The 72,089-nt window shown below is 36.4% G+C and overlaps 1 protein-coding gene across 1 annotated transcript; it reads left to right on the plus strand.

Moving 5' to 3' along the window:
- Nucleotides 1-17,171: 17,171 nt before the first annotated feature.
- LOC131156739 (FRIGIDA-like protein 3) lies at nucleotides 17,172-47,722 on the plus strand. Its single transcript, XM_058110635.1, has 4 exons — nucleotides 17,172-17,556; nucleotides 43,898-44,957; nucleotides 46,205-46,377; nucleotides 47,082-47,722. Exons 2-4 carry the CDS (start codon nucleotides 43,910-43,912, stop codon nucleotides 47,499-47,501), a joined length of 1,641 nt encoding a protein of 546 aa, XP_057966618.1. The 5' UTR covers nucleotides 17,172-17,556; nucleotides 43,898-43,909; the 3' UTR covers nucleotides 47,502-47,722.
- Nucleotides 47,723-72,089: the final 24,367 nt, after the last annotated feature.

The raw sequence follows: 72,089 nt of genomic DNA on the forward strand, positions 1-72,089 counted from the left end.
AACAGGAATTGCACTGTAAGAAAATACCACAAGTCAAAGTCCTGTGGAGGAACCACACGATAGAAGAAGCTTCTTGGGAGCTTGAAAACGAGATTAGACAGAAATACCCCCACTTGTTTAGTGGGTAATGGCAGTGATGTGTAATTTAAGTAGTGATAATTTTGTTTTATACAATGTAATTATAATGTAGAGTATAAGATAGGTAGTATTTTGGTTTTAGGAGAATTTTCTTTTATACTTGTAATCTACCAGAACTACCCATGTAACCATGGTATTCCTCCGCCATAAGTGAGGGCAGGTAATAAAATAAGTAGATTGTTTTGCCCTTAAGGGATGATGAGCTATATGAATAGTAAATTTCGATGACGAAATTTTATAAGGAGGGGAGAATGTAACGACTCGAAGAATAATGATATTTAAATAATAAAGAGGGAGGAAAATGGAAACAGTAACAGAAGGAGGCTGTCGACTTCGCGTTAGTTGACGACATTGCATTTTGGAGGTGATAATTCCAAGAAATTTCCCAAGCCTCATCGACGAACATAGGGGTTTCGTCGACGCAGGTTCTTTAGGATCTCGTCGACGAGGTCCTGTCTCGTCGACGAGAAGATACTAAGAAAGATTTTTGGAAGTCTGAAATTCATCGATGAGGGTGCAGGTTCGTCTATGAACTTTTGATAGGACTCGTCAACGAGGTGACGTGGCTCATCGATGAATCCTACAGTATAAATACTGCTTTAACTTAGTTTTTACATAGAAATTTCAGCGAAGACTCTCTTTCTCCTCTCTCTACGGTTCCTTTCCCATTTTTCTTTGATTTTGGCCCCGTTAGCTGTCTGATCGACGAACTGAGGCCACCACAACTCTCTTGGGGACGTTCTCTTCAATTCTACAGGAGCATATTGTCGGTGGGACGAAATTGGATTTTATCCCAGGTTCAGGGTAAGGTCTTTTAAGCAAAATTTGGCTTTCTAGCAGCTGTAAGAAATGCTGTAGAAGAAGAAATAGTAATATTTTATTTTTGAAAATATGATTTTCAGGGTGTTGAGTGGAGAACCCTGCGGGTTTAGGACTCATCATAGTAAGGGGATTTTAGCAGGAAACAGGTAAGGAAATATGCTATGCTAAGTTATTCGAGTATGATTTTAGTATAAAATTATATATAAATTTTACCAGATTATTATTCACAGCAGAAATTTATACAGTTTATCAAGTATGATTAATATGTTTTAAAATTACTGTGTGGCTTGAGAATATAGATATTGTACAGAAACATGTTTTACAGTATTTTTCAGGGTTATGTTTTACAGAATATACAGACAGAGGAAATATTCTATAGTAATTACAGAATACCATGATTATATAGTTGATACAGATACAGTTTATAGTACCATGACATACAGTTTTACAGTTCATTTCATAAATACAGTTGATATAGATTCAGTTTATCACAGCGTCATGGTTTATAGAGTTATTACAGAATCATGGTAAAACAGATAGTTGTATATAGAAATGTATTATATAGTATCAGACCCTGTTTACCATTATAGATTACAGAGCACGGTACCATTGCTACATATAGTGTAGAGTGCAACCACCTTTTCAGATGATACGTGATATAACAGTCGATCGTATAGAGCCCATGAGTGGACAGGCTCCCCATTAGATATGGGTAGAGGAGGGCTGATCAGACTGATGGAGTATAGTGGTTTATCCTGGTCAGCCAACCAGGGTAGATCCCGCCTACGGGCCGCACAACCCTGTCCTGAGGGGTTAAATCATGACACATGGTTATCCATAGGGAAGTTTTTAGTTATTATATGTATATACAGTTTTACAGTAGCATTGGGTGTACTTATGTATAGTAGAAGTATCATAAATGGAAAACCTATAAAAGCAAATATGTTAAGCAACATGGGTACAAGTGGTGGCTTTATACGTTATTTGTACTTGTATTCTCATATTCATTTATACATGACTATATATATAGAAACAAATTTTCATGGTATTGTAACTCATTTTCCACACACTAGCAATAGCATATTTCGTCTTACTGAGGGTTGGCTCATCCCATTACTTTAACATTTTTCAAGTGATCCAGGTAGGCGAGCAAATCAGGCTCATAGATAGAGGGGCTTTAGTACTGCCCTGTCAGTAGAGTGAGTATTTTTGGGAGTATTCATGTATAGCTCTAACCCAATTGAGGGTATTTTGGGGAAACAATTAAGAAGTTAGTGGAAGATGGGACGGTGAAAGATTCTTATAGGCATACTACATGCTTTAAATGTAAGAAGTTAGGCCACATAAAATTTTACTATCCTTTTAAGAACAAGGATGTTAAAATCAAGAAGGTTTGGAAAGTCAAAGGAGAGATAGGCACTAACCCCTATGGACCCAAGAAAATATGGGTACCAAAATTAGCTACTAAAATGCCTATTGCATATATGCTTGAGATCGTCCTCTTCAAAGGATAAATGGTACATAGATAAAGGATGCTTGCGACACATGATAGGAGATAAAGCAAAGTTGGCATCCATCACACCCAAAGATGGAGGATTTGTCACATTTGGAGATAACACAAAAGGAAAAATAATTGGAGTAGGTAAGGTTGGTAAGGATCCATATCTAGTTATAGATAATGTTTTACTTGTTGATGGATTGAAACATAATTTGTTGAGTATAAGTCAGTTATGTGATAAAAGATATAAGGTGTCTTTTGAACATGATAAATACATTGTGGAAAATATATCTTAGAATAAGATTCTATTCACTGCTGAACGAAATGAAAATATTTATACTACTAGTTTTGATAACTTAGCCTCTCAACATGTGAAATGTTTTTCTGCTATAAATGAGGCTAGTTGGCTTTTGCATAGGAGATTAGGACATGCAAACATGGATTTATTGCCTAAACTAGTTAAGGGATTACCTAAGAATCAATTTGTAAAAGATAAGATATGTGATGTGCACTTTATTTAATATTTATATTAGCATTGTAATTTATTTTATTTTTAGAATGAAATGAATCTTTTTTAGTCCAAATCTTGACCTCTCCAAAATAAAAAATTTTGAATGTAGCGTTATTTGATGTTATTGAATTTAATTTATTTTAAAAGTATTGTCTTACTTATAAAAAAATGATAATATTTTTTTACAAAATAATGTATTTTTATTTTTATATATGATATATATATTGTTATTTTTTTGGCTAAATAAATTTTTTTTTCTGATCAAATTTTAAAATATCTAAAACAATTTATAAAAGTAATTTAATCTAATTTTGGCCGAGTTTATTTTCTTTTAAAAATATTTTTGTATTGCTTTTAAAATATAGGGATATTTTTGGCACAAAATATTTTACTTTATATATACTTTTATTAATTTTATTATCACAGCATATATAGATATATACATAAAAATATTTTTTAATATCCATATTATTAAATATCTTTTGTTATAAAATAATACAGAAATTAATAATAAAATAAATGAAGATGAGCAGAAAAATAAATGAAGAGGAGACCGAAATTTTACGTGGTTCGGATATATACTAGATAAAAAATTTCATTATCTCGGACGGAATTACAAGATGATTTGGAACCAACCTTATACAAAATATCACTTTTCTCTTTATTCCTGGTATAAAATGTTGCTCTTCACTTTATCTCCCCTTTTCTCTTATCCTCACTATATATATATATCTACTTATATGAAAATATCAAATGTGTGTTCCAAATATGAGGGGTGGGGTGTCCTTTTATAGGGTAATATGGATAACATGATATTTATTGGGATAGAAAAACTGAAATAGTGGAAGATGGGACGGTGAAAGATGGGTATTTATTGTCAACTAGGAAAACAAACTAGATCTAGCTTTAAGAAGAAGAAAATTATATCCACTACTAGGCCACTTCAAATGTTGCACTTAGATCTATTTGGTCCAAATAAAATTCAAAGTCTAGGAGGTATGTCATATGCTTTTGTTATTGTTAATGATTATTCTAGATTCATATGGGTATTATTTCTGGAACAGAAAGATGAAACATGTGAAAATTTTGTTAAACTTTGCAACAAAATTCAAAATGAAAAAGGTTATACAATGACTAATATCCAAAGTGATAGAGGTAGTGAATTTAAAAATCAGGGTGTGAAAAACTATTGTGACACTCATAGCGTATACTGTAATTTTTCTGCACGTAGGATACGACAACAAAACGAAGTAGTTGAGAGAAAGAATAGATCTCTACAGGAAATGAGTAGAACAATGATGAATGGACATAAGTTACCTAAATATTTTTGGGCTAAAGTAGTGAGTATTGCTTGCTATGTATTGAACAGAGTTTTGATTAGACCCACGTTAAATAAAACTCCTTATGAATTATGGAATGGCCATAGACCTAATATTTCATATTTTCATATATTTGGCTATAAATGTTTTGTTCTTATAGATAATGAACACTTAGGAAAATTTGATGCAAAATCTGATGAAAGTATTTTTCTAGGTTATGCCTTAGATAGTAAAGCCTACAGGGTGTATAACAAAATAACGTTAACCGTTGTAGAATCCATCCATGTAGTGTTTGATGAGTTCAATTCATTTTCTAAAAGAGTTTATGAGGATGATCTTGAGATAAGAAAGGAACTAGAAAAAATTTTCCATTGAAAATAATGCAAATAAGAGCATTGAAATGAAAGAAACATCTACTAAGGAAAATCAAGTAGAAAGTAAGGTACATGAACTACCTAGGGAATGGAAATTTGTAAGAAATCATCCCATAGATCAAATTATAGGTGAACCATCACGTGGAGTAGCTACCCGTTCATCACTTAGAAATATGGTTAGCCACTTCGCATTCTTATCGCAAGAGGAGACCAAAAATGTAAATGAGGCCATTGAGGATGAATCTTGGATGTTGTCTATGCAGGAAGAATTGAACCAATTTGAGAGGAACACAGTCTAGACCTTAGTTTCTAGACCTGATGACCACACTGTTATTGGAACTAAATGGGTATATAGGAACAAGAATGATGAAAATGGGATAGTAATTAGAAACAAAGGCAGACTAGTTGCCCAAGGTTATAACTAGGAAGAAGGCATAGATTTTAAGAAAACCTTTGCTCATGTACCTAAAATGGAAGCCATTTGAATGTTATTGGCATATGCTAGTTTTAAGAACTTCAAATTGTATCAAATGGATGTTAAAAGTGCATTCTAAATGGCTGCATCAATAAGAAGGTATATGTAAAACAACCTCTAGGATTTGAAAACCACAAATTCCCAAATCATGTTTATAGATAAACTAAAGCCTTGTATGGATTGAAGTAAGCTCCTAGAGCTTGGTATGAAAGGTTTAGTGGTTTTTTATTAGATAATGGGTTTGCTAGAGGGAAGATAGATACAACACTATTTATTAAATCTAAAAATGATAACATGCTCCTAGTACAAATATACGTAGATGACATCATTTTTGGAGCAACAAACGAAGAGTTGTGTAATGAGTTTGCCAGTTGCATGTAAAATAAATTTGAAATGAGCATGATGGGTGAACGTAATTTCTTCTTAGGACTTCAAATAAAATGGGCCAAACATGGAATTTTTATAAACCAATCAAAATATATTAGAGATTTGCTTAAGAAGTTTAATATGAAAGATGGAAAAATTTTAGGAACACCTATGAGTTCTTCTACAAAATTAGATAAAGATGAGTAAGGTATATCGGTAGATGTTAAGCTCTATCGTGACATGATTGGTAGCCTGTTATACCTGACCGCTAGCAGGTCTGATATTATGTTTAGTGTATGTTTGTGTGCAAGATTTCAGGTTGCACCTAAAGAGTCACATCTATTAGCAGTTAAAAGAATACTTAGATACTTTATTGGGACTATTGAATTAGAATCATGGTATCCTAAGTACACTTTTTTTGAGATTGTCAGTTATTCTGATGCTAACTTTACCGGTAGTAAAGTGGATAGAAAAAGCTCGAGCAACATTTGTCACTTTTTAGGACAATCTCTCATTTCTTGATTTTCCAAGAAACAAAACTCAGTTGCACTATCCATAACCGCAACTGAATATATAGCGGTTGGGAGTTGTTGCACTCAAACGCTTTATATGAAGCAACAACTCATGGACTATGGATTACACTATGACACCTTTCCTATAAAATATGAAAATACTAGTGCAATAAATATTTCAAAGAATCTCATATCACACTCACGAACTAAGCACATAGAAATTAGACATCACTTTATTCATGACCATGTGCAAAAGGGGGATGTGGCACTTGAATTTGCCTGCACAAATGAGCAATGGGCTAATATATTTACAAAACACTTCAGGAGGATAGGTTTATCCAAATCAGATGTGAATTAGGCTTGATGCATAGTAGAGAAGTTGCATAAAGATAAATTGGCGTGCATAACTGAGGGGGAGCTACTTAACTCAAAATTCCTCATTCTCACAATCATTTTTTACTTATATACTTCATACCTTACGAGGAATACAATTTCTATTCATAGTGAACTATATGTTTAAATTCTTTTATGGATATTTGATGCATCTTGATAAAAGTATCAATTTTGGACTATATTGAACTCAAATGGTTGCATGTGTGTATAAATGTTGATTGAAATATTGTTTGGAGCTCAACATGAAATTTTTTTTTCCAAACAGTTATATTTATTTTTAAATAGGACATTTCTCTAAGCTAAGGATTTATTAAAATACTTATATATTTTTTTTGCCTTAGCCCTTTTTGTTGATGTCAAAAGAGGGAGAAATATTTTCTAGCAAAATTCGGCATATTTTCTAGCAAAAGGGGGAGAAATATTTTCTAGCAACTTTGGACATATTTTGAGTAAGAAAAAATTGCACATTTTAATTTATGCATATCCTTAGGGGGAGCCTCTTTTAGGCTTAACCCATTTTTTTCTCATGTATTTGTCATTATAAAAAAAGGGGAGAGATTGTTGACTCTATGATTCTAATCCTATTTTGATAATGACAAGTCACTTAGTATCTTACCTGTGCATTGAGCTTTTGAACATGATCATTACTAAGCATGCACGGATGGTAAGAATGTTATGGAAGCTATGAAGAACTTGAAGCGCATACGGCTTGACTCATTCCGTGGAAGTAGAAAAGAAAAATGATAAAGATAATCCAATTTTTAAATTGTAATGTGCATTTAGTTGTATTTGTATTTACATGTCTCATAAGATATAGTTGGAAGCTCAAAATGACCAATAGACGGACCCTAAGATGTATGTTTTTTCATGAAACATTCATATGCACTTGTTCTAGGTTGGATTTGCATTTTAGAAGGTTAATAGGGCTAAAAAATAGGGAACTCGTCAACTAGTCCCCTAGCCTCATCGACGAATGCATGAAGGCCACTCGTTGATGAATGCATATTCCCGTCAATGAGAAAATACCAAGACCCTAACTTTATCAGACAGATCACTCTTCGACTAATCCATTGCTCAAGTCGACGATCGAGTGAAGGACACTCGTCAACTAGTGTGTCCAATCGTCGACGAGTTTGTTGGGCAGACTGACACTTCAGCGCTTAAATGACCAGATTTTTTTATTAAAATATTTTTCCATGATCCAACGTTAGAAAACGTTTAGATGCTAAAAATGCTTATATATATCAACCCTAAAAACCTAAAACCTAGTTTTACACCTTTTGCCTACAATCTATCGCATTCAGACATCTTTTGGGTATTCTTTCAGTTTTCAAAGGGCCTTCACTCACATCATCTTGAAAATCATTATTAATCTTGAGGTTTTAAGGTTTGGTAAAGTTTATTTTGAACATTCAATATTTTCAAAGTTTATCTACTCTCCTATTCACTTTGTTTAAAATCTTTATTGGGGAGCAAGAACCCTAGTTTTCCATACATCCATTATTTGAAAAATATTTTGGGAAAAAGTTTTTTTTGTTACTGGGGATTTAATCTTTGCACGTATTTACATTCATATTTTTATTCAAAGATTTTTTTTTTTTTGCAAAAGCTTTTGAGAGCAAACCCTAGGATCTCCAACACATATATTATTTGAAAAATCATTTTTTGGAGAAATATTGCATTGTGTTTAGATCTTTGAAGAAACTCATCATATATATTTTTATATACAAAGGTCATATATTATTCTATCACAAATATCATATTGAGATCAACTCATTTACTACATTAAGCTTCAAGTTATATCTTAAAAGAGTGTTTAGGATTTCACTTGTACACATTAACTTGTTGAGAAGCATATGAGTGTATCCAAAATTTTTATTTATCCATTATATTTATGATTCCGGTTGTGAACTAGGGAGGAGGAGCTCGCTTCTTATAGCAGATTGTAAGGAGGAAGTTGTGCCTCTTGTAAGCAGTGGATTGTAACAGGAAGCTCTATCCCATGTTAAGGAGCGGTATAGTGAAATCCTTGGGAAATTTATCCAAGGCGAGGACGTAGGCCGAGTTGGCCAAACCTTGTAAAATCTGGTGTTTGCATCTCTCTTCCCTTATCTCATTTTTATTTCCGCTTGAGTTTGGTTGTTGATTTCATATTTGTGTATGTCTTAAATATTTCTTCCACTTGAGATTGATTAGGTAACATTGAATTGTTTGAGATATTCATAGCTTGAATTTATCAAGTAGTGTAATACTGAAATTTGTATATCTCCAAACTTGTGTTGGTGTGGTTGTAACGCCCCAGACCCACCAAGTGGGTCTCGGAGGTCACATGTCACATTCACCTGTTTCTGACACCATATACTACAATCATATAGCGGAAGTAAAATTGTAACGACCTGCTTAATTTCCATTTTTTTTTATATACTATCAAATTTAAAATGCTCTAATACCATACTGGATTAAATTCATCCATCAACCTAAGCAGCAAGAAGTAGAAATCAAATAAACATAACCATATATAATTATATACAATACTAGAGTGCTAACAAGTTTCCCAAAATATACATATATGACTATTCCCCAATATCCTCAACTGATGAGGGCTATACAAAAATACTCTAAAAAATATACTCATTCTCTACTAACAGGGCGGAACTGTAGCCCCTCTATCTGCGAGCCTGGTTTACTCTCCTACCTGGATCACCTGAAAAATGTTAATTAATTGGGATGAGCCTACGCTCGGTAAGATGAAATATGCTATTACTAGTGTGTGGAAAATGAGTTACAATACTGTGAAAATCTATCACTGTACAGTCATGTATCACTGAATATGTAAAGTACAATACCAATAATATAAATCTTCATCTTTTACCTATTGTTTAACATTTCTGTACTTTAGGTTTCCACTCAAAATACTGCTAATATACATATATATATATATATATATATTTTTTTTCTATTTTTTTAAAACTATATAATCATAGTAATAACTGTAAATTTCCCTGTGGATAATTGTGTGTCATGATTTAACCCCTCATGACAGGGTTGTGCGGCCCGTAGGCGGGATTTACCCTGGTTGGCCAACCAGGAATAAATCACTATACTCCCTCGATCTGATTTGCCCTCCTCAACCCATATCTGATGGGGAGCCTGTCCACATCTAGGGCACTATATGATCGACCTACTACCACGTATTATCTAAATAGGTGGTTGCACTCATAACTGAAATATCTATAGCTATGGTACCGTGCTCTGTAACTGTATGGTCTAACAGGGCCTGATACCATATAATATATGTAGTGACCCGAAAAATAATAGTATTTAAATAATAAGAGGGAGAGAAATAGAAACAGAAATAAGAGGAGGCCGTAGACTTCATCGACGAATATAGGGTTTCGTCAACGAATTTACTGAAGGACTCGTCGATAAGGTGACGTGTCTCGTTAATGAATCTGGCCCTATAAATAGCTAAAAACCGGATTTTTATCCATTTTTCAATGCCCCTTTCTCTCTCTCTCTCTCTCTCTCTCTCTCTCTCTCTCTCTCTCTCTACGAATTCTCTCCCTTCTCTCTTCATTTTTGGCCTCGTTAGTTGCCGAATCGAAGATTTGAGGCTACCACGACGCTCCTGGTAAAGTTCTTTACACGTCTGCCGGAGCGGATCATTGGGGAAACGAAGTTGGAATTCATCCCAAATTTAGGGTAAGGCCTTTTAGTCCGTTTTTGGCCTTATGTCAGTTAAAGGAAATGATATAGGCAGAAAAATACTGATATTTTGTTCTGGCATATGTTGGTACCAGGGTGTTGTGTAGGAGGCCCTGCGGGTGTTAGGCTAGTATTCCATAGGGGCTTTCCAGTAGTCAGGTAAGGGAAATATGCTATGCTAGGAACTTTTGAAATATTATATTTTTTATTTAATCGTGAAAATTATGTATTAAGTATCATGTGGCTTGTAAATATAAATATAGTACGAAGATATGTTTTACGATATTTCTGTATTCTAATTTTACGATATTTCAGTACCATGATTTCCTAAATCTCAATACCATGATAATATGAATATCAGTATTATGATTATGCATTTTCAGTATTATGATTATGCAGATGTCAGTGTTATGATTATACAGTTCTCAGTATTACGTATGAACCACAGTTACAGTTTATGCAGCATCATGGTTATTTCAGTATTTTAGAATCATGGTAAATCAAATAGATATATATATATATATATAGAAATATATTATATGATATCAGACCCTATTGGAGTATGCAGCCACAGAGCACGATACCGTTGCTACAAATATTATGTTACTTTATAAGTGCAACCACCGATTTAGATAATACGTGGTAAGGTCGATCACCTAGGCCCTTGAAGAGGTTAGGCTCCCCATCCAAATATGGGTTGAGGTGGGCAGATTGACCGATGGAGTATAGTGATTTATTCCTGGTTGGCCAGCCAGGGTAAATCCCGCCTACGGACCACACAACCTTGTCATAAGAGGGTAAGTCATGACACACAGTTATCCACAGGGAACATTTTCAGCTACTATTACGTACGTACAGATTTACAGAAACAAGGATTATAATTATGTATAATAGAAGTATTTTGAATAGTAACCTACGACATTGTTATGTTAAGCAACATGGAAAGGGGGGGTGTATTTTATCACTTGTACTTTATTTATATACTTAGTTATACATGTTTATTTGGAAACAAATTTTCATGATATAGTAGCTCATTTGTCACACACTAGTAATAGCATATTTCTTCTTACTAAGCGTTGGCTCATCCCAATGTTGATTCATTTTTCAAGTGAGCCAGGTAGGCGAGCAGATCAGGCTCGCAGATAAAGGGGTTTCAATGGTGCCCTATCAGAGGGTGAGTATGTTTTGGGAGAATTTTTGTATACCCTAGCTAATTTAGGGTATTTTGGGAAAATAGTGATATGTGTATATTTTGGAAAACATGTAGTACTCTGGTATTTAGTGGTATTGGTTTTTGTATTATGTATATATTTTCATATGGTTATGTCTATGTGATTTATGCTTCTCACTGCTTAGGTTAATGAATGGATTTATCCCCAGTATGGTATCAGAGCATGTTGAGTATCATAGTATATAAAAAAAAAATGATAATTAAGCAGGTCGTTACAATATATCTATATATACAACTATCTGATTTACCATGATTCTGAAATAGCTATATTAACCATGACAATGAAATAAACTGTAATGAACTGTAATTGTATCATCTGTATCTCTGAACTGAACTGTAATATGTACGTCATGGTACTGAGAACTGTATTATCATAATACTGATAACTATATAATTATGGTACTGAAATTCGTATAATCATGGTATTGAAAACTGTAAAACATACTTTCTTACTATTTTCATATTCTCAAGCCACACAATACTTTAATACATAATATTCATAATTTAATAAACTGTATAATGTTGTGCTGTGAAAATAAATTGGTAAAAATATACATTTCATACTAAAAATCATTTTAAAATTACCTAGCATAGCATATTTCCCTTACCTGTTTTCCGCTAAAATCCCTCTAATATAACGGGTCCTACACCTGCAGGGTTCTCCACTCAACACCCTGAAAACCATAAATCCTAGAACAAAATATCAATATTTCTTGACCTACATCATTTCCTATAACTGCCAGAAAGCCAAAAACTGAATAAAAGACCTTACCCTGGATTTAGGATGATTTCTAACTTTGTTTCACCAATGATCCGCTCCGACAGACTTGAAGAGAACTCCACTAGGAGCGTCGTGGTGGCCTCAGATCATCGATCTGGCGACTGACGGGGCTAAAATCGAAAAAAAGAAGGAGGAGGAGCCGTAGAAGAAAGAGAAAGAGAAGTTTCAACTGAAATTCTGTGTAAAATTCGAGTTAAACACTATTTATACTGTGACTTTCGCCGATGAGCCACGTCATCTCGTCTACGAGTTTTTCAGTAATTTCGTCGACGAACCTTACTTCCTCATTGACGAAATTCAGATTGGCCTAAAACCCCTCTTGGTATTTTCTCATAGACGAAGCTCGTCCTCGTCGACGAGGTAATGTTGTACCTTCGTCGACGAATCCCTGTATTCATCGATGAAGTCTACTGCCTCCTTCCATTCCTATTTCCATTTTCCTCCCTTTTTATTATTAAAATACTATTATTTTTCGGGTCATTACATTTGTGATACCCCATGGATGAAAATACTTAAAAGATTAGATGTTACTACCCATATCAACAAGGTACACTTTTCTTTCGGGAGCTTTCCCATAAGAACTCCATAGTTAAGCGTGTTTGACTTGGAGCAATCTTGGGATGGGTGACCACCTAGGAAGTTTTCTCAGGAAGTGTGTGAGTGAGGACAAAACACACTAAAAAGGACACCTGTTGGTTTGTGGGGCCAATCATTAGTCTGATAAGGCTCACCCCCTTTTTTCTGGTCTAGGTGGAGGAGGAGAGACATAGTGCTCCCTGGCAGACCTAGGTTGGGGCGTTACAAATGGTATCAGAGCCAACACCCAGCCGAAAATGTGATGAGATTCACATCGCCTGGGTTTGGAAATGTGGGTTCGTAACAAGGACGTTGCGTTCTATAAGTGGGGGAGAATGTGATGCCCTATGAGTGAAAAGACTTAAAAGATTAGATGTTACTATCCATATCAACAAGGTGCACCTTTCTTTTTGGGAGCTTTCCCATAAGAACTCCATAGTTAAGCGTGTTTGGCTTGGAGCAATCTTGGGATGAGTGACCACCTAGGAAGTTTTCTCAGAAAGTGTGTGAGTGAGGACAAAACACACTGAAAAGGACACGTGTTGGTTTGTGGGGTCAATCATTAGTCTAATAAGGCCCGCCCCCTGTTGTCTAGTCCAGGTGGAGGAGGAGAGACGCAGTGCTCCCTGGCAAACCCAGGTTGGGGCGTTACAAAAATAAGTAATCTCAATTTAAATACCAGAGTCTATCTATAAATCCTGAAATATTTACAACAGCTCTTTATATTACATTCAAAAACTTAAAAAAAAAAAACGTAACTTTATACTAACTACCATTAGAAGAACTCCGAAGTTTACCACAAAATACTACCTTGCCCTGGAGCCTTAAGCTCAACCTCCTAATGGACTTGAAAATATAATCATACACTAGGGTGAGACACATCTCAGTAAGGAAGAACAAATCATAGTAGTGTGTAAGGCAGAGTGTTTAAATAATACAAAATATATATTTGTTTGTCATTCACCATCAACCACAGCTAAGAAACACATCAATAATATCAACGTTGGTCTTTGATTTCATACTCATATCTAATATGCATTAATATTGGCTTCTGATTTCATACTCACATTCATAACTATTTTTAATAATATTACCCAAGAATAGGGAAGATCATCCGCCTATACCAGTAGCTTTCCTCTGCTCTAATACTAGTATCAGGACACTCACCTTACTTGGTAAGCCCTCGGGCTATGTATATAGACAACGTCTCCAAGAATAGGGAAGATTACCCATCCATACAAGTAGTTTCCCTCTGCTTTGGCATCAACTGAAAATACTAGTGCACTCGCCTTTCTCAGCAAGCTCTTGGTAGAAAGTTTTACTTTGCCATCTATATATACATATAATTAAATTATTATATTATTCATCTTATTATATCACATTCCACATATATGATACATGGTCCACACAGGACAACATCATCACATGGTCCACATAAGACTGGTCCACACAGGACAAACATCATCACATGGTCCACGTAGGACTGGTCCACACAGGATAAACATCATCACATGGTCCACACAGGACAAACATCATCATAGGAACATAACGTGGCCCACTCATGTACCACTAACCACCCATACAAATCCCCATGACCTAACCGTAGTATATTAGTAGAATAACCTCCTCAGACCGGCCAATGCTCTACCCCAATATATAATGACAATATATGAACTCCTCAGGCCTGCCAATGTATATCATGATTATATCTAAGCAATATAACGAACTCCTCAAGCTTGCCAACGTTATATTGTGATACACACGAATAACCACACAAAAATTCACACACACATATCACATTATTTGTCACGCAGCAACTCAAGCAACAATATTCACAATCAATCCGCATTCATTACCAATCAGTATTCACAACATGCCAAAATCCACAATTAACCATTGTTCTTAATCCAATAGTATATTTCATCATCATGTTTTTACAACAGCCAATTAAATTGTAAAAAGTTGTATTCCAGCCACACAATTTCTTTTCCATATATATATATATATATATAAATCATAAGTTAATATTTTCCCAAATGTTCAACTATTCAAATAAATCATACCTAAGTATATATATTTTATATTCTCAAAGTAACCAGTTTAAAATTTAATAAAAATCCTACTATAATAAATTTCGCTGACCTATTTCCTAGATTATGCCTACAAAAACCTTGAAACGACGCCGACGGTACTCACCCGGACCCTAATTCAAAAACCTGAGTTTATCAACCCAAATTTGAAAAAAATGCTATTTTATCACTCCCTAGGCTCTATACATTCCATATTAACAATATAATTCAAAATATCCTACTTACCTTGATTTTGGGATGATTCCCAAGTACTCCAAACTGAAATTCTACTCCACCTAAGTAGTAGAGAATCTCCCCAGGATTAACGTGATAGCTTTTGATCGTCGAATCAGGGAGAAAGAGAGCCAAAATCTTAGAGAGAAGGTGGGAGGGCCATTTTTTAGAGAGAGAAATAGAAGAAGAACAAATTTCCTCGCTGAAAATGTGATTTTCGCATATTTATAGGTGGCTGGCCATGTGGCCTTGTTGATGAGACACGTGGCCTCGTCGACGAGCCCAAGAAGATTGTTCTTTGACAGGACCGAGGGTTCGTCGACGAATTTCAGAATACCTGGAATCTCTCTCGAGAAATCCTCGTCGACGAGACACACAAACCTGTCGACGAAATTTAGAAGACCACTCGTCGATGAGAAAATCAACGTCGTCGATGAGTCCTTGCTTGATTCTTTTAAAATCTCTTTTCCCCCTTTTTTTTTTATTTTTATTTTTATTTTTTCCCTATTCCATTTATTATCTTCCTTATTATTTTAATAGTTAAAATTTTTCGGGTCGTTATAGTGGTTGTACCATTTTAATATTACAACTTAAAGAATTAGAAATTTTAAAAAACTTAATTCACCCCGCCTCTTGGGATTACACCTAATTTCACACTCTTGGACTTATAATCTTTCGAAGAGCCCATTTGACATTAGCAAGAAATTGTTAATGCTCCCACTACAGTCCAAGACTTGCCAAATTGACATCAACATTTCATATCCTTCACATATATATATTTTTATGCAAAGTAATATTATAAGACTCTCAATAGACATTGTTGTATTGTTTTTGTTTGGTTGGATTAAATTAGTCCGTCTTTTAGGAAAGCTTGTTTCATTAAACTTGAAAGTTGTGGAGAAGTAATATTTAGTTTTAACAGTAACTACAAATTATCACCCATTTGTTGGATTAAAAATTGTTGATTTAGCACATTTTTCCTAACTTATAAATATATTATCTGTTCTTTTTCCTAACACAAATTGTTGATTTAGCATACAATAGAGTTTTTATAAACTTAATAGTGTAAATTCCTACCTCTCTCTCTCTCTCTCTCTCTCTCTATATATATATATATATATATATATACTTTTTTTTTTTCTAAAACTAGATGTCTTCTTAAATACTTATTGTTAAGTTAATCATACAAAGTGTTTTTTTCCCATAACGTCTTATCCAGACTAATGAAATGTAGGAAAATAAAGTGTACACGATAGGCGGAGAGTAATGAAGAGAGTATGGATGGGTTTGAAACTTTAAATTACTTATAGGTTTTTCGTCATCCCAAGAAGACTCATGGTGAGATTTAAATTTGGATTTGTGTGGATTTAAGGAAAAAAAAACTATATATACATAAGTTTTGAAAATTGAAGTCTAAAATCCAGTAAAGTAAGAATTAAAATTCTACAAAATTAAAGAAAGGATATTTTTCATCTTTTATATATAAATTCAAAAAATTAAAAGTAAAGTGTCATTTTTTGTAATTATTTTAAAAAATTAAAATTTTTTTGTACAAAAAAATAGTATCAAAATTGCTTATTATTATTTTTCTATTTCCTATAAATATTATACAGAAAAAATTAACTCATATTTTGTCATTTCCTTTCAACCATTTTTACAATAATTTTTTTTTCTATTTCTTAATAAATATAAAATAAATAAAGATATAGGAACAAAATCAATTCAAAAATTTCAAGGAAAAAGATCAAAGTAAAAATTTAAGGAAAAAGATCAAAACAAAAAATTGAGGAAAATAATTTTCAAAACAAAGTTAGAGTATGTAGATGTATGCAAAACATAACAAACTTTTGGAAAGTTGGTATCTATACAAAAGTCGACTCCCCAAAAGTTAGTTATATTTGTCATGACAAGACAGAGCATTGACTTGATGGAAGAGAATCACATTAAACTATAATCGACTTTCTCAAAAGTCAGTTAGGTTTGCAACGACAAGATAGGACATTGACTTGACGGAAGAGAATTAAATTAAAGTAAAAATGGCTTTTAATTTGTGGTTAAATCGGCGAGAAAAGTAAATTATGTTTATTTTCTCATTTATTTCACCAATACCCTACAATTGTATGTACTTTATTTTAATTTAATTATTTTCGTAAAAAACTCATAAATCATGTTTGTCCAATCTAAGGTTGTGCGTTCCAAACGCAAGCAAATAAATAATGTAGGGCAACACTTTGTCCTATTCTTTTCCCGAGTCGTCCGTTAACTCCCTCACCGTAGCCGCCGTAGAAACAGCCGTGCACCGCTTTGTAGTAACCTGGCGGTAGCAAAGACGGGAGGAGTGCTCCTACAAAAGCGAAAAAAGAAAGTGGCAGATAGAGAAACACAAAGCCACTGTGTTAAAACTCCTTTCCTAATCCCGTCACCTCTCTCTCTCTCTTTCTCTCACTCTCTCTCTCTCTGCGTTGGAGCACCCGCGCCACCCATCACCCTCGGAAAATGGACTAATTTTCTTGCGAGTTATCGGGAAAATTTTTCTATTGTGCGTCGATCGGGTAAGTGTTCAAAATTCCTCTTAATTTAACTTATTTGTTATCTACTTTCGCTTCCTCGTTCTTTTCAGATCCGGGTTTTCTTGGAACTTTCTTTTAGCTTTGAGCTTGATTTTTTTTCTTGTTTTCAGTTCTTAGTTTGAATTGTACTTTCTCGGTTCCATTGATGTGATTTCATGTAAATTATGTTCCTTTATTTTATTTTTCTTTTTGGTTCTTGCATAATTTGTTTGGATTGTTTTAGGGTTTCCTTTGATCTAATATTTAGAGTATCTTATCCGCACATTTTTTGTCCCAGAGACTTCTAACTGCGTCCCCTTCGAGAAGTTCCATGGATGCAATCCTCTATGCATAAGCTCTATTGTTCTTTATCTTTTCGAAATCCAAAATCATAACAACAAAATGGCCAATTATCATGCACAGGTACAGAGTGGCAAGAGAAGCTTGAATTTTTCTAGTCATGGCTGGAGCTGAACCAACTTTACTATCTTAAAAAACCTCATAGTAACTTCCTATAGTGATAGAACATCAGTTTCAGTCAACTTCCAAAGTTCTTTAATAGATGGTTGATTTAGTATAGCACTATGATCTTAGAGCAATGCACTTCCAAAATTTTGAAGGAGATGCTTGATTTAGGATGGCACTATGACCTTATAGTGATGCTGTTTGTAGCTATTTTTTTTATTTTTATTTTTTTTTAAGGTTTTGCAAGGGTGAAACAATCATAGTACGGTTAGCAAAATAGGATTAGAATAGGATACACAATTTAGGTTTTCTAGGGATAAAAAGTGGTGGTGCGAGAGAAAATAGGATTAAAAATATTTATAGTGTGAAAGAAATTAATTGCCAGAAATTCTAATAAATCTGGTAATTCTATGCGCCAGGTATTTTAAGCGTTGGATTTTGAAGTTCAAGGCTTACAAATTGAAAATTTTTTAGAGTTAGTAGGGGTTTGGACTCTAAAGATTAGAAAATGAGGTTTTTTTTTTTATTTCCCTTAAAGAACCGAAATTATATTGGAGAAGAAGAAGAAGAAGAAGAAGAAGAAGAAGAACTAGAAGAAGAAAAATGCAAGAGAAAGAAGATGATAAAATAGTTTGGGTGTGCATCCACAATTCTATACCTTCACACATAAGGATAGACTGCATTGCACAGTGATCAAAACCTTTACTGAAAAATTCTCTATATAGATATATAATTTGAATTTTTGAAAAATCCTAATTCTAATAAGACAGAGAAATTTCACAAGAGAAAAACTCGTACTTGTCAAAAGATACTATACTGTTAAAGGCTATATATAAAGGTATGATAGTACAAATAATCCATAATATTGCTAAGAGAACCCATGTATCAAAACTAAATTTCATCGTTGGAAAAAATTGAAATTACCACAATACACTTAAAGTCATTAAATTTAAGGGAACTCAACTAAAACAGAATCAGTGGCATATTAATGAAAGATTCATAAAAATAAAAAATAAGTGTCTATTAGAAAACATTGAGGGCGAGCCTTGGCTAATGGGAAGGGCATAGAGTTCACAGCCTCAAACGATTGAAGACAACATCCCCAAGTGTGGGGGTAAGGCTGTTTGCATTGTGCCCTCCTTCAATCCTTGATGTGGTGGGGAATTCTTGTGCAGTGGGTGATCTTTATTTTATATATTGGGAAACACTACTCAAGGTCTTAAGTGGGTACCATCATTAATTTAGACCATAGTACAAATTTCCTTGGTCATCTGTACTCTTCATCAAGTCATCAATGGGCAATGTGGAGGCTACATAGCTCTTGTCCATTTTAGTTAATATCAATAGCAAGGTTGTTAGAATCGGGATCCTACATAAGATTCGTGGGAGGGTCTGCGAGGTCGGATCATAGGATTGGATCTTGGATCGTAAGATTCTACTTACAATGTAAAATAAATTAAAGTTTTATATATTTGGCAATTTATGACAACTCTCAATAAAATAATCCTTAAAACTTGGTAGTAAGGGTAGATTGTTGCTAGCTTATTTATTTAATAGTTATAATTTAAAAGAAAAATGAAGAGAAGAAGGACGAAGAAATTGCTAATCTTAATTCAATAAACTGATGTAAATTTCTTAGTTTTTGTGGTTTGTCATCATACCATGAGAAGAAGAAGAAGAAGGAGAAGGAGGAAAGAAAGGAGGAAAAGGAAGAATTTTTGTTAGTGGTAAAGAAAAGAAGAGGAAAAAGGATGCTATATGCTCTCAGCTTTGGGGAAAAAGATAAATCGCTGGTTTGTCAATAATAAGGTAAAAAAAGAGAGGAAGAAAGTAAAAAGGACTACAAAGATAACTCATAACTGCTATAGGCTTGCAACTTTAAGCTCTTAGCTTGATTGTGAAATTTCCTATTTGTTGAAGCTTTCTGCTGATCTCAAAGCTCTCAGTTGATCTCTACTATTGTTGGAACAAAGAGCAGTCCAAGCCTACTGATAGACAACCAAGGATCTGTCTGTCAAGAACTCTAAGCTCTCTAAGAGCTTTCAATTTTGAAAGAAGAGAACTTTCAAGAGATGCTCAACTGCTCTCTTGACTTTATTGAACAAATCCTAGAACATGCTCATTATGTTGCCCTAATTTTGACGCATTTGAGCCAACTAGACCAAATTTTGTGTCTATGCAAAAGTAAAGTGTTTGGGCGAATAAAAATATATATATTGGGCCTTTTTCTTTGAAATCCTAAATAGGGAAAATCCATATTCCATTGCAAAAGTAGGATTGGTAGGATCGCAAGTAGGATCGAGATCCTAAGATTGTAATGATCTAGATAAGATCTTATTGGGATCCTACTTTATTAAGATTCTACTTAAGATTTGGATTGATTAAAGAAGTATGGATCGTATGATCGTAGAATCACATGATCTGGATTGGGATTTTGATAACCATTAATTAACACTTATGACACATTTGCAAGGCATTTTTTTTAGTATATGTTACTTTTTAATAAAATATAATTACTTAGGACCAAACATGTAGGCCTGGCAAAAACGGGTCATGACTTGACGAGTCACCTGTGACCCGCCCAGTTATGACGGGTTCGGGTACATGAAAATCAACCCGTTTATAAATGGGTCAACCCGTGACCTGCTCGTTTATAAACGGGTCAAGCTGGATTCGGGTCATTTATTTGGCTTATAAATTACCTAGATGCCCACTAAAACCCTAAATCCCTAATCGTCTAATCCTATTGGGCCTACTCGAATCATGCGGAACCGCGGCTCTGGTTGCCTCCAACTGCTTGCTGGTGCTGCTGCTGCGATACACTCCTCGAGCGGCTCTGGCTGTCTCCTGCTCCCTGTTTGTTCCACCTTCCCTTACAGAAGGCCGAAGACACGATTCAGAACCTTCAGGCGAACGCCATGGACCTCATTGACGACGGCAACAAGAACAAGAACGCTCAGATCAGCCACGACTACCATGGCAAAATTGGCATCGATCCTTATCCCATCAAGTTGGAAAATGATAGTGGGGCAGCTTTCTCCATGTCCATCGTCCATTGATTTCTAGCAAGGTCTTGGGGGGTTTTGGGATTGTTTTCACCTTTTAGTTCTTTGAGACTGTTGTAACCTCTTCTTCTTCTCCTTGATTTTGATTTAAACCCCTTCTTCTTCTTCCTCAACTCATCAGGCGTCAACCAAGAGGTCCGAGACTCAGAGACCTGATGAGAGATGAATTTTTTTGCTTTTAAATTTTAAAATAATTATTGTTTTAAAACGGGTAACCTGTGAACCGCCCGTTTATTAAACGGATGGGTTAGGGTTTATAGGGTTGTGACCCGTTTAACTTCAACTTGTTTACAACCTGGCTCGTTTATGATCCGACCCGTTGGCGACCCGCCTGAACCTGGCCTGCTTGCTCGTTTTGCCACCCCTACAAACGTGTGAAGCCCAAACAATCATCCATTACAATTTCCATAATTCCATATGAGAAGGTTTTTATTTTATTGGGAAATCTCTAAAGAAAGATGTATGACTTAAGTTTGCACATCAACTGCTCTATTAATTTGGATAAACATAATTGGAATTGATATTAGTTAAAAATTGTCATCTTAAATTTTGATTGTGACAGATGTTGCATTTCTTGTTAGTTGCATTGCACCATGATTCTTTTTCTTTAAAATCTTTTTTGGTTGTTTTCTATGCAAGTATATTGAGCCTCTAAAGTCATGTGACTTGGAATGAGGTAGTGAGGAAAGATTTAATAGCCCTTAATCTAATAGAGGAAAATGCTCTCGATCAGGTGAATTGATGGAAAAGGATTCATGTACCCAACCCCACCTAGTGGGACTTAAGGCTTGTTGTTGTTGTTGTATGAAGTGGTGATCTTCCTGAAATTAACCATGGCTCAAAAACTTTCTCCTAAAGCTCACTTGCTCTAGAACTAACTTCCTCGGGAAGACCATTTTGAGTATTTTGAAAAGTGTTTAGTTAAGCAGACACTGCAAAATTTTCTAGGAGCTGGAGCCCCTCTTACGTCATACTCATGCTAAATATTAATTTCACTATGGATATGCATAAAGATACAATTGGGATCATGAATATAAAGCAGACACGCGCGACACTGGGACAAGCACCTTGCAATGGGGGTTATCCTTGTTTCATTTGTTCACTCTCTTTTCTCCCTTTTTGTTAAAATCCATCATCAAAATTTCAATTTCATACAAGTTGATTCGATCTTTTTGCAATCAATGGAATTTTATATGAACAAAAATGGATCCATGATTTCATTATGATGTGAGTAGGGGTCTTGAGCTTTCCTTTATTTTTGGATTAGCAAAAGAGACTGCAGTACTAAAAGGATTTCTTAGTAGAAAGTAGAAAAGAAATTGACTGCAAAATCAACATAGAAGCAGAACAGTTGCTGCTTGTGCCATTAAGCAAGAAAAAAAAAAAAGCACATGGCCACTTAAGATTTTTGTTGTTAGTGCTCCTCTCTTTTGAAGGCTTCAAGATTCCTTTCTCTCCATATGGTCCAGAACAAAGCAAGAGGGATGGAGTCCCTCGGAACTTTGTCATTTTCCTGTTTTTGGAGCCTTTCCAAGCCTGCAGCTTTGCTAGCAATGATCCAGCTGACTCCAAGAGTGGCATAAACTAGACTTTTGACAACACTCTAATCCATTTATAGTGGAACAAGAAATGATATATATTTTCTCCATATTCTTTACACAAAAGACGTTGATTACATGCACACACTCTTCTTTTCATCAGATTCAATGGTTAGTATCCTTTTCCAAGTTGCTCCTAAGTTTAGATGGCCACTTCAGTTGGAGCTTTGTTTTTAAAGCAGCCCTCCAGGAAAGTGTCTTTTGTCTTGCCTTCTCTGCCTTCCAGCCAGGAATAGTAGACTTTAACTGAAAATACTCCATTCTTCAGAAATTCAAAATTGAATTGTCCTCTCCCTTCTCTTTCACTCAACTCTTGTAGAGGGTCTTTGAGAGAGTCAAACAATCCTCCACTTCTTGCTGTTTGAAGTTTCTTTGGAAGTACACATTCTACCTAACACCTCCCATTCTAAGCGAATTCTGATAACTTTATATTCTAATCACTTTATTCTTGTCTGAGGCAGGCCTAAAAAGTTTATGTAATTGACTTTCCGAGTTGGATCACATCAGACATTACGCCAAAAGAGTACAAGTAGGCCATCTCTAATTTCAAAAGAGGTTCTAGTGTAGAATTGTTCCTCCTTATTTATACGTTTCCAATAACCCACCCATGTGGATTCCTACTGCCATTCGAGGCCATTTGTTGTGGGTCTCACCATATTTCACTCCAATCACCTGATTTCCACCAGCTAGTCTTCTCTGAAATTCTCTATAGACATTTGCCATGAAGATCTTTCATTTCCTTTACAGCTATGACTCCTAGTCCACTAGTATTGATAAGGGTGGGTTGCAAAGAGCCTCCTCTATATTCTTTTAAGCTTTCTAGGCATATGAAAGATCAACTTGTATAAATAAGCAAGCTAATTTTTTTTTTCGACTGAAGTTAGCCTACCACCCTTAGATATACGTATTAAAAAATGGAAGAAAAATGATAAAATTAACTAGTGTACGAGAACTAGGTGGTGGAACCTAAAAGGAGAAAATATAATAAAATTTAAAGATAAAATGATCAAAGATGGGGATTGGACTATAGAGGATGAGATAGATACAAATACTCTTTGGAGTGTATTAGGTAGCTCTATTAAAAAGATAGCAAAAGAGATTTTAGGTGAATCAAGGGGAAGATTCTTGAATAGCAAAGAAAGTTGGTGGTGGGATAAAGATGTACAAAAAGCCATAAAGACAAAAAGAATTTGGTATAAAACGTGACAAAAATGTAGAAATAGGGATAACTTTGAAAAGTATAAGGAGACGAGAAAAATGCAAAAAGGCTGTTAGTAAAGCTAAATACAAATCATTTAATAGTTTGTATGATATATTAGATATAAAAGAAGGGGAAAGAGATATACTTAAACTTGCTAGAGCTAGAGAAAGGAAGAGTAAGGACTTAGGAAATGTAAAATGTATAAAAAGTGAGGATGATATTGTCTTGGTTAAGGACAAAGACATTAAAGAAAGATGGCGAAGTTACTTTAGTAAATTGTTTAATGAAAACCAATTAGAAGGTTTAAACTTAGAATTGTCAAATGAGGAAAAAGACTAAAAATATGAGATTTATTCGCAAAATTAGAGTTAATGAAGTTAAGTTTGTACTAAAAAAGATGAAAAATGGAAAAGCTATGGGACCAGATAACATCCCAATTGAAGTTTGGAAATGCTTAGGTGATAATGAAATTATATGGTTAACAAATTTATTTAATACAATTATAAGAACTAAGAAAATGCCAGATAAATGAAGGAAAAACACTTTAATACCTATATAAAAAAATAAAGGAGATATTCAAAATTGTAATAACTATCGTGAAATTAAACTTATGAGTCATACGATGAAACTATGGGAAAGGTTAGTTGAACAAAGATTAAGGTTTGAAACGAGGGTCTCAGAAAATCAACTTGGTTTTATGTCTGTGAGATCTACCATAGAAGCTATATATCTTTTAAGAAGATTAATGGAAAAGTTTAGGGAAAGGAAGAGGGACTTGCATATGATATTTATTGACCTTGAGAAAGCATATGATCTATGGTGGGTTTTAGAAAAAAAGGGTGTATGTAGTGATGTCATTAAGGATATGTATGATGGAGTAATGACTAGTGTAAGGACCATAAATGGAGAAACTAGAGAATCAATCACCATAGGTGTACATCAAGGATCTGCTTTGAGTTTTTATCTTTTTGCTTTAGTGATTGACCGACTGACTAAGAGTATTCAAAAGGAGGTTCCATGGTGTATGTTATTTGCAGATGATATTGTATTAATTGATGAAATTAGGGACGGAGTAGAGACTGAGTTAGAATTATGGAGAGAAGCTTTGGAATCTAAAAGCTTTAGGATAAGTAAAAATAAGACAAAATATATGAAATGTAATTTTAGTAATGATAGGAGGAATATTGAAGACAAAGTTAAACTTGATGATGAAGAAATAAATAACATTTGTAGATTTCGATACCTTGGATCTATTATGCAAGCTGAAGGAGAAATTGAAGATGATGTAATGCATAGAGTTAAAGTAGGTTGGGTAAAATGGAGAAGTGCTTCAAGTGTGCTCTGTGATCGTAGAATACCCTTAAAATTAAAAGGGAAGTTTTATAGGATAGCTTTAAGACCAGCTATGCTATATGGATCGGAATGTTGGGCGACGAAGAAACATAATATCCAAAAAGTAAAAGTTGTCGAGATAAGAATGCTTAGATGGATGAGTGGTATAACATTGAAAGATAAATTAAGGAATGAACATATTCATGGTAAGTTAGGTGTAGCTCTTATAGAAGATAAGATAAGGGAGGGATGACTCAGATGGTATGGACACTTGCAACATAGGTCACATAGTGCACCAGTAATGAAGAGTGAGTTAGTTACTGTTTTTTTTTTTTTTGGGGGGGGGGGGGGGGGGATTAAAAGGGGGTAGGGGTAGACCTAAAATAACTTGGAAGAAGATAGTAAGGATTTAATATCCTTGAATCTGTCAAAAGAAATGGTCGATGATCGCATAAATTGACGGAAAATGATTTATATAGCTGACCCCACCCTACTCTTGGAAGGAACAAAGTAGTCCTAGTGCAAAAAGCAAGGTGGTAAGCTCATCAACCTCTCTTTCATTGAGATTCCTAAAAAATGGAAGTCCCATGATAGAGAGCCCCTCTAGAAGATAAAAATAAGTTGATAGGTGCATTGTGGAGAGAAGAAACCTTAAACAAACAAGACACCGTCATCTTAGAAGAGTCCTCACCCACCCAAACATCCTCCCAAGAATGAACCCCATTGCTATTTCGCACGTTGAAGCAGGTGAGAGGAAAATATTGACTCGCTACCCGGGACACGAATATTAGGGGCATGCATGAGAAATAATATGCTTTTTTGATTTTTTTTTGATAACAAAAGAATTTCATTGATAGAGTAGGAATGTACAAGCAAGAGAATAAGCCATCTCCTTTCAAAACTCAGGGTTACTCCAAAAGAATTTAAAATGAAAACCAAAAAGGACACTAGAAACAACTCGAAATAATTAGCATGGCCCCATGCTGAATATTTGAAAAGTGCACCCCCCTGAAGTTCCCATTATCCACACACCAAAGAGAAGCCAAATGGTGAATCTTCACCTATAGTAGAAAAAAAGTGTCTTCTTCCTTGAAAAAATGTGTGGGTTTCGTTCCATCCACAAACCCCAATATACAACAAATAAGGTAAAATCCATAACTTGTACCCTCCTTTTTCCTGCCAAAACCAACAAAAAAGAATTACCAAAAACTCCTTTACTGTCTTGGATAATCCCAGCATTCTCCCAATAATTAAATAGCTTGTTCCAAATCCTTCAGGCGAAATCACAATGTAAGAAAAGATGCAGAACTCTTTTTAAAGCAATTAAAACAAAGCACACATACTTTTAGAGAGAGAGCTTGTAATGGTCTTCTAATTTGCAACAGTTATTGGTGTTGATCCTATTAAGCACAGACAGCCAAAGAAAGCTTTGATTTTAGGGTGGACTTTGGCCTTTCAGATAGTTTTATTGAGAAGAAAAGAAAAACTTGAGCTAGTCTAGAACAAATCTTTCGCTTATGTGACTATAGGTCTTTTCCCTGGAGGCAATAATGGCTAGGAACAAAAGCTAGGAGTTAGCAGATTTAGATAAAGCTTGCTCATGGCTTTACCTACTCGTATCCATTGACGGGACTTCAACATTTGTAGGAATAAAACCCCGAGGGAACCTAAGACCCAGTACGGCTATCAACTTCCAACGAGACTTTGCAATTATTCAACAATACTAACAAGGAGGATAATTCCTCCTTCTCCCAATCATTCAAGAGTCTCCTAAAGTGAAAATAATACACTTCCTTGACCTCCCACCCATTTCAATGGAGCACATATTTTCTTTAATCACCTTGCGCCATAGGATTTCACTACCATACGAAACCTTGACAACCATTTACCAATTTAGGAGATGCTTTTGGATACCATGTTGTCAAACTCCAATTCCCTATATGATTTGGGTCTTCTAATAACCTCCCAACTCGATTATATCTCTTACTCTCACAAGAACCCAACCATAGGAAGCTAGGAAGTTGGGCATTAGCCTCTCTAGAGGCTCTACTACATTCAAGGGCACTCTGAAAAGAGAAAGGAAATAAGTAAGAATGTTGGAAATTTAGGGACTAATATGAGTGTGACACAATGCTAAAGAGACAATTATGCCCTTTTCTATCCCTCCGATATTTTACCCATCCTCTCAATCACAGGGTCTTGGGGAATTTGGATTGCCCCCAAGAGGGAGACCAAGATAAAAATGGCTTCACAAGAGAAAAAAAACCTGCATAGGTTTTAAAACTCTATAAATCCCTAATGCCCAAAGTTATACCAGCCATCCACTTGTGGAAAAGTTGATCTTGAAACTTGAGATCTTCTTAAAGATTTTTTAGCAAGATAATAGCCACGTGGAACTTTAGAAACATTGTCCTCAAGAAACAGCATGGTGTCATCATGAGACACCTCCACTTCCTCCCCACGTACCAGACAAAGGCATTTGATCACCCCAAGTCATGAGCACACATGAGCATCCTACTCAAGGTATCCACCACTGGGGTAAACAAAAATGGACACAACGGATCCCCTTGCCTAAGCCCCTGAGAAGCTCTAAACCATTCGTTAGGTTGACCATTGACAATAATTGATCAATTGGTTGAACTCAAGCAACCTTTGATTCACTTTCTCCACATCACCTTATCCAAGAAGCCCCAATTTACCATATCATAGGCTTTCTTGAAATCTAGTTTAAATAAAAGCATCCCTGCTCCTCACATCCTCAACCCCCTCATTAGTCACTTGTATGACATTTAAAATTTGTTTGTATCAACTGCACCATGGTAATTGTATCTGCCAAAACCTCTCCATGCTTTAATTTAAGACCTTGGAGAGAATCTTGTAGAGACTGGTGACAAGAATAATCGGTTTGAAGTCCCTCACTTGCAAAGATCTCTCCTTCTTGGGGATTAGAGCTAAGAAGGTAGAATTCACAATTTTATGCACTATCCAGTTATGATGAAACACCATGAGTACCTTGAGTAACCTTGAGATGTCTTCTTGCAAGACTCTCAATTCTCCTAAAGAAAAAGGCCACAAAGAAACCATTGGGACTAGGAGCCTTATCTTTGCTCAGCTCAAATACCCTTTCTTTTATTTTATTTTATTTTATTTCTTCAGCTTGTTTGCAAAAATTAGTTTCTCAACTCCAATTCCCTGAATCTAACCCCAACTTCTTGATAAAATCTTTCGTCCCCCTGCATGCTATCCTATGGGAAAAAGATGGAATTGGAATCCCCCTCCTAAACTTATTTCACCCTCACTTTCTAACGTCAATTGATGTCCTCCCTCAGCAAGAGCACTTTTAAGGGTCTGACAACATGTCGTCGTTTATTATGGTATAGAGTGGCTTTCTTGGCTTCTTTTTGGGCTCATTCATTTGGTTGTCCAATGGTCCTATCTTCAAAGGGATTGGATGGTAGCTCTATTGTAATACTTTTAGTTGTTGCTCATTGTTCCTAGAGGGCACCCTTCCTCATCCTATTCTATTGTATATTGTTTTGGTTCTTGAGAAAATATCTTTTATCTTATTTTCTTTTTCCCTTTTTTTTAATCAAAAGAAAGACAATTTCCATTTTTTGTAGAGAAAACATGCTTTTGCTATTTGAATCAATGCATGGAACTCCACAAAGGGAACAGTAGGCCATGATAAAAAAAGGTATTCGGGTTGTTTACAAAAATATCAAAATGACCCATACTACATTTGCAATTCATACAAAACAAACTCTACGTTTAACAAGCTCATTTACGTAGAGTTTTATAAGCAAATTGTTCGCAATCACCTTTATTGCAATTTTTATTTTTTAAAGAACTCACTTATAAACCTCATGTACAAATGGCAGGATTCTTACATGTGGTAACAGAAGGCTAGCATTGTTCCCCATTTAAAATGGGTAAAATCTTCTTTGTTTAGTTCTGGAAAAGCTCTCAAATAAATGGGTTTTGACAAGTAATTATGCTAGATACCATGAAGCATGGGCACAACCATGGACACAGGAAGTAGGAACATAACAAATCCTGAAATTATAGGACATGATGTGGGACTGACAACACTAACTAATAGTTATATATTAATTTATTTTGAGAAATGTTAATTTTTTAATGTTTATATAACACTCCATATTAAAAAGCCAAAACTTTTTTTAATAATTTTATAAAAATTCTCAAAGCATTACTTTTATTGTAACTGTTGACACTATCGACAACTCGACAGCCTCAAGGCGTTGAGGCGTATAAAAAATTATATATATAATATTAAAATGAGAAAAATGTTAGAATAATGGAGAATTTTTTTTATGTATGTACTATTTCCAAACAAAATCTTTTTTTTCCTGCCCCTTGAATCTGCTTCAGACATTTTAGCAGGTGCAGCAAGATTTAATTTAAAGAATTAAAATATGAAACAAAAATTTGAGAGACGAATAAAGAACTCAGACACGTGAGACTTCAAAAGAGAGAGAGCAGATGCTAAGAGAGAGAGAGAGATAGCAGAGGCTTCGAGAGAGAGAGAGAGAGAGCAGATGTGAGAGGCTTCGAGGGAGAAAGAGCAGAGGCTTCTTCGAGCTTCGTCCAGGCTTCAAAAGAGAGAGCAGAGGGTTTGCCGAGCTTCGAAAGAGAGAGCAGAGGCTTTGTCGAGCTTCGTTCAGGCTTCGAAGAGAGAGTGAAGGCTTCGTCAGGCTTCGACGACAGAGCAGAGGGGAAGAAGCTTCGTGGGAGACCGAAAGGCGTACGCATGGCTTATGTGGCGTAAAAAAGTGTGGTTTTTTGGCTGAGGCGTACGCTTTGTTGGCCGAGGCGAATGCTTTCTTGGATTTACGTGTTTACACATACGCCTTGAGGTGTTTTTGTCCCAAAATGCAGGCGCGCCTCAAAAGCGCCTTTCGAAACACTGCTATATATATATATATTGAAAACTAACATATTTGTTGGTTTTCATGAATAAGCTAAAATGAAGTTGTATTGGAAAATGTCATTTTTTTCGCTGAAGTATTGTTGAAAAAGTATGAGAGAAGTGTTTAGGTGTTGAGGAAGTGTCTCAACATTAAAAATACACTTTAAAATTGTAATACATTTTAAAACTGTAAAAACAGTTTTTGAAGTGTTGGATACGGAGGAGCGTCTGGAACAAGGTCTGGGGTCTGAAACCCAGACACTGATACGGTTCCTTTGAAAAGTCTCAATGCTACATAGGTGGGATCCAACTAAACACCACTTGTTGTTTATATATACTTATTGCGAGTGGTAAGAACTATGAGCTCTTACTTAGTGTTGCCAAACAGGGACGAATTCTTATAGCCATGTAAGTACATTTATTGATAAAAAATCATTACTTACAAGCATTCTAATTCTTGGTTTATTTGGAGTCTAAATATGTTTCAATCAATGGAATTCTTCACTATGGTCAAAGATATAACTAAAGCTGTTGGTAAAGCAGTTGGACCATGTGAATTTTTTGGGTGTCCAAACTTGCAAACTGTAATGCAAACTGTTTGTTGCAGTTTGCATCAAGGGCAGGAGGGTATTTAAAAAATAATCCAGATTAAATGAAGACCTTGGATATGAGATTAGAAAATATAGGTGACTGGGGTTTTGTATGTCTAGTGAGGAGAAATGGCTTTCAAATTGTTGGACTGGTGGTGTTATTGGAAGCTAGATTGATCTGTGATGGTCTTTAAATTTTGTTTGATTCAAGCACTTTGTTTTGAAGGAAGGGGTTTGAGTGGTTCTGTTAATGGGTGGCGGTCAGATCTACTTCTATGGGTAAATTTTTGGAAATGATTTGAGTTTGAAAGAGAAAGAATGTTCTGTCTTCATCCATGCGGCTTTAATTAGGTAGACAGGGAGCTTTTATTGAAGCTTTAAGGTCAATTTTCTGGCCAAAAGGGATAAATGGAGCTTATTTTATTTTATTTTATTTTTATTATTTTTGGGTCTTGGAGAGGAAGGGGTTTGGGAATAGGTGGGGAGGAAGTGGATTAGTGGTTGTCTTCTTGTGCCTGTTATTGTGAATGGGGTGACTAAGTCATGGCTTAAACTCTAAGATGCTGGGGCACAAGGCAAGTTTTTCTTTGTTTTATTCGCTTTTCACTAGGATGATTAGTATTGTTGTAGCTGGAGGCTTACGGAAAGATTTCAGGATGAATTCTGATTATAATTCTGTTTCTCACTTGCAGCATATGGATGATACTCGTTTTCCTCAATGATATGGGAGGCTTTGCCATGGTGTAGGTGGAGGAAGTGTATTAGTGGTTGCCTCTTTGTTGTTCACATTATTGTGAAGCAATGTTACCTAGAATGTGGAACGTTTTGGTTCGTGGAACGGGAATTTGATCTCGGTATGGCACATGCTCTAAAATGTCAAACGCTAGGGGTATACTCAATTAGATATATTGGTGGAAAAAGTGTAATGACACTTGTATATTTTGGAGAGGATGTTGAGCTGTTTCTAAATCTAGAAGAGATTTTCTGATGTGGAATAGATTAATAATGACAGAAATAAAATTAAAATGTGATGATTCCCCATTTTTACCTAATAAAAAAGTAACGTGAAAAATAACTAAAGATTTAGCATTCTGGAACCAAAATGTACCATGTTTTCGAACATTTGTACCAATATGTGGTTCGCTAGGATGTTAGTGTTTTCTGGTAACTATGCTGTGAAGTCATGGTTTAATGCTACTAGGGGCATTAGACAAGGGATCCTTTGTTAACTTCTCTTTTCACTCTTGTTTGATGAGTTGAGTAGGATGATTAGTAGTGGTATAGCTGGAGGACCTGATAATATTTCCATTTCTTAGTTGCAGCTTGTAGTAGAAAACTATTTCTTCGACAATGATAATTTTTTTTTCCTCAATGATATGTGCACCTTTACCCATTTTTTGACAACTCTTGAAACTTTTGAAAAGGTTTTGGGGTTAAAAATTAATTTGAATGACTGGGATTACCATTATTCTCTTTGTTATGCTTCAGTATTTTTGTTTTGTTTTGTTTTGGTTTTTTTGGGGGCGCTGGGGGAAGGGGAGGAGGAGGAGCTATTAGTCTCTCACATATACAGGGTTTCTCTCAAGAGGTGCTTCTTTTATTTTAGGAGGTCAATAACTCGTATACAGGTCTGTCTCTTTTATAGTATTCTTCTGCGGTAACTCACATGATAGAAAAGTTGGGTTTTTTTTTTTTCCAATGGGTCTGGGTAGAGGCACTTGTAAGAGAGATCACCTTATTAGTTGGGATGTGGTTTGTGAGCTCAATTCATGGGAGACTTGGGCTTGGGGAATTTGGTGTCCAAGGTCTTCTCTTTAGTGTGGAATGGTTATAATGATTCCTTTGAGAGCCTTATTCCTTTTGTAAAGTATGCAGGTGTTGATAAACCATTTAGCCCTTGGAAATTTGTCTTAGATTTCACATATCCCACCCTGGCCCCCATGCAAGACAAGATTTAGAGGTGTTCGTGAAGTAGGTTTGTCTTTTTTGGAGGACCTTTGGATTGATGAAGCTCCTTTCTTATTTCCCAGCTTTTTTTAAGTGTCTAATCTTTGTCACTCTTTTGGTTTTCCATTGATTAGCTGGGTATGGGTTCTTGGAGTTTTCATTTTACTAGGAATTTGAATGAGAGGGAGATGGCTTATCTTATCTGCTTGTTGAATATCCTCGATTCTTTTTGGCCTCTTGTTGGGAGTTATAGGAGATGTGTTTCAAATTTCTTTGGAACTCTGGTAAACTTTTTTTGTTCTTTTGATCTATATTCTTATTTTTCTTCCTTTGCGGTTGGACTTTTTCTTTTGGAGAGGTAGGGGTCCTTCCAAAATTAAGGCTTCTATTTGGACTGCAGTCCCTGAAAAGATTAATGGTTGAATACTAATAACTTTAACAGAGGAGAAGGCCAAACAAAGCACTTTCTTTTTGGATTTATGAGCTGTGCTATCAGAGTGGTGAGTTCAACTAACATTTGTTGTTGCATTGTATATATTCTTAAGGAATTTGGAATAGCTTGATGGATTTGGGGAGCAGTAGGTTTTTCCTTCTTTAGAGAGCTTGCTTCTTCATTCTTTTAGAGGTTTGGTGGTGCTAAGTTGGGGAAATCTCTTTGGAAATGAGGTTTGTTTTGTTTTCTTCCTTTTGTTTTCATTTTGTGCGTCTCTATGTTCCTTTTTTTTTTGGGGTCCTTTATTTATTTATTTATTTGTTTTTTGCTAGGCCATTTATTTATTTGTTTGCAACTATTTGGTGCATATAGCAACAGCACAATGATAATATATTTAAGGTTCATGCTGTTTCTACTGATCTTTTATGCTGACTTAGCTTTGAGTTTTGGCAAATACTTGAGAAAAATATCTTTGCCTGACAAGTGGAGAGCTTTGCTCTTTTGTTTTTTTTTTTTTGGTGCACGGAAAATTTACACCAAAACTTGTTTTGTGTTCAACTAGAGATATGCTGAACTATATAACTATTGGAAGACTCCTATTTCTTGTGGGAATGGAACCTATAAAATAGAAAATTCTCACAGTAGTGAATTCCATTGGCCTAGCAGGACCAATCACTGCCAAAAGGACATTCACAGTGGCTGAATAACTCAGTTGCTAAAGAATTAATTTTTAAACTAGTATGCTAGTGAAACAAATTTAATTGTATGATTGGAATCGAGAACTGGATACTGACAACAGCGGTCCAAACGCAATAAATCAACATGATATTTTTTGGTTTTTTGATCAGTAAAGAAACTTCGTTAAAGGGCATCAAGGGGATGCCACCTAGGTACAAAGACAAAAAGATAATCCTCATTGTAGGGTGTAAAAAAGAGTCAAGAATTACAGGAGAATCATTCAAAAACAACCCATTGTGCGAGCTCGTTACATTACTATCCAATGGTCTTTACTAATCCTGATCCGTCAAAAGCTTTCCTGTTTCTTCCCCCCCCCCCCCCCCAAAAAAAAAAAAAACAAACAAAAAAATGCAAGGGTAATAAGGGAGAAAGCTTTCCAAAATACAAAAATGTTATGATCCAAAATCTGAAATACTAAAATAAATAAATAAAAACATACAATAGATGAATTATGACAATAGGGTTTGAGGTTTCTCTTTGGTTGAAAGCCCAAGCTGCCAACTCATCCCTTCATTGAATAAGGAACTCAACCATCAACCAACTGCTTCCATTATGTTTAATTCTGATGCTATAGAATTTGGCTAGTGAATTCTTTACCCCTTGAAGGTACTAATCTTGAATCTCTTCTAAAATTCAGATTCCACACCACTCCAAATTCCTGTTGGCCAAGAACATTCCTAACCCATTCTTTCCTACATGAAAAATGATGAATTGTAAAGTGCTGGAAACAGGTTCAGCCCTCTGAGACTGAGAATCAATGCATTCATTTGCCACAAGGAGCGCATTCCAAATTTATTCCTGGGATAAAAGCGTTATGATTGTTAGACGCACTTCCCAAGATATCTTTCAGCCTCAGAGCAAGTGCCTAAGCAATCACCACAACACTAAGGCTAATTGGTCTAAGATCTTGGATATCCATGGTGATGCCCTTGCGCATCAAGATAATTGAAGTTTTCTGAGACGTTCTTATTTTACCTTGATCACGCAGATGCTGAAAGGTTGCCATAATTACTCCTTTAGATTTCAAAGCTAACACTACTTCCTCCTTTATAAAAGGCTCAAACCAAGATCTCTCCTCACTGATGATAATAGTGAGCATGTGAGATCAAAGTCATCCAACGAGAGTCTTGTTTCAACTGATTCTGTGTATGGAGTTTCGCAAAATTCCACATATTGATTCAAAACTTTTTTCTCTTCATGCTAGTGCACCCCCTCAATGGTAATGCTTTTGATGTAGTTCATCCTCCAATGCATATAAATCTAAAATTTTAAAAAAAAAACCTAGCTTTATTGCCCCCCTCACCATAAAGCTCTAGAGATTGGCCCAAATTTTTTTTTCTTTGATAATAAGATTGGTTTTTTTCACCCTTAAGACCGTCCCTGTTGTAATCTTTTTATTCCTCTGATAGATTTCTCTCCCTCATGAAAACTTTAAATTCCACTTTGCAGCTGGGCAAGTGACCCCTACTCTCCTGAACACTTATTCCATATCTTGAGTTCTCTTTTAAGGACCATCAGTTTCTTTGCCAAACAGCCACCGCTTGGGGTGCCTTCCACTGAAAACTATTTCCAACAGGTTTTTTTTTGTTTTTTTTGGGAGGGGGGGACGGATACCCACAAATCCGTCTTCTTTAAGGCAGAGATTTCTGAAAGAAAAGGACATTTGCTCTGCACCTAGCTTCCATGATACAGCATGGTTGAAGAATGGTCTGAAGTGATTTTTTGCAGGTAATTCTGGAGCATATCTGGAATATCTCCCGGTCACTAGAAGTAGAACCTATCAGTTCTGCAAAGAACAACCACCTCTCTGTTGTTCAACCAAGTGACATTTCTTCCTTGCAGAGAGGAATCATGCAGATTGAGCTCTTCAGTAAATTGTGAGGACTGTCTTATGGCTGCCAATGTTCTTCTACACCCAATTCTCTCATTTTGGAATTTGATCGTGTTGAAATCCCCTCCAACGCACCATGGTTGATTCCATCTGTTGTTTACCCCTGGTTGATGAACCCATACTTGCCCATTTTCCCTATCTTCAGTTGGGCCATAGACACTTGAAAAGATCCATTTGCCTTTTTTACCCCAACTGGATTCCAACTTGCTCATACCCTTGCCATCCCACAACATAAGAATCCTATTAAGTACCGTGGGTTGTAATAAGAACTCAATCCACTGTTTTTCCCCTTCAAACTGACCGAGTGAACTCACTTAAGGTTCTATATTGTAATTTCTTGGAGGCACACCAAATGAGGAGTCTATCTTCTAAGGAAGTCTTCCACCAGCATCCTCTTGTTAGAGTCTGCAGATATCTCTCATTCCATGAAATAATTTTGCATGTCAATATCTCACTTTCAATATCAGTGCCTCTCTGCTCACACCTGAGCATTCTAGCTGTCTCTCTTCCCCCCTCCCCCCTTGTTTTGCAATTTACAAAGCAAACCAGTATCATCTCATACTTGGAGGGTTTCTGTATTTGCTTTTGTCTCCATGGTTGTTGCCCCTCCATCTTTCAGAATTCTCTAGAAGTTCTATAGAAATGCCTGAAAATTTCCAGAAACCTTTTAATCTGTTCTTTAATTGATTGGATGGCTTGCCCTGATTATCATCCACTTCAGTATCAGGAATTTGGGATTCATGACTAGTACAAGTCAATGGATTTAACCCCTCCGGTTCCATTTCAATGGTTGCCTTATTGAGTGCCCTGCCATCAACTTCCTGCTCCCTGCTACAGTCTGCATTGATATACACTTCCCCAGGCATGCCTCTCAAGACTTCTACTGATCATCAACTCCCTGCTCTGCAAATATCTGGATATCTCAGACCTCCAGTCCATCTATGTTATTATTGTTGTTGTTATTGTTATTATTGTCATATCTTATCATTATTATTAATCATCATCATCCTCATCATATTGTCTTGAGTTGAACAAAAATGTTTCTGGGTAAGCTTAATACTAGCAAGGTGTTGATTCAAGGGTGGTTTAGTAATCTTCTACTTGCTCTAAATTTTAATGCTTTTGGCTTGTGCATGATTCATTTTTTAGGTGGTTAATAGTCTACATTCACTAGCGAATCTTTTTTTCTTTCCCTCTAAACATACTGAAAAGTAACAGGACATTTTTTCAAAGAAATAAGAGAGTATGAGGAATCGTGTACGTGGTCTTTGTTTCTATTCATGATGCTTGTGCTTTGAGTTGGATGATTTGTAGAGGGCTGGATGTGAATTTAGTGTAAGGGGATCAGGGCAGGGGTCTGAGGACGCATTTCCATCTACAATTAGCTAATGCTGTCTTTTTCAGATTTTTAAGGTTTTTGTGAATCAAGTCGACATGGTGGATACTTGAACTTGGTTTGACTTGGAAATTTTAATGTTCTGGTTCTTTTTGAACTCAATCGATCTTATAATTTTTGAACTCGAGGTCAACTCAACTCCAAGTTCTTAGAACTTGAACCCTGCTCAATAACTTGATTCCGTTTTAGAATAATATTAAATATTAGTATAATATATATAACAGATAGTATTAAATATATGTGTGAATATAATGTACCACTTACAAAATATAAAAATGATAAAATAACAAAAGCTTGATTGGGTTCACAAAGTAGTATTGCAGAACTTGAAATTGACTCATCAAGCTACTTTGAGTAGATTGAGCCTGACATGAACTTGAATGAGTCGAGTTGAGTCAAGCTACAGAGCGAGATGGGTTTGAGTAGCTTAGAAGCTGACTTGATTCACTTTCACTCCTAGGCTTGATGATAAATTTGGGATTATAGCTATTATTGTGGAGTTGAGTGCTCTCTCAATATAGCATATCTAGATATGAATCAGCATGCATAGAAAGAGAATAAGAGAGAGAGCGAAAGAGGTAGGTTTCTCTTATAAAGGATCGGCAATCCACAAAATTCTCCAGAATTCTTCTCTTACTCAATAATGCAGTTTCTGTCAAAAAAATTGAACATAATGCCATACATATGCTTATATGCTTCATTCTATAAAGCTTGGGCAGTCAGGCTATTTGGAAACAAAATTACATCGACATCCTAAAAAAAAAAAAACAATGTAAGTACTATTATCTCTAAACTACCATGGACATTTTTCTTGACACCAAAATTGGCCATACATGGATGTGGGGCATGCAGTCGTTAACTGAAGCTTCGGAATTCATTCAAATTGATCTAGCAAGCCTATTTATTCCACACTACTAGATCTATGAGGTATTAACATATGCATATTGTTTTGAAATGTCGAGTGATGGAAATCTGATAAAAAAGGGAGGTGGTTAAGTCTCGTTTGAATTGATGGAGTCTATTATATGTTTGAGCCATAGTAGTCGGAGGTGCGAGGCGAAGGCTTCGTGAGGCGCACAATTATTAAAATGGTGTAAAATATCTATTTGGGGTAATTTATATATGAACATATGAATATCTAGTAATATTAGAATTTAAAATGCCAAAATATTCAATAACAAAATTGGAAATTTAATAAAATTGCCAAGACGAAGCCCAAAAGCATCAACAATTCAACATAGTTCAACATCAAAAGAAAAGAGTACAATAAAAGATTTCAAAGCATAAAATCTAAAAATCCTCCTCAATCATCACTCATCATCAACTAAGTTGGCGAAGATATCATCATCTTCCTCTTCATCATCAAAACTGTTTTCTCCAACATCTTTTTCCTCTTCCGTCTCCTCTGCACTATCCACTTGGATTTCATCCTCATCTAAGTTCCAACATTGTGGTTCGACCCCTAGCACTGGTTGCACTACTAGATGAAGCCCTTCCTCTTCCTCTAGACGATGATGGCATATTTGTACTTATTCTTGATCTAGTGTGATGCGGGGGTTTATTTAGTCCAGCAGCTCTAGCAATAGAATCCCAATTCAAATTATCATCTTCAAACACAAGTTCATCGTCTTCATCAGAATCGCCATCCATCCTACCAATCAACCACTCATTACTATCATCAATGTCCTTTAGGAGGATGGGATCAATGGTGTCACATTTGTCGTATCGACGCCTCAGAGTTCGATTATATTTCACAAATACCAAATCATTCAAGCGTTGTTGGGATAGGCTATTTCTCCTTTTGCTATGAAGCTACAAAAAGTTTAAAGTAATATGGTTAATAATGATTCTAAAAAGCAGTAGATTGGTAGTTCTTTTTCTTTAATAATTAATCCATGATATACTAATGACTTACTTGTTGGAATATGCTCTAATTTCTTTCACAGCCTGTAGCACTACACGTGAGACTAAGAATTTTCACAGCAAACTTTTGCAAGTTTGGAGTTGTTGATCCATATGCCATCTACCATTGCACCATTATAAAATAAATTTTAAATGAATACTTACTAGGTAAATAGCAAAAATAATTTTCAAAAAGAAAGAGGTAGTACAAATGCCACTTTACCTGGTGCTTTTGTCTTCCTTTGTCTCACTGCCAAACTAATTCCAAAGACGCCACTAGCGGCATTGTATTTTTCCAACTCATTTGAAACTTTATCTTGCATTTCAATAGTTGGCAGTAACCTTGCAATACATTTGTGCAAACTCGTCATAATTTCTTCTTCGTGCAAAATGTTGGGGTTTGAATAGAAAAATTCTGGATTCAAGTAGTGTGCAGCTGCATGCAACGGTTGATGGAGTTGGTGGCATCCCCACCTCGTATCAATAATTTCAAATGCCTCATTGAATTTATCCTCTCTCTCACCAAAAGCCTTAGCTATGGCTTCCTTAACCCTATCCATTGCTTCATAAATGTATCCCATTGCAAGTTTCTTTTCCCCATCAACCAAACGGAGTACACGAACAAGTGGACCTGTTAACTCAAGAGCATAGACGATGGTACTCCAAAAAGTAGGCATCAAAACAATAGTAGCTGCTTTTTTGCTAGCCGCCTCCTTTGCCCATTTAGTAGTATTCCAATCTTTAGAAGTAAACATCTTCCTCAAGTTGTTCTTTTGAAGGTGGATTGAACGAAGGGTGATGAAGGCAGTTGCAAATCTTGTAACTGCAGGTCTTAGTAACTCCTTCCTCCAGTGAACTGTCTCATCAGGTTCACAACGCCAACACGGTTATAGATATAGCCATTCAAAAAAATTGCCCTTTTCAAAGTTGCATAAATTGAAGGCATCTTTCCAATATCCTCCAAAATTAAATCAATGCAATGAGTAGCACACGGTGTCCAATATAAATGTGGCCTCTTTGCTTCCAATAATCTCCCTATTCAAAAATCAAGGAATGAAGCCATTAAAATATTAAAATAAACAATATATACACTATAGAAAGTAGTTCTAAAAATAAGTTCTTACCTGCTGCAACATAGTTTGACGCATTGTCAGTTACCACTTGAATCACATTTGATTCTCCAATTTCCTCTACCATCTCATCAAGTAATTTGTATATTCTATCTGCATTCTTGACAAGATTAGAAGCATCAATAGACTTGATGAATACTGATCCCCTTGGAGAGTTCATTAAGAAGTTTATTATGTCCTTATTAGCAACCGAATCTCTCCAACCATCAGACATAATTGAGCAGCCATATTTTGTCCATTCCTCCTTATGGACCTTCAACAACTCTTTCATTCGACTAACTTCCTCCTTTAGGTAAGGAACTCTCACTTCATGATAGCTAAGTGGCTTTATTCGAGGACCATATTGTCCAATCGATTCAAGTGCCACTGCAAAGCTGCTCAGACGTACAACATTAAATGGTATTCCAGCATCATACATCCACCTAGCAAAATCTCCCATTGCTTTTTTTCTTAGTTCTTTCTTGCACGCCTCATTTATTGATGTTTGCTTCATCTTCCCTTCTTTCCTAGCTTGAACCGCTTTCTTTGGATCGGGAGTAAAAAACAAGTCTATAGGCCCCTTCTGTTTTGGTTTCTTCAAGTTGGATTGGTATGATCTTTTACTTCCATCACTAGTAAGCACTCTCTTGCCACGAATGTCAATTTCTTGAACTTCATCTTCTTCATCTTCACCATAATGATCTATATCATCAAGTCGGGCAATAACTCATTTTTCTCCTTTTCCATATCTTTCTTTAACATATACTCTTTAATCTCCTCACGTACATGAGCAGGGCACTTAGAGCATTCTTTCACATTTCGAAATCCTCCGACAATGTGTTGTTTTGCCCGAAATATTCCTCCCCTTGTGACTTTACCACAAAAATTGCAAGTTAAATTATTTCTATTTTTCTGATCCTCCAAATGTGCATACTTCCATGTGGGATCTTTCTTTGCCGAGGCCTCACATCTAGAACTAGAATCCATTTAAGATTTTAGACTTGGTATCCCGTATCCTAACTGAATGCATCATATATTTCAGGCAAATTAGGCAATAACTCATTTTGTATTAGTAGCTAATAGCGTAATCTAGACAATAACCCATTTAAAATTTAAGACTTATATAATGTATTTCCAAACAAATTAAAAAACAGTAGCTAAATTTCAATAAAAAGAATAAATATTATGTATTAGTTATAATTTATAAACTTACATTAATTAAACTAAATATTATAAATTAAAAAACAGTAGCTAAATTTCTGTAAAAAGAATAAATATTATGTAGTAGTTATAATTTATAAGCTTACATTAATTAACCAAATATTTAATTTATAAGCTTACATATAAAGAAGAAGAAGAAGAAGAAGAAGAAGAAAAAGAGCAGGCAGCAGTCAGCAGCACGCAGCAAGCAGGCAGCAGGAAGAAGAAGAAGAAGAAGGGCTTCCGGCTGGTTCAAAGGCTCACTAACGAACTCACGAAGGGCTTCTAGCTGGTTCAAAGGCTCGCAAACGAACTCACGAAGGGCTTCGAAGGGTCGAAAGGGGCTAGGGCTCTGTTCGTTTGAGTCGAATGAGGGATATGGGTCTGGCTTGGGCTATTTCTCTCCTTTAAATGACTTAAAAATTCACAAGGCATGCCTCACTGCGCCTCGCGCCCCACTGCGTCTCGTCTCGCCTAGGGTCGCGTCTTGCAGGTCGCCTCGCCCCACCTGGTATGAGGCGCAAGCATCTTCGCCTCACTGCGCCTTGCGCCTAGGAGGCGTGCTTTTAACTACTATGGTTTGAGCATGAATTCTGTCTGAAGAGTGTATCATCCATAGTTGGTCGTTAATGAAGGCAGGGGAAACCTTGCATTCCCACTTTCATCTTCCTTGTTTTTCCGTTATGGTTAATGAATGGAATGAAATTGAAATTCTCTATGCAACATGGGACTTCCTTCTGATTATGACTTTCCAGCATCCACCTAATTCAACATTCAGTACACCCATGCTCATTAATCCCCATCCCTGCCCATTTTTCTTCTTTTGAATGTTGACCATATGGAATGAGTCAAATGGCAGACATGGCTAAGGAGTTGCTATTGTAGCTCCTGACTTTGTAGCTTTTAGCCCAACCAATAATATTTTATAGTTATATATAATGCTGAAATGTTTTGTTGGGTAACCTTATGTTGTGAATTGGAAGGGCACTGAATATGAAGTGAATATTGGATAGCCTTATGTTGACCATATGGAATGAGTCAAACAGCACACATGGCTTAGTTGCTTTGCTATTGTATCTCCAAATTTTGTAGCTGTGGCACAACCATCAATATTGTGTGCTTATACATAATTCTAAAATGTTCTGTTGGGTAGCCTTATGTTGTGAATTGGAAGGGCACTGAATATGAAGTGAATATTGAGTATTATTACTAGCTTCTAATTTTTGGTAATTATTTGTTTTACATATTTCTCAATTAGACACCAGCAATAAGATGGTTTTGAACATGTGCAATGGAAATTAACAGATGTATGATTAAGGTGGAGTTTGGTGTTAAGACAAGAAGACCACATGCATTGCAGCACCAAAATTTTTTAATAAATTTATGTAAATAGAGGGGACTCTCTTAAATGGAGACAACGGAAACGGGGGACTAATAGCTAGCTTCAAATTGTTGGGTGAAGGGCTTTCTTGTTGACTCTGTTACGTACGTGTGTAACAACAACAACAACAACAAGCCTTAAGTCTCTTTATGTGGGGTCGGCTACGTGAACCCTTTTCGCCAAATCACCTGATCAAGAGTATTTTCCTCTATTAGATTAAGGGCTATTAAATCCTTCCTCACTATCTCATTCCTAGTTATTTTGGGCCTGCCCCTACCCCTTTTCATGTCAGATACAATAACTAGTTCACTCCTCCTCACAGGTGGTCTACTAGGCGTATGTTTCAAATGCCCAAACCATCTAAGCTGCCTCTCCCTTATTTTGTTTTCAACCGATGCTATGCCTAAATTATTACGTATATGTTCATTTCTTAATTTATCTTTTATTGTTAAACCACTCATCCACCTTAACATTCGCATCTCAACAACTTTTATTTTTTGTACATGCTTCTTAGTTGCCCAACATTCTGAATCATAAAGCATAGTTGACATTATAGCTGTATTATAAAACTTTAATTTTAAGGGTATTCTACGATCACACAACACACCTGATGCCCTCCTCCATTTTACCCAACCTGTTTTAGTTCTATGTTCAACTTTTTCAATTTCCCGTTCAGCTTGCATAATAGATCTAAGATATCTAAATCGTAAAAAGATAAGGACTCAAAGTAGAACCTTGATGTATACCTATTGTGATAAGAAAATCTCATTTACCTCCTACAATCCTGACGCTAGTCATTACTCTATCATACATATCCTTAATGACCTCCGTATATCTACTACGAACTCCTGTCTTTTCCAAGTCCCACCGAAGAACTTCCCTAGGTACTTTGTCATAAGATTTTTGTCCTTAGTGTGGCAGTTTGTGCAATTTACTGGGCACCAGTTTCCAATACAAACCTAAACAATGTGTGGACATTTGAGGGCAGGTTGGATGAATAATTTGTTCAGGTTTGATGAATAATTTTTTTTCCTTGACTGTCTATCTATGCTATTTGATGCCTGTCAACTAAATGTGTGTGTGTGTGTGTGTGTGTGTGTGTGTATTTGATGCCCGTCAACTAAATGTGTTATATATATATATATATACTATTTTTTCCTATCTTCTAGGGCTTCTCTGCCATGGAGGATACCCAATCAGTTGCTGTGCTTATTGATTCAACGAACTCTAAAATACAGCAGCTTCAGAAAGCATTTGCTGAACTTGAAAGTCACCGAGCCATTACCCTCAATCTGAAATGGAAAGAACTCGAGGAACATTTTCATGGGCTTGAGAGGTCCTTGAAGAGGCGTTTTATTGAGTTGGAGGACCAGGAAAAGGAGTTTGAAAACAAGACAATGGAAGCCCAAGTATTGCTGGAGAAGCGGGAAGCAGCTGTTGTAGAGAAGGAACAAGCTTCGTTGGAGAGGCTTCAAGAGAAGAGAGATGCTGCTGTCTTTGCCATTGCTAATTCTCTTGAGAAGCACAGGAAGTTGTCATCTGTGGAGTCTGCTGTTGTTACCAGTGAGGCCCTTGGTGAGTTACCTGTTGTGGAAGAAAAAACAGCTGATGCCATGGCTGCAGAGAGTAACTTAGATAACAGGAGGGACTCTTTTGAAAACGGAAATGTGGAGGTGAAGTCTTATCCTCAGCTTGTTAAACTATGTGCAGAGATGGACTCTGAAGGGCTACACAAATTTATATCAGATAACCGTAAGAACCTTGCTTCCATGAGGGAGGAAATCCCACTTGCATTTAAGGCGGCTGCTGATCCTGCTTTCTTGGTTTTGGACTCTCTGGATGATTTTTATCGTATTGAAGTGCCTAATTTGGATGGAAAGAAGGATTCCAGTTTGTTGGGTCTCCGTCGAACCTGTATCATGTTGATGGAGTGCCTTGGCAGTCTACTGACGAACCCAGAGATATCTCCTCATGATTTAATCTCAGAAGATGCTAAGGAGCGAGCGAGGGCTATTGCTGAGGAATGGAAACCAAAGTTGGATGATCTTGACATGGATGCCAGCAACGGGAACTCCTTGGAGGCTCATGCATTTTTGCAACTTGTAGCCACGTTCGGCATTGCTTCTGATTTTGATCAAGAAGAAATATCCAAGCTGATACCGACGGTGTCTCGTCGCCGACAGACAGCTGATCTTTGTCGCTCTCTGGGGTTGACTAAGAAAATGCCAGGTTAGTCTTTTCTTGTTGCTTGTATACATAAACAACCAACTTGGAAGAAAAATTATTTTAAAATAGTTGGTAGGTTTTCAATTTTACGAAGTGAAATTTACTGGCATTCATACTCAACTCTGTGAAGTTAAATAAACATTTCAAAAGCTTTCTGCTAGTACTACTGTGCTTTGGTGTGTTTTCATTGTCTAATTTAAAAACGGCATTGCTAGGCCACAAGGGTCCTCGCTTTGCAAGGGTAGGGGGAGGATCATCAGTGTATGCAGCCTTGCCCCTGCTTTTATGCAGAGAGACTGTTTTCTTGGACTTGAACCCATGGCTAATCGGTCTCAAAGGATCAACCTTACCGTTGATCTAAGGCACCACCCTCAAATATGATCTCCTATTTATATTTCTTTATCCCCTCAAAATGGCTTCTAAATCTCCTTCATGTCACTTCTTTAACGTGTTGAATATTTGAAGGTCCAAGTGACTGAATTGACCTCATTTCTCATCTACAAATATTGTCTTTAAATATTTGAGGCTGAAATTGTCCACAACATCGTTTGAAGTGTGAGGTACTATTTCATGCATTGAAATGGCTAAATTACCCTTAATATTGCAATGCTGTTGTATCAATTACTACTATTATTTGTTTTTTTTATTTTGCTTTTTTTTTTCCCCGGGGGAGAGGGGTGGGGTGGCTATAGTAACACACTAATGCACATGGTCATGAATCTGGACTTCTTGAGAGGTTAGAATCATAATAAAATTGACAAAATGTAGGGGATAAGTGGAAATTCACCAAACTACGTAGATACCTGCTGAGGGAAAAATTGAACATTCAAGTCTACAACACAAAATATTTATTCTCGTCTCCAGACTCCAATCAAGTGTTTTTGAATCTGACATTTGTATGATCTGTGGATATTGAATGAAAGGAGCGTTGAATTAAAAATTTTTTTGGCCTCTGCAATCATGGGTCGGCAGGGGTAAAAATTCCTGTGATTGTGCCCATTTCCTGCATGAGAACAGTGGAGGATGGATCTTGCCAGTTGTCTCATGCTTCAGAGTTATATTGCAGCAGTAGCTTCATTCAGTATATATTATTGTGAGCTCAGGTTAGGACAAAAAACTGAACAGAATGGAGTTTGGCAGCTTGGTTGTATGAATTTATTTAATATAGGAACATGAAAGTAGGGGATAATTTTGCCTGACTGCTTTCTGAATTCTCAAATGTTTTATTCTGTTTTTCTCGGATGTTGCAGGTGTAATTGAAGTGCTAATAAGTAGCGGAAGGCAAATTGATGCTGTTAACCTTGCTTTTGCGTTTGAGTTGATGGAGCAGTTCTCACCTGTACCTTTGCTGAAATCCTACTTGAAGGAGGCAAAGAAAGCTTCTTCACCGGTGAAACCTGGAAACACTTCTCCAACTGCGCAGGTGTATTCCACATGCTCCCTTAATTTATTGTTTTTTCCTTGTTGCATTTGTTGTTTACCTTCCAGCTTCTTTCTTTTCTCATTTCTTGAAAATCAGGTTGCTTTCCTAGCATGGTGAGAAAATCAGCCAGTTGCTTATGAATGGGTCATGGTTATTATGGTCTAAAAGATTGGTAGTAGAACTTGTCTGATTTGGTTTAGAGGTTGATATTTGTTAAATTGAAACAATATTTTAACTGTATGGAAAATAGTAAATGGTTTCCGTTCTTTTTCCCCTATCGATGAACTGCTTTCCAAATGAAGGTTGGTTATGCGTGCTTCTCAGCAGTTCTGTGGGGCTCTTCATTGAACCATTTTCTTTATTTTTGGCCTGATGATGTCTTTATTCCATCTGGATTGATTGGATCTTTAAAACAATTTGTTTTTAGATTGCATGGCAATATGAGCTTGACTTGATGAGCTCAAACAAATTTGAGCTGGATTCTTTATTTTGTATTCCCTTTTGTGTTTGGGCCTGCATATTTTTATTAGCGTGGGTGATGAAGTTCTGCTTTTGGAGCTTCAGCAGCAATGCTGGATGTGGTCAGATCCAACAAACTAGAATGTGTGCAAGTGCTGGATGATCAGTGTGTCCGCAAGTTGAAAAAAGTGGTTTTGTCTTTGGTGACTTTGGCAAATGACCTAACAAAATTATCCTTGTTTCAGAATGAGGTGAGTGAACGGGAGCTGACAGCACACAAGGCCGTGATAAAATGCATTGAAGAGCACAAGCTGGAGGAGCAGTTTCCCTTGGACGCACTCCAAAAACGTGTTGTCCAGCTGGAGAAGGCCAAGGCGGACAAAAAAAGGGCGACTGAAGCCACGAAGCCTCAGCCCAAGAGACCCCGTGCCAATGGTGTTGTAGGATATGGGCCCCGTGTCACTAACATCGCCGCTGACAAGATCTTCTACTCGAGAGCTGCTGATAGGTACCCACAGTACATGTATGACAGGCCATATGTTTATCCTGGACCAGCCGACAACCATGGCCCATCTCTTCTTGGCTCTGCTACTTACGGCCTATCCCCTGGTCACGGCAACTACTTAGGAAACGGGTACCAGTACCAGGCCCCATACCTTCACTAGCTTGCGGAGGTGGTGAAAGGGGGATCCAGATGATCATGTCCCTTTTAACTTGTTAGCGTTAATCCTCAACTTTCGTTTGATGTTGCAATTCTGAACAATTTAGTGAAAAAATGAATAGCTTTCTTGATGTTTAATTTGGTGTAGAAGCCAGATGTTTTAATCCTCTAAATATATGCACCCTGCTGCTGATATTTAATATAATCATGGCACCAGTTTGTATCTGTTTATGTATTTTATTTTTTCTTTTAAGAAATTTATATCCCTTTCTCTGTTCTTCGGGTGCGTTTTTCCTAGTGTATTGCACCTGCTGCTGTTGCATGATTTTCCTTTTCCGTCATCAAACAAAGCATAGAATCGGGTCGTGTCCAAATAATGCTTTGGTGCTCGAGTTGTTTTGGTTCTGGCCAACGACATCATATGCATGTGATTCTTTCAAGGGCTTGTTTTGTTAAATGGTAAAAAGTTGATGGAATCAAATTGAGTCTTTCGTCTTTTACGAATTTATCATGAAAAGTACTTAAATGAAGTATTTTGTTAATTAGTAATGATTGGTTTGTACTTTGATATTTATTTGAAAAGTACTTAATTAAAAAAGTACTTAAAATAATTAATTTTAAAATATTTTTTAGATAAGTATTTTTTTTTTTATTGGTCTTGAGAAAAATATTTTTATCTAGTGGGTCTAACTTATCCCTTAATATAGATGGGGAAAAAGAACGTCTTCCTTTTGGACCATGCATGAGCACTTTCAAGGCAGGCTTACTAAGTTGCGTAAATTTCAGTTTTTATTTTTTTGTTTATATTGTTAAGCTCTTCAAATCATACTTCTATTTTCAGTAAAATATATTTTTTCCGGACAGTTTATTATATTATGAATTATCACTCAAATCGTGTGACATATTATTATATTACTAAATTTGTTGATTTTTATGGTATGATATGGTAAAAGTTATGGTTTTATATTGGGTACTCGAAATAATGTGAATAATGTAAAGGTTGTGAAAATCATGACGATATGCTGGTTTTCTGAAAGTGTTGAAAATGGTTGCAATATAACGTTGATAGAAAATGAGGACGTCGTTATATTGTTTATCCTGTGTGTTGCAATATATCGTTGGTAGAAAATGAGTAGGTCGTTATATTATTTATTACATGAAGTATAACGTTGACGGGAAATGAGGAGGTCTTTGACATGTAATTTGCAATATAACGTTGACAAGAAATGAGGTCATTATATTGTTTGACATGTAATTTGCAATATAATGTTGATAGGAAATGAGGAGGTCGTTATATTGTTTATTATGCGCAGTAAAACGTTGGCAGGAAATGAGGAGATCGTCGTACTATTTGTTATGTAAATTTATGTAAATGAGACTATTTGTTGAGCGAGAGTTATGTTTTTGCAGGTAATTAGTGAAATCTACAATTATGGGTGTGAGTTACAACTATAAATGCCATATTCTTTAAAATTAAATTAACGATTTTATTTTGTTTACACTAAAACTCATGTTAGTCACATACTGATGATAATTTATTCCGTCTTATTGAAAAGTGTCTCACCCCGATAAATACTTTCATTTTTCAGGACCTACACGGAATCGAGCCTAGTGAGCTTTGGGGCTGGGTTTAAATTTTATAGTTATTATAAGTGTAAGCGAGACGCTAGTTTACCATGTTTTTGTTTATGTTGGGATGTAATATAAAACATGGTAATACATAGGTGGCTATGGTAGTTTTAGTACTTTGGTAATGTATTGGAGTTTTAAATGGTTTCCGCTACTCATATGATAGTTGTGGTATCAGAAATGTATTTAAAATAACACTCCGGACCTTAGTTGTAGGTTCGGGACGTTACAATAAGGGCCTTAAAACAAGGACTTATGTGGTTCAAATGTCATATATCTTAGAGAAGATTTTATAAATTCTACAAACCTTTATTAAAATTTTAAAAATCTCAGATTTTTTTAACATTTAATTTTTGGTGTGGACAGCTACTTCGAAAACGGCCACAGATACCGACCCTCATATTATTTAATACTATTATAATCTTATACAAATATTTTAATGCAAAATTATAGTCGTAGACTTGAAATTAGTTTACAAATATTTTAATACAAAAAAATACCCACACCCAATTAATCACATTGGATTAAATACTTTAGCATATATCACTCTTCTCTTTACGTTTGCATCTCTCGACTGGCTACCGCTACAGAAGTACTCCGCTAGCTCTTTCCCTCTCCTCTCTCTCTCTCTCTCTCTCTCTCTCTCTCTCTCTCTCTCTCTCTCTCTCTCTCTCTGGTTAGCTTTCATTGAAATGGTGGCAGGAAAGTCCCTATTCGTCCCTGCATATTCTATCGCCGCAGAGGCACTCTGATCTGATTTTCAGATTTGATGTGGGTGATTTTTACACTGCATATGCCGGCAACCTCCGAGCATCACTCCATCGTTGTTTTTTTCACTTCATTTCTTTTTGTCCAAGTCACTTCTTTTTTTGGCCATGTTCATTCTCTTCTTCTCTAACTCACTTCCTTTTTTCTTTGTGAGTTTGGAGAATATCCCCATTTATAGGTAGAGTTCCACATTGAATAGTCCGAATTATCAACTCTGTAATCAGTTGTTAGAATCAATAGGTCTTCAAATCGTTCATTTGAAAAAATTGAAACTCACTTTTAGATCCATTATTCAGATAACTAGAATTCTGATAACTGTAAAAAGAACTTTCTAGTTCATTAAGAAAAGAATGATCATTGTCAATCTAAAAAATAAGTTTCTTCTTAGTTAAATCATTTTTAAATGCTGTCTTCAAAAGAAATTTGGCGTTCATGTCCTACTCCCTTGTGATATGCATGAGAGAGGCAAAAGGAATTTTCATTTTGATGTCTAAGGTAACCCAAAATGAAAAAATAACGATGGTTTCATCGAAGATGATAGAAGCCTCCTAGCTTCATTGTAGTGATAAAAAATAAAATAAAAAATAAAAAATTGATAATCAACTAATTAATTAAAGATTATTAAATTAATTTATGAAAGAAAAAAAACTAATTGGAATAAAGATATATATATATATATATATATATAGGTATATAGTTATTAATATAGTATATTATATGTTATATAATTTTAATATATATATTGGTTAAAGAAACTTCCTCAAGCTGAAGAAGAAGAGAATTTCTTTTTACATTCAGAACAGAAGGTCGCCACCCCCCCCCCTCGGAAATTTCTCACGTACACTGCTCCATTTCCGTCTCTCTTTTCTTAATTTCTTGACGGATATTCGACTAATTGGGAAACAGAAGGTGCCGTTGGATTCCTAACTCCACCACCGACATTTCTTTTGGAGCGGATTTGTCGTGGGAGTGGCGTAGGCACCATTCCTGGGGTAAGGTAACTTTTCCCTATATTCTCAATTTCTCCTTAAATCTGCCGCTAAATCGACGATCGGGCACCACCACGGGGTCCTAGTCGCGATCGTCGTCATTTTGATCAGAGTAAATTTCCAATTTGGGTTTCCTAAACCCACACCAAAGCGAGAGTGTGATTTAGGGAATTAGGTAAATTAGTTATATTTGAGGGTATAATTATTTATTTAGAATTTATGAGCTTAGGAAATGTTAACATAGTATTTTATTTAGGGTTGATTTAATTGAACTAGGACTATTGAATCAGGATTCGGGTGAGCACTGCAGACATCTTTTTGGGATCTCTGTTAGCGTAGTTCAAGAAATCAGGTAAGAGAATAAATTAAGTCAGTATTTTTCATGGAAATATTTACTATTTTACAACATTTTATTCCAAGAAATTATGTATAGCATAAAACTATGTTTGGAAGATTTATTGTTATTAATAGGAGATTGTTTTAATACATTTAATAAGGGAAAATGACTTTAGTGCTGATTTTATGAGTAGGACATGATTTATTTTTGTGTGACATGGGTATAGAATTTTATGATTTTATGTTATGGTAAAATATTATGTTTTCAGAATAAGCATGATATCACTGTTTCAGGAAATTGTTAAAAACAATATGGAAATATGTTTAAAGTATATTATATTGCAACGGCGCAAGAGCCGTAATTTATATGATACGGTGCAAGGGCTGTAATTTATATGAAATGGCACAAGGGCCATAATTTATATGATGTGATATGTCGGTGTAAGGGCCGTGATGTATGATATGCTTTTTTAATGAAATTATTATTATGCCATATATTATGATGAAACAGTTATGTTCAGCATATGAAACATAGTATATAATATCAGAACCTGAATGACCTAATTTAGTTTTGTTTTCAGGAGCACGGTACCGTAGCTATATATATATTCAGATTATGATAGTGCAACCACACGATTAGAGTGTGGTAAGGTGGTAGTTGATGTGGTTTCAGTGTAGTTTGGAGATGTTTCCCTGGCAGTTCGAACTAGGTGAGGCAAACCTATTGTACTTACAGATAAGAGTTTTTCATCTAGCATGGTTGGCCCGCCATTACTAGGTCCCACCTTCGGACCGCACAACCAAGTCATGTGGGGGTAATACATGACACCAACTAACTATCCATCCTGAGATTTATTTCATGTATTATATAGTTGTATAAGATGATTTATATGTACAAAGATATAACATGACATGTATGTTACTTTTAAATATGTTAATTCAGTAAATTTTCAGACAGTTTTCACAGATACGATTTATATACAGTATATGCTTATGACATATGAAAATACCCATGTTGTCACACACTGATATTAGTTTATTTCCCTTACTGAGAGGTGTCTCACCCCAACTTTAAAACATTTCAGGGAATCTAGGTAGAGGAGCGGATAGAGCTCCGCAGCATTAGTGGTCGCTCGATCTACCCTGCCAAAAGGGTAAATCACTATGCTAGGGTCAGATGGGTTTTTGGGTAATGACCTTAGGGAATTTTATGATCATTTTAGGATGTGTGTATATTTATATGACAGGTTTGTAAAACTCTGGTATTGTATTTGGACGGTTGGTTCGTTGTGTATATAATGTATGTTTTCCATTGCTAGGGTGTCAGTGATATATAACAGCTTTATTCCCCCGTACCCCCTGGTCTGGGTGGATTATGTTTATGGTTATCATGATTATTGCGATGCTATTATGTGAAAAAAAATATATGGTAAGTTAGGCAGGTCGTTACAATTTGGTATTAGAGTCTAGGTTGTAAGGTTCTGTAGACTTTAGAGTGCGGCGGAAACAATACCAGAGTTTAGGTCAAAGGGTTTGGGGTTTGGTTTTGCAGTCTAAAGGCAGAACTCCATGGTGGTTTCTGTGTCTTTCCTAGGGTGACAATTTTAGGAAAGTCGTTGTAAACTATTGTCGGGTTGTGTTTATAAAGTGTAGGACTTAACCTTGAATAAATATAAAAGTGGCAATATAGTGGGGTTTTGGTTAGATATCTAGATTATAAGGACAGGGTGTCTGAGTCATGTTCATGATTTTTTTTTTCAAGATGGACCCAAGAAATAGTGGTACAAATGCTGGGGGTGATGGAGCTAGACCCTCAGGTGTAGGCAGAGGTGATCTAGACGCCGTACTATATAGCGTGGTTTAGCAGGTTATAGCTGAGATTGCTAGGAGCTCTAGGGAGCAGGGAGGCCCGTCTGCAGGCTCTGGGAGTACGATCGAGAAATTTACTAAGATGAATCCTTCGACATTTTTAGGAGGGGTGGATCCTTCAGTCGCCAAGAACTGGATGCAAGTGATTGAGAAAGTCTTGGAGGTGCTACAGTGTACGGAGGAGCAGTGGGTCCAATTCGTTACTTATAAAATGACAGGAGAAAGAGAGCGCTGGTGGACTGCTGTGAAACTCCTAGAACAACAAAGGACGATGCCAATAGCTATGACATGGGACCAATTTAGAGAATTGTTCTTTGACAGATACTTTCCAACCACTATCAGAGAGGTTGAAGTGGAGGAGTTCTTGAATCTGAAGCAAGAACAGCAGTCGTTCCAGTAGTATGTAGTGAGGTTCATAAAATTATCTTGTTTTGCCCCATTTATTATACCTGATGAAGCAAGAAAGGCGAGACGGTTTGAAAGAGGGTTGAGGTGTGAGATCTACAGACAGGTTATGGTACTGAAAATATAAGATTTTGCTGAACTGGTAGATATAACCACTTTGGCTGAGGCCAGTAAGTGGTTGGGTGCTGAGGAGTAGGGACAGAAGAAGAGATCTGCACCTTCAGGTTTCCAATAGGGGTCCAAGTAGGGTCAGTGGAGGAGAGGAAACTATGGTAGAGGACATAGACAGGAGGATGGGGGTCGTGGGGTTCAGGCAGTGCAGACTTACCCTATTTATCTGACATGTGGAAAAAAACACTTGGGAGAGTGTCAAATGGGGAATGTTGTTTGCTATCGCTGTGGTGGTTCAGGGCATATGGCACGGTATTGTCATGCACCACTTGGTACTACTCCTACTCCTAGGAAATTCAGGGGAGGTTACCAGGCACTCCGTGGAGGCCAGCAAAGGAACATAGCCCCGACAAGGGTTTATGCTTTGATACTAGGAGACGCTGAGACTGTAGCAGACATAGTGACAGGTACCCTTACTGTTTTATTATGCCATGCTATTATTTTATTTGATTCGGGTGCTACTCATTATTTTGTCTGCAAATTATATTAAATTGTATGGCCCAGTCATTGGAGGTAGAATTGTCTGTAACTACACCGTTAAGGTCAGTGGTGAGGTGTCGTAGAGTGCTCAGGGGTTATCTGGTAGAAATTCAGGAGAGAGTGTTACCAGCTGATTTGATTGTGTTAGATATACATGGGTTTAGTATAATACTGGGTATGGATTGGCTGGTAGTTAACTATGCTAATATTGACTATCATTTGAAAGAGGTGATCTTCAAACCACCAGACAAGCAAGAATTTAGATTTTTGAGGTCGTAGGTGCATTCCCCACCTCAGTTAGTATCAGCTATGCAGACGAGAAGATTACTCCTCGAGGGATGTCAGGGATTTATAGCTTATGTAAAGGGGTTGTCAGAAAATGAAATGAAGCTTGACAATACACCAGTGGTTAAGGAGTTTCCAGACGTTTTCCCAGAAGAATTGCCATGATTGCCTCCCGATCACAAGGTAGATTTTGCTATCGATCTACTTCCCGGGATAGCACTGATCTCTAAAGCTCCTTACCATATGGCTCCAACATTGGGGGAATTAAAGGACCAGCTGCAAGACCTATTGAATAAAGGATTTATCAGACCTACTGTTTCGCCCTGGGGAGCTCCAGTGTTATTTGTAAAGAAGAAAGAAAGGTGTATGAGAATGTGTATAGACTACAGGGAGATAAATAAGGTAAACAATAAGAACATATATCCTCTACCCCGTATAAATGACTTATTTGATTAGCTCCAGGGTAACTGGGTTTATTTTAAGATTGACCTCAGATCAGGTTATCATCAAGTGAAGGTAAAAATAGAAGACGTCTCGAAGATAGCTTTTAGGACTAGGTATAGGCATTATGAATTCCTTATTATGCCTTTTAGTTTAACGAATGATCCTGTAGTATTCATGGATTTAATGAATAGAATCTTTCATCAGTATTTAGACCAGTTTGTCATGGTTTTCATTGATGATATATTGGTCTACTCGAGGAGTTTTGAGGAATATGAGGCATACTTACGGCTGGTACTCCAGACGCTCAGGGAAAAGAGTTTGTATGCTAAGTTCAGTAAATGCAAATTCTGGTTAGAGAAGGTGGTGTTTTTGGAGCATATTATCTCAAGTGATGGAATTTCAGTGGATCCTAACAAGATTGATGCAGTTGTGAAGTGGGCCAGGCCGAAGACCGTTTAGGAAATCAGGAGTTTGTTGGGGCTCGTAGGTTATTACTGTTGATTTGTTAAGGGGTTCTCAGCATTATCAAGGCCTTTGATGTGACTGACCATAATGAATGTCAAGTTTGAATGGGATGACAGTTGTGAACAGAGTTTCTAGAAACTAAAACAGAGGCTTGTCACTACACCAGTGTTGATCATCCCATCAGGGGGTGATGGTTATGTTATCTATAGTGATGTGTCCTTGAAAGGATTTGGTTGTGTATTGATGCAGTGAGGTAGGGTAGTAGCATATCCTTCCAGGTAGTTGAAAGAGAATGAAAAGAACTATCCTACCCATAATCTTGAATTGGCTGCAATGGTACACGTGCTAAAGATTTGGAGGTATTACTTGTACGGTGAAAGATGCGAGATATTCTCCGACTACAAAAATCTAAAGTACTTCTTTATGCAAAAAGAATTTAATATATGGAAAAGAAGATGATTGAAACTTATCAAGGACTGTGATTGCACCATTAGCTACCATCCAGGTAAAGTAAATGTGGTAGCTGATGCATTGAACCGTAAAGCACAGGGTGCAGCACAGTTAGTAGTAGTAATTCAGCATCCGATCCTAATGGATCTGGAGAGATTTGAGATGGAATTGGTTGAGTGCGATCACCATACTTTTGTTGCCAACCTGGTGGTGCAACCTACATTGTATAAAAGGGTTAAGGCAACCCAGAAAAATGACACAGAGTTGGTGGAATTGATCGAGAAAGTGTAGGATGGATAGGGGAAGGAGTTTAGTATTTCAGATGATGGAACTTTGCGGTTCCGTTCTAAATTATACGTGCCTATAGATGTTGATATCAGGAGGATGATCCTTGAGAAGGCTCATTGGTTCCTGTATACAGTTCATCCCGGTAGCACTAAAATGTATCTTGATCTATGGAAGTCCTTCTGATAGAGCGGTATGAAGAGAGAAATTACCGAGTTTGTGCAACAGTGTCTGATGTGACAACAGATTAAGGCTGAGCACCAGAGGCTGGCGGTCTAGTTGCAGCCACTTTTCATCCCAGAGTGGAAATGGGACCATGTTTCTATGTACTTGGTGATAGGTTTACCACTGGCGCGACAGAGGCAGAATGCTATTTGGGTGGTCGTTGATAGATTGACAATGACCGCTCATTTCATTCCCATTAAAGTCAACTACTCCATATACAGACTGACAGAGTTATATGTTCAAGAGATCATGCAATCACATGGAGTGCCAGTATCTATTGTATCAAACCGAGACCCACGTTTCACGTCACATTTTTGGAGGAGCTTGCAGGAGGCTCTAGGGTTTCAGTTATCTTTCAGCACGACATTTCATCCTCAGACAGACGACCAGACTAAAAGGGTAATTCAAATATTAGAAGATTTTCTACGAGCGTGCGTGCTGGATTTTGGAGGTAGTTGGACCCAGTATATGCTGTTGGTAGAGTTTGCATACAATAACAGCTATCAAGCCAGTATTGGCATGACACTGTATGAGGTGCTCTACGGTAGGAGGTGTCGTTCTCCTCTATATTGGGATGTGATAGGTGAGAGGTGAGTTTTGGGACCAAAAATAGTGCAGCAGACGTATGATAAAGTTTGGCTCATTAAAGAAAGAATCAATGCAGCTCAGAGTCTGCAGAAGAGCTATGTTGATACTCACTGCCAAAAGTTAGAACTTGAAGTTTGAGATCATGTGTTTTTGAAGATAGCGCCACTGAAGGGGATTATGAGGTTTGGGAGGAAGGGTAAGTTAAGCCCTACGTTTATTGGCCCTTTCGAGATTCTTGAAAGATTAGAGTCAGTTGCCTATCGGCTAACTTTACCACCAGTTTTGTTTAGAATTCACGACATATTTCATATTTTCATGTTAAGGAAATACGTCCTAGAACCCTGAATGTAACTACGGTATTCCTCCGACACAAGTGAGGGTAAGTAATAAAATAAGTAGCCCATTTTTCCTTGGGGGATGTTGTATAGTACATATAACAAATTTTCAGGATGAAATTTCTTAAGAAGGGGAAAATGTAGTGATCCTAAAAATAAAAAATAAAAAATAAAAAAATATAATAATAATAAATTAATAATCAATCAATCAATTAATTATTATTAAATTAATTTATGAAAGAAAAAAACTAATTGAAATAAATAAATATATATATATATATATAGGTATATAGTTATTAATATAATATTGTTGGCCTTACAAGGCTTAACATCTTGTTTTGATACTAACAAACAAGTAGAACTTAACATATTTGGTTAAGTGATGTCATTTCAGGATTCAATGATGAATGCAAGGTCAAGTGTTCAGAAGGATTCATGAAAACTTATATTTCAAAGAAGGATTATCAATATGAAGCTTAAAGCATGGATTCAAAAATGGATTTAAAGATAAAGCTTGAAAATCATGAGAGCATGAGGATTAAATAGAACATGATGAAAGCTCAAAGAAAGATGAAGTAAGCATAAAGACCTCAAGGAATTCAAAAAATGAAAATTTGAAAGAGTCTATAGAAAATTTCATGTAAGTACTTCAAATAATTTCAATATGGATGCATGGAACTCTTAGGTTAATTTCTTAGACCTAGATACCTTTTAATATACTTGGAAAATATTTTTATAAGGTCAAAAATTATTTCAAAAAGGTTAGAATCATTTTTGGAATGAATAGCACCAAAAAGAGGATTGCTCAATTGCTGTTATTTTTTCTACATCTGCATTGATGTACATTTTTATATATAAAAGACTCCTTATTTTAAAAAGTATTCAACATAAAAGTTGTAGGATTTTCTTTTAGATTTCGTTTGACACCAAGAACGTCCAATTTAGAGTTACATAAAAAACGTTATGACCAAAATACTGAAGAGTGCTCGAAGCTGATAGCTTGACAGTCGCCTGTCTATGTTCTTATAGAAGCCCGCCGTTGCACTCTCAAGCGCCTATCTGTGTTCCATTAGGCGACTACCACCTTGCTGTACCTTTAAAATAACTAGACATATGACTAACCAAAAAGGGGCAATCAATTGTTACTCGGTAGATTTTAAATTTCTATAACAAACAAATTTTTTAAATGAGATTGCTTGGAGCTCAAACTTTGTGAAAACTTGGAGAATACTCAAAGTCACTTGGGGATCAAGTTACATAATTTTTCAAGTCTATAAATAAGCCTCAAGATCATTGAATTAATTACCAAGAATCAAATTCAGCTATCAAACTCTCTCAACTACTCTCGTCATTGAAAGGTCCTCTTGCTCATATCTTGTGCACGAATTCAATTGAGTATTGCTGACATTCAATCACCAATCTTGTACTACAAATTCTAAATCTTTCAATCATTGAAAGAATTAATTGGTGATATACTCCCTTGAGCTTCAAGTTAAATTCCATATTGTTATTTACTTTAAAGTATATTATAGTGCTAAATTGTTGTACTAGTAAGCTCTATTTGAGAGCATTCTTTGTATATTTATTTGACTTGTATCTTGTAGATTGACGATTCCAAGGATTATTTGGATCGTTGGCTAAGCGTGGGGATATCTTTTAGAGAGGCGGGCTCTAGCCTAATTGAAGGAGTGACCGAACGAGGGTACATCGTTTGGAGAGGCGGGCTCTAGCCTACTAAAGGAGTGTGTGTAAACAGTGTTGTTCCGCCCGGAAAAGGAACTGATTTTAGTGAATCCTTTGGTATTTTGCCAAAGGTGAGGACATAGGCTGGGTATAAGCCGAACCTTGTAAAAATCCCAGTCTCACTCTCTCTTTCCCTTACTCTTTATTTTCAGCACATATAAATTGTATGGATGATTTAGTTTTTTAATCACATATACTATGCAACTTGGAAGTTAAATAAACTTAAAGTTTAATTTTGATTTGATATTGCGAAAACCAAAAGGGAGTACGTTGGTTGATCAAAACTTTATAGAAACCTCAAAAGGAAGTATGTTGTTTGGTTAACACCCAAAGACAAATTAACTAAAGAGTTTATTTAAATTCTAAGTTGTTTGGAAATTAAGTTGAGATTTGCATTGAAGGAACGATTTCACATTCACTACAGGGATTGGTTCAAATTTATATCCATAAGGCTTATATAAACAAACAACCATCTTAAGTTCTTACATTACTCAAAATGCTATATATTTTAATCTTGGTTTGGTTGTTTGCTTTCAAATTGTGGTTGGTTGATTACTTGAATGATTGAATGTTTGTGTGGTTATGGATTAAATAAAGGAATAAGTTTTTGTTGAAAGTTTGAAAAATCAACAATAAGTTAAAAATTCCGAAAAAGATTTAAAAGAAAAATTTTAAAATCCAATTCACCCCCACTCTTGGGACTACATCTTAGTTTTCAAATATATTATATGTTATATAATTTATATATATATATATATATATATATATATATATATATTGGTTAAAGAAACTTCCTGAAGTTGAAGGCTTTAGGAAGAAGAGAATTTATTTTCACATTCAGAACAGAAGGTTGCCACCCCCCCTAAAATTTCTCATGTACACTCCTCTGTCTTCGTCTCTTTCTTCTTAATTTCTCGATGGATATTCGGTTGATAGGAAAACGGAAAGTGTTGTTGGATTCGTAGTTCCACCACTGACATTTCTACTAGAGCGAATTTGTTGTGGGAGTGGCGTAGGCACCATTTCTGGGGTAAGGTAACTTTTCCCTATTTTCTCAACTTCTCCTTAAATCTGCCACTAAATTGACGATCGAGCACCATCATGGGGTCCTAGTCGTGATCGTCGTCATTTTGGTCGGAGTAAATTTCTAATTTAGGTTTCCTAAGCCCCACTCTAACGCGAGAGTGAGATTTGGAGAATTAGGTAAATTAGTTATATTTGAGGGTATAATTATTTATTTGAAATTTATGAGCCTGAGAAATGTTAACATAGTATTTTATTTAGGGTTGATTTAATTGAACTAGAACTATTGAATCAGGGTTCGAGTGAGTGCTGTAGGCATCCTTTCGGGGTCCCTATTGGCGTAGTTCAAAAAACTAGGTGAGGGAATAAATTAAGTCAGTATTTTTTCATGGAAATATTTACTATTTTATAGCATTTTATTCCAAGAAATTATGTATAGCATAGAATTATGTTTGAGAAATTTACTGTTGTTAATAGGAGATTGTTTTAATACATTTAATCAAGGAAAATGATTTCAGTGCAGATTTTATGAGTAGAACATGATTTACTTTTGTGCGGCATGGGTATAGAATTTTATGATTTTATGTAATGGCAAAATGCTATGTTTTCAGAATAAACATGCTATCACTATTTCAGGAAATTGTTAAAAATAGTACAAAAATATGTTTAAAGTATATTATAATGGAACAACACAAGGGCTGTAATTTATATGATATGGCACAAGGGCCGTAATTTATATGAAATGGCGCAAAGGCCATAATTTATATGATATGATATGTCAACGCAAGGGCCGTGATGTGTGATATGCTATTTTAATGAAATTATTATTATGTCAGATATTATGATGAAACAGTTATGTTTAGCATATGAAACATAGTATATGATATTAGAACCCGAATGACTTAGTTTAGTTCAGTTTTCAGAAGCACGGTACCGTAGCTATATATATATATATATATATATATATATATATATATATATATATATATATATATATTAAGATTATGATAGTGCAACCACACAATCAGAGTGTGGTAAGGTGGCAGTCGATGTGGCTTCAGTGTAGTTTGGAGATGTTCCCCTGGAAGTTCAGACCAGGTGGGGCAGGCCAATCTTACTTACAGATAAGAGTTTTTGATCTAGCAATGGTCGGCTAGCCATTACTAGGTCTCACCTTCGGGCCAAACAACTCAGTCATATGGAGGTAATACATGACACCAACTAGTTATCCATCTTGGGATTTATTTCACGTATTATATAGTTGTATAAGATGATTTACACGTACAGAAATATAGTATGACATGTATGTTACTTTTAAATATGTTTATTCAGTAAATTTTCAGATAATTTTCACAGATATGATTTATATACAATATATGCTTATAACACATGAAAATACCCATGTTGCCACACACTGATATTAGTTTATTTCTCTTATTGAGAGGTGTCTCATTCCAGCTCTAAAAAATTTCAGGGAATCTAGGTAGAGGAGGGGAGTGGATAGAGCTCCGCAACGTTAGTGGTCGCCTGGTCTACCCAGCTAGAAGGGTAAGTCGCTATGCTAGGGTCAGATGGGTTTTTGGATAGTGACCCTGTAACGACCTGCTTATCTTAACATATAATAAATCATATTTAATAATAAAGTCTACCTAAACCCTTGGGTAACGGGGACACCTGACATTCACAGCGGAAACCTAAGCAACAGTAAATAAAAATTATATACTCATAACCACAATATACATAATACCAAAGTCAAATATAATCCAAAACATGGTGTTTATATACAAACTCCCAAAAATATAAAAATATCCCTAGGATCCCAAATCAAAAATCTCGTAGTTCTAGTTCAAACTTACCCTCCTAACGGGGTAGCACAACTGAAACAACGACGGTCTTGACCCGCCGGTCCTTCTGGGTTTCCTGAAAATTATTTAAGTTTGGGGGTGAGACACTTCTCAGTAAGGGAAAATAAACTAAATATAGCTGTATGGCAACATGAATATTTAGTATTATAATACATATACAATACATTTCATAAGCTGAAAAACATTCATTATAACATACTGAATAATCGTATACTTTCATAGTTTCTAATAATTCATACCGATCATGAAATATTTGATATAACTATAATACTGAAAATTTACCCAAGATGAATAGTTAGTTGATATCATGTATTACCCCCATGACGGGTTGTGCAGCCCGAAGGCGGGACCCGACAATGGCTGGCGGACCACAGTCAAGTAAAAAATGTCTATAAGTACGATGGGTTCGCCACACCTTGGTCCAGATTGCCAGATGGATGTCTACAACTCTACACTGAAAGCCACCCCGACTATCCATCTCCCACCTCCTTGTGGGGTGGTTAGCACAAGTCTGAACATAATATCTTATCTGAATAGCAATGGTACCGTGCTCCTGTATCTGAACTGAACTATCATCCGAGTTCTGATAATAAATTATACATGATACTATATAGTTTAACATAAATAGATTGATAGTATGTTCTGTAATAATGTAAAAACATACGTCCTTGCGCCATTTACTTTCATATCTGTGGCCTTGCGCCAAAATCATACATACGGCCTTGCGCCAAAATCATATACAATACAAGGCCTTGCACCGGCTATCAATCAAGGCCTTGCGCCGAACATTTCATAAATATCGTTTTGAATAAAATAATTCATTTATCATGTATTTGAAACTATAATGTATTGCATTATCTCATAATTTGTAAAAACATGCTTTATTTGTAAAATTTCTATTACATAATACTTTCCAGGTAAAATAATATTCATGCCACACATTACTGAATAAACCGTATATTCCAATCTAAAAATCATATTTCTTGGCATATCATACTAATATATATACATTTCAACATAATAGCAGTATTTTCCCAAACATGCATTATTACCAATCTCTTTTTATATATTACACATGCTTCCTGAAGATAAATTTGCTGATAAATAATAATAATAATATAATTTGCATGAAAAATAACAGCTTTAGTTTATTCCCTTACCTGATACTGAAAAGAAACCCCTTTAAAAATCTACTCGTCCTGCACCCGCAGGGTTCCCCGAGCAACACTCCGAAACCAACAGCTCACAGAACTAAACTTCAATATTTCTTTGTGAATAACCTTTCCTATAACTATGAGAAGACCAAATTCTGAATATTTAGCCTTACCTTGAATCAGGGATGAATTCCAACTAACTCCCACCAATGATCCGCTCCGGCAGATTTGAAGAGTACTTCCCTAAGAGCATCGTGGTGGCCTCAAATTGTTGATCCGACGAGCGACAGAGCCGAAATCGAAGAGAGAGGAGAGAGGAATCGTAAAGGAGAGAGAGAGTAAGAAATTTTCTGATTTTTTGCGTTAAAAATTTGAGTTTGAGGCTATTTATACTATGGGATTTGTCGACGAGCCATGTCACCTCATTGACGAGGTCAATAGACAATTCTTCGACGAACTCTCCCCTTCGTCGATAAAATTTAGAGGCCCAAAAATATCCCCTTGGTATCTTCTCGTTGATGAGGCCCACCTTCGTCGATGAGCTTATACTGCCATGTCGTCGACGAATGCAAGCCTGCTGCCTCCTTTTGCTTCTGTTTCCTATTTCCCTTTCTCTTATTATTTAAATACCATTACTCTTCGGGTCCATACATTCTCCCTTCCTTATTAAATTTCGTCTTCGAAATTTACTGTTCATATAATTCATCATCCCTTAAGGCAAAACGGTCTACTTACTTTATTACTTACCCTCACTTATGGCGGAGGAATACCGTGGTTACATACTTAGTCCTGAGAGATTACATATACCAAAAGAAAATTCCCCAAAAACTAAAATACCACTTACTAACTAAAGTATTACATGTACTTGCAAAAGAAATGCTACATATTTACTTACATTTCCTAATTATATTTGAACTTCTTGGAATAATTACGGGTAGTTCTGTTTTTTCTATTTCTTGAACTCTCAAGAAGCCTCTTCTACTGCATGATTCCTCTATAGAACCTTTACTAGAGAAATCTTCTTACTACGTAGTTCCTGTTTTCTTCTGTCCAGAATCTGCACAGGTACCTCCTTATAGAATAGTGAATCACTAAACTCTAACTCACCATAATTGATAATATGAGAAGGGTCTGGGACGTATTTCATCAGCATAGAAACGTGAAATATGTCGTGCATCCTTGATAACGTAGGTGGTAAAACTTACCTATAGGCAACCAACCACACTTTCTCTAAAATGTTAAACGGACCGATAAACCTAGGGCTAAGTTTACCCTTCCTTTCAAACCTCATAAACCCTTTTAACGGAGCTATCTTCAGAAATACATGATCCCCAATATCAAATTCTAATTTCCTGTGGCGATTATCGGCATAACTCTTTTGTCGGCTCTGAGCTGCACTGATTCTATCTCTGATGAGACGAACCTTATCGTACGCCTACTGCACAAGATCTGGTCCCACAACTCGCCACTCACCTATCTCGTCCCAATACAAAGGAGATCGACATATCCTACCGTATAAAGCCTCAAACAGTGCCATGCCAATGTTGGTCTGATAACTGTTATTATACGCGAACTCTACCAGCTGCATGAATTGAGTCCAACTACCCCCAAATCCAATACGCCAATACGCTTGCTCGGAGCATATCTTCTAATATCTGTTTCGCTCTCTCAGTCTACCCATCTGACTGAGGATGGAATGCTGTGCTAAATGATAGCTAAGACCCTAAAGCTTCCTATAAACTTCTCCAAAAACGTGATGTGAAACGCGGGTCTCAATCTGACACAATAGATATTGACACCCCATGAGAACGAACTATCTCCTGAACATAAATCTCTACTAAACGGTTGAGGGAGTAGCAGTTCTTGATTGGGAGGAAATGGGCGGTCTTAGTCAACTGATTTACAATCACCCAAATCGCATTCTGGCCATGCGATGTTGACGGCAGCCCTGAGACAAAATCCATAGATATATGATCCCACTTCCACTTTGGGATAAATAGCGGATGCAACTGACCTGCTAGTCTCTGGTGCTCAGCTTTTACTTACAAGCACGTTAGACACTGCGCTACATATTCGGAAATCTCCTTCTTCATACCACTCCACCAGTATGACTCTTGCAGATCCCTATACATTTTCGTACTATCCGGATGAACTATGTACAAAGATCTGTGAGCCTCCTCCAAAATAGTCTTCCCGATGTCAACATCATCAGGAACACACAATCTAGAACGGAACCGTAAAGCTCCATCATCTGAAATGTAGAATTCCTCTCCCTGACCAGTTTGCACTCTATCTATCACCTTTGCTAATTCTGGATCTTCCTTCTAAGCAGCTTTAATTCTTTCCTGCAGAGTAGGCTACACTACTAAACTGGCGATACATATTGGAGGATCACTCTCTACCAACTTTATGCCGAGTCTCTCTAGATCCATCATAATCGGATACTGGATCTCCATAGCCACTAACACTAGTTTCGCCGACTTCCTGCTCAACACATCAACTACCACATTTGTCTTTCCTGGGTGATAACTGATGGTACAATCAAAATCCTTAATTAACTCTAACCACCTTCTCTGTCTTATATTCAGTTCCTTCTAGGTGAAGAAATACTTTAAACTCTTGTGTTCAGAGAAAATCTCACACCGCTCGTTGTACAAATAATGCCTCCAAATCTTCAATGCGTGTACCACTGCAACCAATTCAAGATTATGGGTAGGGTAGTTCTTCTCATATTCTTTCAACTGTCTGGATGCATACACCACCACCCTGCCATGCTGCATCAATACACAGCCAAGTCCCTTCAAGGATGCATCATTGTAAATGACATAACCCTCACCTCGTGACGAGATGATCAATACTGGCGCTGTGACTAGCTTTTGCTTCAATTCTTGAAAACTCTGCTCACAGCTGTCATCCCATTCAAATCTGGTATTCTTCCTCATTAATCGCGTCAGAGGCCCTGATAAAGTTGAGAATCCCTCAACAAAACGACGGTAATATCCAGCTAACCCCAAGAAACTCTTAATCTCCTGGACATTCCTCGGTTTAGCCCAATTCACTACCGCATCAGTTTTATTGGGATCCACAGAAATTCCGTCTCCTGAGATAACATGCCCCAAAAACACAACTTTCTCGAGCCAGAAATCATATTTACTGAACTTAACATACAACTTCTTCTCCCTAAGCATTTGCAAAACCTGCCTCAAATATATCTCATGCTCCTCATAACTCCTCGAATAGACCAATACATCATTAGTAAAAATCACAACAAACTGATCTAAATATGGATGAAAAATCCTATTCATCAAATCCATAAATATCATAGGAGCATTCGTTAGACCAAATGACATAACAAGAAACTCGTAATGCCCATATTTGGTCCTAAAGGCCGTCTTCAATACATCTTCTACCCTTACCTTTACTTGATGGTAGCCTGATTTGAGGTTGATCTTAGAATACACCCGTGTACCCTAGAACTGGTCAAACAAATCATCGATACGAGGTAGATGATACTTGTTCTTAATTGTAATTTTATTAATCTCTCTATAATCTATGCACATCCTCATAGACCCGTCATTCTTCTTCACAAATAGTACTGGAGCTCCCCACGTAGATGCACTAGGAGCTCCCCACGGAGATACACTAGGTCGTATGAAGGTCTTATCAAGCAAATCCTGTAACTGATCTTTCAGTTTTGCCAATTCTACTGGCGCCATTCTATACGGTGCTTTAGAAATCGGTGCCGTAACTGGAAGTAGATCAATGAGAAAATCTACCTCACGATCAGGTGGCAAACTCGGTAATTCATCTAGAAACACGTCGATAAACTCCTTTACTACTGGTGTACTAGTGAGCTTTATTTCATTCCCTGTTATTTCCTTCACAAAGGTCAAAAATCCCTAACAACCACTGTAGCTGAGACCCTCTGAGATAGAGATTGCACTTGTGATCCTGTAAATCTGAATTCTGGTCTTCCTGGAGGTCTAAATATCACTTATCTCGCACAACAATCTATGCTGGCAAAGTTAGCTGCTAGCCAATCCATGTCGAAAATGATATCAAATCCATGCATGTCCAGCACCACCAAATTAGTAGATAAAATTCTCCCCTAAATATCAACTGGACAGCCATGTAGTACCCTACTACATCTCACCACTGACCTGGTCGGTGTAGTCACTAATAATTCAATATCTAATAATTGTGTGTCTGCCCCACATAATTTAACACACTCCATAGAGGCAAACGAGTGCATGGCCCCTGAGTCAAATAATGCAATAACTTAAAAAAAAAAACATATTAACCATACCTGTCACCACGTCGCCGGCCGCCTCACCATCACCAGGCGTCAGAGCAAAAACCCTGGTTGGAGCCATATTCCTCTGTTGGCCTCCACGTGGCACCTAGTAGCCTCCTCGAGCAGGTCTAAGATCAGGAGCAGCACCAATCTGAACTTGACAATCCCTCATCATATGCCCTGGCTCCCTACATCGGTAACAGATACCTTATCCGACATGACACTCTCCTAGGTGTCTCTTCCCACAAGTCGGGCAAGTTAGAAGTGGCTACGTACCCTGAAAACCTCGAGTCCCTGTATCCTGCCTCCGATCTCTATAATAGCCACCTTTTTTCCATGAACCAAGACCGACTCCCTGCTGGGAACCAGAAGGTGTGGATCTCTTCTTCTGCCTCTGCTCCTTAACCTCCAACTGCTCCCCAATCTTCACTATGGTGGACCTATCTACCAGCTTAGCAAAATCCTGCAACTTTAATATCGACACTTGCTTATATATTTCTTTCCTCAGGCCTCTTTCAAACTGCCGTATCTTTTTCACCTCATTTGGAATAATGTACAGGGTGAAGCGAGATACTTTGATAAACCTCGCCGTGTACTGCTATACGGTTTGCTATCCCTGCTTCAGATTCAGGAACTCCTCTATCTTAGCTTCCCTAGATGAGGCTGGAAAATACTTGTCGAAGAATATCTCCTTAAAATGTTCCCACGTCATCTCCACAGGTACTGTCCTCTGCTGCCTTAAGAGTTTCACCGCCGTCCACCATCTCTCAGCCTCTACAGTCAATTTATATGTAGCAAATAGTACCCTTTGTTCCTCAGAACACTGCACTACAAAGACTTTCTCAATCTTCTGCATCCATTTTTCAGAGACTGTAGGATCAGTTCCTCCTGAGTAAGCCGGAGGATTCATCTTAATGAATTTCTCAATCGAGCTACCATGGCCTACCGATGGACCACCTTGTTTTCTCGAGCTCTTGGTAATTTCGGCCATGACTTGCTGTGCCACGCTGCGTAAGACTGCATTTGAATCACCACCCATAGGGCCTGAGAGTCCAGCACCCTTATTCCGATTGGCATGGACACTACTACCACCAAGGTCCATCTTAGAAATCAAATACTTAACTTAATCCTATTACCTTAACATACCATACAACTAGTATAATACCCTTAATTAATTCATCGCTCCTGATAATAATTCAAGATTCAATCCTACAACCTAGATACCTAACCCAACGATATTTTACCATGACTTTTCTGAAATCGTCACCCCAGGAAAATCACACAAACCCCCACGGAAGTCCTGCATCTAGACTACAAAACCAGACCTCAAATTCCCTTATCCTATACTCTGGTATTATTACTGCTGCATTCTAGAGTCCACAGAACCTAGTATCCTAGGCTTTGATACCAAACTGTAACGACCTGCTCATCTTAACATATAATAAATCATATTTAATAATAATGTAGAGACCCAAACCTGTAATAAATTGGGTTCGTCGACGAAGGAGTCACGTTCGTCAATGAAGTCCTTTAAAGCCTCGTCGATGAAATTCAGAGCTTCTTCGATGAGTTTATACCGAGCGGGTTCGAGAAATATCCAAAATTGGGCTCGGTGACGAAGGTATGGCTTCATCGACGAGTTGTGTGGCAGATTCGTCGAAGAAGACGTTGCCTCGTCGACGAGTTTGACTCGGTTAAAGGCCCTATAAATATCCATTTTGGTTGCTTAGAAGTAAAGTTTCTCCCAATGTTCTCTCTCTCTCTCTCTCTCTCTAAACCAGTGGAATTCATCTCTCTCTCTCTTTTTCTCTAAGATTCTTCACCGTTCGACGTCTGTTTCTAAAAATGGAGGTTCCTGCGGGGATCTAAGGAGGAAGTTCTACAACTTTAGTGGATCTGATCATTGTTTTAAGGATTTTTGGGTTTTTCCAAAAATCGAGGTAAGGATCTGATTTCAATTTCGATTGAATATTTGGATAGTAGTCAAAATTATAGTAAGATTATGTTTTGTGGTTTTTAGGTTTTGAGGATCTCGGCTTATCGGTTTGGATCAGTTTTGTACGTAGTTTTGTGTCAAGTTTAAGGTAAGGGGAATTTGATTACAACATCATTTTTGGAAAAACTAAACCGCTAAAAAGTTAGGTTATGCTTATATGTATGATTTAACTATTTATTTGCTAAATTCTACTGAGTAGAACTGCCAATTTTACGATTTTTTGGTTTTTGGTAAAAATGAGGATTTTGGCGTATGATCTCCAAATTTTACAAAAAATCATTTATTCACATTTATACTATAGTAGAAGATGCTTGAATCCTTTACTTTCTCTTTTATATGATGTTTGCTAGATTTTTATCATTTAGCGGATATTTTTGGACTAAACTCGTGTGATATATGTTGAAATGAAAATGTATGAATTTTCTATACTATGTATATGAGATATGGGAACTGGAGTTCCAACTTGTTATACTAAAAATGTGGGAAATAGAGGCCGGTTATACACCGAGCTGTATCAGTGAAAAAAAAAAAAAGGAAAACCAAGTGTATATGCGGCGGTTTGTACCCGATGAGATTAGAATTTGTGAAAATACTAGAATTGCACATGTTACTATATTTTGTCATAAATTGTATATATGATACTGGAACCACGACTTGCTACCAAAATAAGTTGAAAAAAAACTTCAGTGATGGGGTTGAAAAATACTCTAAACTATTATAAGCACGGTTTTGATGCTGGCAGCACAATGCGACCATTCATGAGGGATCAGTATGGGTACTTTATATGGTTGACCTGTGAAGAGTTAGTAAGCTACTGGTAAAAATAAACCAGGGGCGGTCGGACTATAAAAGATGCTCGGTTTTTTTTGCACGAACAGGACACTGTTAGAGGTATCAGTGCACAACCCGTGCCATGGGGGTAAATGGGAAAATTGTCATACCAAGTTGGAAGTTGTTCTAGTATTCATATGCATGATTTAAATACTTGAATGTGCAGATAAATTTTATATGATAGAGTATTATAAAGAAATATTCCATATATATATATATATATATATATATATGTGTGTGTGTGTGTGTGTGTGTGTGTTTTTATGAAAATATGCATTATGCAATCACACACTCTTGTAACACTTTCTTCCTTACTGAGAGGTGTCTCACCCTATTATATAACCTTTGTTTTCAGGTCCATCAGTACGTTAGTCCTAGTAGCTAGAGGGACTGGGGAGATTGTCTTTTGGTTTAGCATTACGTAAGCATTCCAAATTATGTACTAAACTTTGATGAAGTTCCTTTTTGGAGGGTTGTAGTAACAGGTCATATTCTATGTTCGAATTTATGTAGTTGATGATGTAATAGTAAGCTCTGGTATAAGTCTAGCAGAAATCGCAATGAATGTTTATGTTTTTCCACAACATTTACATTGCAATTATCTATGGTTTACACTCGTATGTCCCTCCTTAGGGTAGGGTGTCTATGTATCTTGAACAGGTACAAGTATTTTGTATTTGGGTTAACGGTGTTAGTTCATATAAAGGGCCGGGTCGTTACATATAAAGTCAACTCGAATTCGTGGGTAATGGGGACACCTGACATTCATAGTGGAAACCTAAGCAGCAGTAAATAAAAATTATATACTCATAACCACAATATACATAATACAAGAGTTAAATATAATTCAAAATACGGTGTTTATATACAAACTCCCAAAAATACAAAATTGTAACGACCCGAAGAATAATAGTATTTAAATAATAAAGAGAGAGGGGAATGGAAACAAAAATAGAAGGAGGCAGCAGGCTTCGCGTTCGTCGACGACGTTGCACTTTGATTGTAATAACTCAAAAATTTTTTACACAGGGTCTCATCGACGAATACAGGGAGTTTGTCGACGAGCGCATAAGTAGGCCTCATTGACAAAGCCATGCCTCATCGACGAGAAAATACCGAGAGAGGTTTTTGGGGCATTCTGAAATTCATCGATGAGGGAGGAAGCTCGTCGACGAAATTACTTAAGAACTCGTCGACGAGATGATGTGTCTCGTCAACGAATGTGGCCCTATAAATAGCTGAAACTCAAATTTTTTGATGAAAATTCAATGCAACCTCTCTCTCTCTCTATCTCTAAAACGCACCTCTCACCTTCTCCCTTCGATCTTGGCCCCATTTCTCACCGGATTGAAGATCTGAGGCCACCACGACGCTCCTGGCGAAGTACTCTGCAAGTCTATTAGAGATAATTGTGAGAGAAGTTGGTTCGGAATTTATCCCAAATATAGGGTAAGGTATTTTATTCAGATTATGCCTTCCTCGTAGTTATAAGAAATGTTGTAGGTAAGAAAATACTGATGTTTTGTTCTGGGGGATGTTGTTTTCAGGGTATTAAGTGGAGAACCATGTGGGTGTAAGGCTAGAGTACAGTGAGAGGCTTTTTAGATTTAAGGTAAGGGAAATATGCTATGCTAGGAAATTTGAATATGTCAATAGAAATTTTACCAACATGTATGTATACCAGTTATTATGTAGTTTTTCAGAATATGTGTTCTTAAAGTATGTGTGGCCTGAGTAGATGATATTTGATGTAGAACTTTATACAGTTTTTTCGGTATATGAAGTTATACAGAACATACAGATATAACCAGATATTCATAGGGATTGTACAAATAGGTATACGTACATATACAACTTTTATTCAAATAGTTTCACAAAATAGATATATATATATATATATATATATATATATACATATATATGTATATAGATGCTTCCTCAGATCAGTATGTTATAGTTTTA

This window comes from Malania oleifera, chromosome 5 (assembly GCF_029873635.1).
Source record: "Malania oleifera isolate guangnan ecotype guangnan chromosome 5, ASM2987363v1, whole genome shotgun sequence".
Classification (NCBI taxonomy): Eukaryota; Viridiplantae; Streptophyta; class Magnoliopsida; order Santalales; family Ximeniaceae; genus Malania; species Malania oleifera.

What these genes read in the sequence shown, in the direction of transcription:
- LOC131156739 (XM_058110635.1), top strand. Translation starts at nt 43,910, where the DNA reads ATGGAGGATACCCAATCAGTTGCTGTGCTTATTGATTCAACGAACTCT. An exon ending in GTTGACTAAGAAAATGCCAG is followed by an intron (nt 44,958 to 46,204) that starts GTTAGTCTTTTC and finishes CGGATGTTGCAG; the next exon opens with GTGTAATTGAAGTGCTAATA. An exon ending in ACACTTCTCCAACTGCGCAG is followed by an intron (nt 46,378 to 47,081) that starts GTGTATTCCACA and finishes TCCTTGTTTCAG; the next exon opens with AATGAGGTGAGTGAACGGGA.